This window comes from Volvox carteri (genome assembly GCF_000143455.1).
Source record: "Volvox carteri f. nagariensis unplaced genomic scaffold VOLCAscaffold_30, whole genome shotgun sequence".
Taxonomy (NCBI): Eukaryota; Viridiplantae; Chlorophyta; class Chlorophyceae; order Chlamydomonadales; family Volvocaceae; genus Volvox; species Volvox carteri.
Genome location: NW_003307573.1, coordinates 366,882 through 434,455, shown reverse-complemented (window position 1 = coordinate 434,455; position 67,574 = coordinate 366,882). Strand labels below are relative to the sequence as shown.

The 67,574-nt window shown below is 55.0% G+C and overlaps 11 protein-coding genes across 11 annotated transcripts in view; 6 read left to right on the top strand and 5 right to left on the bottom strand.

Annotated features, from left to right (window-relative positions):
• VOLCADRAFT_93192 (uncharacterized protein) overlaps positions 1-253 on the top strand; it is a gene marked incomplete at both ends in the record, with an annotated part of 6,154 nt that extends 5,901 nt beyond the window's left edge. The window contains one exon of the mRNA XM_002952526.1: positions 143-253. Coding sequence (XP_002952572.1) covers positions 143-253 — 111 coding nt within the window. The remainder of the gene's footprint in view (positions 1-142) is intronic.
• Positions 254-842: 589 nt separating this feature from the next.
• On the bottom strand, positions 843-8,950 carry VOLCADRAFT_105555 (uncharacterized protein; the record flags this gene model as incomplete). Its single annotated transcript, XM_002952456.1, has 14 exons — positions 843-993; positions 1,850-1,858; positions 2,432-2,621; positions 2,859-3,006; positions 3,510-3,551; positions 3,942-4,254; positions 4,630-4,869; positions 5,090-5,396; positions 5,685-5,847; positions 6,407-6,553; positions 6,794-6,980; positions 7,669-7,745; positions 7,988-8,406; positions 8,893-8,950. The coding sequence occupies 14 exons, from the start codon at positions 8,948-8,950 to the stop codon at positions 843-845; spliced, it is 2,451 nt and encodes an 816-aa protein (XP_002952502.1).
• Positions 8,951-9,868: 918 nt separating this feature from the next.
• VOLCADRAFT_93190 (uncharacterized protein) lies at positions 9,869-13,028 on the bottom strand (the record flags this gene model as incomplete). Its single annotated transcript, XM_002952455.1, has 10 exons — positions 9,869-9,931; positions 10,555-10,739; positions 10,855-10,897; positions 11,061-11,097; positions 11,308-11,462; positions 11,871-12,214; positions 12,293-12,308; positions 12,370-12,430; positions 12,643-12,834; positions 12,934-13,028. 10 exons carry the CDS (start codon positions 13,026-13,028, stop codon positions 9,869-9,871), a joined length of 1,191 nt encoding a protein of 396 aa, XP_002952501.1.
• A 522-nt stretch (positions 13,029-13,550) lies between these two features.
• On the bottom strand, positions 13,551-15,014 carry psaF (chloroplast precursor). The gene is made up of 5 exons (XM_002952454.1): positions 14,957-15,014; positions 14,646-14,894; positions 14,400-14,570; positions 14,136-14,307; positions 13,551-13,868 (listed from the first exon to the last, which is right to left on the bottom strand). Exons 1-5 carry the CDS (start codon positions 14,984-14,986, stop codon positions 13,717-13,719), a joined length of 774 nt encoding a protein of 257 aa, XP_002952500.1. The 5' UTR covers positions 14,987-15,014; the 3' UTR covers positions 13,551-13,716.
• Positions 15,015-17,358: 2,344 nt separating this feature from the next.
• On the top strand, positions 17,359-25,711 carry VOLCADRAFT_62618 (uncharacterized protein; the record flags this gene model as incomplete). The annotated part of the gene is made up of 13 exons (XM_002952525.1): positions 17,359-17,394; positions 17,486-17,563; positions 17,824-17,961; positions 18,686-18,838; positions 19,643-19,747; positions 20,276-20,353; positions 20,956-21,136; positions 21,530-21,579; positions 22,061-22,144; positions 22,583-22,729; positions 23,654-23,828; positions 24,370-24,479; positions 25,565-25,711. Coding segments are annotated over 13 exons (1,482 nt in total), but the record flags the coding sequence as incomplete, so codon positions are not given.
• A 2,248-nt stretch (positions 25,712-27,959) lies between these two features.
• Positions 27,960-30,275, top strand: rps19 (component of cytosolic 80S ribosome and 40S small subunit). Its single transcript, XM_002952524.1, has 4 exons — positions 27,960-28,104; positions 28,603-28,693; positions 28,908-29,027; positions 29,520-30,275. The coding sequence occupies exons 1-4, from the start codon at positions 28,015-28,017 to the stop codon at positions 29,669-29,671; spliced, it is 453 nt and encodes a 150-aa protein (XP_002952570.1). The 5' UTR covers positions 27,960-28,014; the 3' UTR covers positions 29,672-30,275.
• A 1,859-nt stretch (positions 30,276-32,134) lies between these two features.
• VOLCADRAFT_62695 (uncharacterized protein) lies at positions 32,135-37,465 on the top strand (the record flags this gene model as incomplete). The annotated part of the gene is made up of 10 exons (XM_002952523.1): positions 32,135-32,335; positions 33,309-33,518; positions 33,763-33,954; positions 34,510-34,626; positions 34,954-35,088; positions 35,342-35,434; positions 35,697-35,873; positions 36,142-36,280; positions 36,740-36,828; positions 37,352-37,465. The coding sequence occupies 10 exons, from the start codon at positions 32,135-32,137 to the stop codon at positions 37,463-37,465; spliced, it is 1,467 nt and encodes a 488-aa protein (XP_002952569.1).
• Positions 37,466-42,142: 4,677 nt separating this feature from the next.
• On the top strand, positions 42,143-45,089 carry VOLCADRAFT_105550 (uncharacterized protein; the record flags this gene model as incomplete). Its single annotated transcript, XM_002952522.1, has 5 exons — positions 42,143-42,400; positions 42,477-43,169; positions 43,903-44,214; positions 44,562-44,673; positions 45,013-45,089. The coding sequence occupies 5 exons, from the start codon at positions 42,143-42,145 to the stop codon at positions 45,087-45,089; spliced, it is 1,452 nt and encodes a 483-aa protein (XP_002952568.1).
• Positions 45,090-47,591: 2,502 nt separating this feature from the next.
• Positions 47,592-53,299, top strand: VOLCADRAFT_93182 (uncharacterized protein; the record flags this gene model as incomplete). The annotated part of the gene is made up of 15 exons (XM_002952521.1): positions 47,592-47,594; positions 48,164-48,382; positions 48,506-48,575; positions 48,915-49,034; positions 49,306-49,388; positions 49,845-49,940; positions 50,302-50,385; positions 50,770-50,889; positions 51,361-51,468; positions 51,512-51,535; positions 51,681-51,893; positions 52,156-52,207; positions 52,395-52,495; positions 52,796-52,900; positions 53,165-53,299. 15 exons carry the CDS (start codon positions 47,592-47,594, stop codon positions 53,297-53,299), a joined length of 1,533 nt encoding a protein of 510 aa, XP_002952567.1.
• A 1,715-nt stretch (positions 53,300-55,014) lies between these two features.
• Positions 55,015-58,640, bottom strand: VOLCADRAFT_93181 (uncharacterized protein; the record flags this gene model as incomplete). The annotated part of the gene is made up of 9 exons (XM_002952453.1): positions 55,015-55,035; positions 55,169-55,212; positions 55,514-55,627; positions 55,787-57,267; positions 57,431-57,591; positions 57,690-57,800; positions 57,962-58,112; positions 58,191-58,379; positions 58,531-58,640. 9 exons carry the CDS (start codon positions 58,638-58,640, stop codon positions 55,015-55,017), a joined length of 2,382 nt encoding a protein of 793 aa, XP_002952499.1.
• A 1,734-nt stretch (positions 58,641-60,374) lies between these two features.
• On the bottom strand, positions 60,375-66,067 carry sufB (iron-sulfur cluster assembly protein; the record flags this gene model as incomplete). Its single annotated transcript, XM_002952452.1, has 9 exons — positions 65,324-66,067; positions 64,377-64,454; positions 63,953-64,015; positions 63,559-63,645; positions 62,893-63,060; positions 62,189-62,296; positions 61,488-61,694; positions 60,960-61,097; positions 60,375-60,455 (listed from the first exon to the last, which is right to left on the bottom strand). The coding sequence occupies exons 1-9, from the start codon at positions 65,999-66,001 to the stop codon at positions 60,375-60,377; spliced, it is 1,608 nt and encodes a 535-aa protein (XP_002952498.1). The 5' UTR covers positions 66,002-66,067.
• Positions 66,068-67,574: the final 1,507 nt, after the last annotated feature.

The following is a 67,574-nucleotide window of genomic DNA, read 5'->3' as shown; positions in this document are numbered from 1 at the left end:
ACTTCAATCGGGGTTGCAACGAGCCGTCCAAAGAAACAACTTGCCCCTTTTCCAAGTTAGTCTCCTGATTTGCTGGTTTGCGAAGTTGTACTCAAGATGTCCTAAGTCGTTCCCTGGAAACCTATCCCTCTCCTGCTCTCAGGTCACCGCGGACGATAAGGCCCGGCGCATGGAGGAAATGCTTCTGGAGCGGCGGCAGCAGCTCGAGGCGCTGGCGTTGGTGCTCGACAGGGACTCCAAGAAGCAGCTGTAGGGTCGCTAAGTACAAAGCGGACGATGGCGAACCAGCGAGTCTGCCAATCAAAAGGGTTATTTTGTGCCAGTGCGCTATCACCTTGGGCATTTATACCAAATTTCGTGACTTATCTCAGGACGTGTCCCAATCTGGGCGGAACGAGTAACCGAATGCAGAAAGAGTGACTACCTTGAGCAATCGGTGTATGCACTTTCTTAAATGAAATCCGCTGTCGCGCAAAATGGATGGCCGGCCGGCAAAGAAGTCTTTTGCATCACGCGTTTCCCGACTAAATTGTGCGTTAAAACCTTTCAGTTCGCCAAATGCTACAGTGCCTTGCGCTACCGCACGCACGGACGAGTAGAATAAAAGACAATTGTCCCATGTTAACCATCGCCAACCAACAATCTAACCCAACGATGGACCTCGTCCTAGCGACATGTGTCTCACGGACAGAGGATTTTACTAAAACTCAATACCTTAAGAGTACACAATGCAGCATGTTTATTGGCGCCTTAACACCGGTTGGCGTAAGGAAAGGAACAAGAAAAGAAGTGAATATTCCCTTCGTGACAGACCTAGCACGAAGAAAGGATGTTAACGGCAATTAACGACCACTCCATTGAACCAACGACCAGACCAAGGCAACCACACCGTTTGCATCCTCCTCGGCACGCACACGCACGAATACGCACACACAGCTATGTACTGTTGCATGCTCAAATTTCCCTGCTTTGAAATTGCACGCCAATAGACCTCTGCATGTAGCAGCCAATACATAAACATTTTTTCAATAGTGAAATGCCCTCCTGCATGCCCACAATGAAGCGCTCTCTATCATAGTCCATGTGCTACGTGGCATTGTTTTCTCCCGGGATCCACGCAGGTTACTGTGAGCCCCCAAACGGCCGTGATGTGCTCATGTAAAAATTGTAATGCAACGCTGTTGGCAGCGGGGCCCGATGACATTTGCCGGGCCACGTTGCCAGGCTTTCACCTAACCAATGCACTCTGGGGCCTGCATGCTTCGACTGTGCACTGCCGTACTACGCCCCGCATACGTACGGCCGGTAATTCGTAGAGGCGGCTTGAGTACCACACCTGTCCCTTCCATGCACCGCTGCACATTGTGCGCCCTGATGCAATCCAAAGGAATGAATGTCCGGTTTTGCAACAAGCGTCACAAACAAACGCCACGCGGGGGACGCGGAAGTGGAAAACGAGAAAAAATCACCTGCGGCTGCCCCTGCTGCTGTTCGGCCCGCTCGAGAAGGGGTATGTAACAGTCAAGAAAACGTAGAAAGCAATAAACAAACAAAGGCAACTACAAATTACCACATACTCGTGCCTGTCAGACTTCCGCATGCATGCCGCCTAGGATACGTGTGTGTGCACTATAACTAGCGTGTCTACCTGTCTGGGTCTTCGTTACCTGGCGCGACCTCTCCGTATGTTTGTCCAATGTCCCAACCAGCCTATCCGTACAATTAGCGTGCTTGCAAGGGAGAGATAACGCGCGTACCCATGACAGCAGTTGCAAGGGGAACCGCTGCCAGGTTTGACCCCCTACATGACAGACAAGGAAAACGAATAAAAACACGTTATGGGGTTTACCTTTTTCCCCTGCACACACATGGCGTGCGGACAGGAGGGGGAACTGAATTTCACACGTGTCCCACGTGCATGTTCGGCCGTAAGTTCCGGCAGGCGCAAACTGCATGCACGAGGAGCTGTCAGCTGCGCGTGTGTACAATCCACCTGCCTGAGCCGCGAGGAGTCAAGTCCGCCAAAAAGTGTACACGACGAGAAATAAGGCGGGGCAGCGCACAACCAACCGCAACCGACTCGTGTGATGTCCAATGGGGAACCAGCAGCTAGAGGCAGGCACGTGGTGCCCGGAGTATGGCCCTACAGCGGTACATCCGCTAGGTGTCTGTTTGCGCATTTGAAAAACCCTTGCCTTCCCTGTCCGTATAAATGCGGTGCTGGGGTGTTAAGCGGGTGGTAAGTGGCGACGGCGGTGGCAGCAGGGCGCGCAGGGAGGGGGCATGGAGATTTTTCCGCCGAGTGCCATCCGGGCCGAAAGGGCTGGGCAGAGCTCCGTGCGCCACCGAGCACCAGTTCCCAGCACTGGCCCACCCTTCCTCACCCCACACCCATACCCACAGTGGGGGTAGTGATGGTGGCTCTCCTCACAGGTCCTCGAGAACAGTGAGCTGGGGGGACCCTGTGTCCGGGACACCGGGGAACTGTACGACCTCGTGCCGCTTCGGCTTAAGCGCTGCCTTGACCGCCTTGTACGTCTCAAACTGCGGCAGAGCACCGTAGAAGAGCGTGCAGACATGAACATTCGTGCACAGAGGGCTCATACCCAAAACACACAATCCTACGATAGCAGCACACATGCAGCAGCAGCAGTGCATCACAGGGTTCCCAAATCACCACTCGCAAGGTCGAAGGATGGGATGGGATTGCAAAAGGAGGCATGAGCGAAAAGGACGGCAACACGGGTCGAGGGAGCGCAGCATTGCCGCAATCGCGCTCCAAGAACCGTCGCCGCAGCCCCGTCCCGGCGCCGTCCCTTTCTTGCTCCCAACATACATCCGCGAATGCAGGACCGCACCCCCACGTACCTCCTTCCCCGCCGCCACCACTAGTGGCTCCACGAACAGCAGCCGGCCCAGGGAGGGAAGGGCGGCCATCAGCCGGTCCAGCTCCAGATACACCTCCAGGTGAGGAGTGCACTGGAAATTGTGTTGCTGGGCGACAGTCTGGTGGAAGGCGGGGCCCGTGCGGGGCGTCGACATCAACAACAAAAACACCCAGGCGGCGTACACCGCAAGGCCGAACACCGCAAGGTGAGAGCAGTGGAGGAGGGAGGGGGAAAGCCGTCGTGTAGTGGGATGCGCATGACGGGTTGCCACCTCCAATACCTGCCAGTCTGCTGACCCCCACAGCTCTTAGGGTCCAACTGCAAGGTTCAACTGCAACACACTAAATGCACACACGCAGTACACACACCCTCTCGCGGGTACGTGGGTCAGATCACCAATATTCGCTATAGCGTTGGGCGCGTCGTAGTCCGCGCGCCAAAACAAAAACGCTACCAGTCTTGCTTGTTACTGAACTTAAGTAAAAAGACGATACGATTTTGAGAATAACTTTGGTATCGTGCCGTCATGTAATTAAGCAACATCTCCTGAAGAAACACCACGTACAGCAAACACAGCCGTGCCCACGCACATACACACGCCGTCATCCCTCACCCGCCTACCCGTATGAAGTCATGCAGGGGGTCCTTGCTCTCAGAAGACCACTGCAACAGAGCGGGGGATGGGAAGTAGCAGGAGGGAGAGCACGGGCACAAAGCCGGAGAGGGACTGAGTGATTGAGGGTAGGACACACACGAGCACGTCATGGGGCTTCTCCTCGAAAGGGGTTGGGCCGCTTGGGGCCTTCCCTTCGCGGGACTTGCCCTCCCTCCATCCCCCAAACATAGCAGCCGTGAAGCACAAACCCCGCATGCCTGCCTACATACACATAAGCGCAAAACATCTCTCAATAGCTTCATCTCCAAATTCCTTACCACCCTTCTCACTACTCTTCCCCCAAACAACGCGTCAAATCCTGCTAATCCAGTAGACAGCCAAGTCCTCCGAAGTGAGCGAAAAAGGAACCAACAGAACTCCCCCTCCCCCTCACTCACCTGCAATCCATGCCATGCAGCACACGAGTCGAAGTGGATGAACAGTCCCATCCGCTCCCGAACGACGCCCGCAGAGCATTCCGCATCCGGACCCCCACTTGACGTGCTGCTAATCCCCCGCATGGCCTCCCCCAGCGAGGCGTTGAGGGGCATGTACGGCATCCAGTTCGTAACACCCACCCCCACCGCACCCGCCAGAATGGCGGTTCGGAAGGTGGATGATAGCAGGTCGTACCCGACGGATTGCTGTACGGGTGCCCCAAGGTGTACGGGTTTGCCGTATGCGGCCGCGGCAGCCACGGAGATGCGCAGCCTGCGTGCGGGGTGGTGATACCGCGCGCGTGTGTGTTGGGTCAGGGGCCGTCAGGGGCCCTCGTGTGCACAACATGTCAAAGAGATAGTAAGGAAATATGCTGCAAAACAAGCGGGTAGAATTCGTTTCTATTGCATAATCGACACTACGGTTTCATAGAAGGGCTGGAAGAGGGGGCATGGGGTGGACGTTGGCAATGGTGGGGCCTTGCGGCCGCTGACCACCAAACAGCCTGCCTGATTGGATGTGCCCAAATCCCGCGCAGCTATCAAGCCCACCCTTCCCCTCGGTTCTGAGCTTCCTAACCCCCTTTCCTGACAACGAAGGCGCACACATACACCCCCCTTTCGTGCCCTGCCGTACATTCGTACTCACATCTCCGGGGTGATAGGGCTGCCGTACGGTGTAGAGAAGCTGGCGTCTACGACGAGGTAGTCGGTGTACGAGCTGGTGGCGATGTGTTTGAACATGGTAGTGCCGTACACTGCCACAAGTACGGTTAAGAGCTCGGGCACGTGGTGGAAGCATCGTGCACCGGCCGACTGTACGACAGCACATGCACGGTTATATACCTCTGCTCCCTTGAGCTCCCGGAACTTCAGGAAGTCCCAGTAACTAAAGGAGTACGGGAAGAAGAAGAAGAAGAAGAAGAAGGATACACACGGGGGCCCAACGATAAAGTAAAATTTATTCCAAGATTCATTGAACATCATCCGATGCAGCTCCTGACCTCGTCATTTGTTGTGTCATGCTTTCCGCTTCATTCTTAAACTATGGGACCCCCTTCCTCCCCCTCCAGCTGCCCCTCCTCTCTTGCCCCCCTATCCCCCCTCACCGCGCCTGCAGGTCCGGCCCCATGACACTCCCCGCCTCCAGCACGGGCGGCCCGACCTCCTCCCAGCGCTTGAAGGCAGTGCCCCACCGCGCATTGAGGGATTCCAGTTGAGGCCTACGAGCCTGGAGCCACTGACGGAACGACCATAACTTCATACCACGGAACCAGGAATAGAAGGGACATAAGGCGACAGGATTAGGGCAGGAGGAGGGGGGAGGACAAGGGTAAGAGAGCGGCGAGACAGAGGGCAGGAGGGTCCCAAGATGTGCGGCTGTAGGGCCACTGGCGCCATGGGGTGTACAGGGGGCTGTAGCGGGAGCAGGGGAGCAGGGGAGAAGATGAACCGCAAACGAGTGAGGGGGGATAGAGAAGCACGTCCCCCGCTCAGACAGCCGTTATCCAACTGCAAGGGGCCCCCTTGGGATGAAACCTCGGACGGGGGGGAAGAGTTCCAGGCCCGGCAGATTACAACGTCGGGATGGACAACAAAGGCGACTCAGTGCCAACCGCACAAAACTCACACAGCCCGCGCAGTCAGTCAGCGACGATACCCAGGACGGACGGGCTGAAGACACGTACAAACGCGTACGCTTACACAAGAACACTTCTACCGCCGTGGAAAGGGCATCCACCCGCTCGCTCATGCGTGGGTGCCGCGTGCACTGAGATGATAACACTCTATGAATCCGTAACAAGTCCTTGCATACCGCGGGCCCTGAGTAGTCCTGATAGCAGTCGTGCTCCTGCGTGTATTTGGCCTGTGAGGTAGGGCAGGGGGAGGGGGGAAGGGGGGAGGGTGACAGGAAAACTCGATACGGGGTGGGTGAGGGATGTGCAATGAAGGACGGGGTGGTTGTAACTATAACAGGGACATGGGCGGAGGGCGTCAGCGCGGCAGGTGGCTCTCCCCGTCGACGACTGCCGTGTAACACCCACAGCAAATGGACTTTATGTTATAGACATTACACATAAAGTCATCCTCCAGGACCCCGTCATCTTCAATGACCCCCCACACCACCCCCTTCCAGTCAATCAGTCCGCAGGTGAAAACGGCGTCTCCCCCTTCCGCGCCCTTCCCCCCGCTGGCAGTCTTCACATCCGCTCCCTCGCCGCGCCTCGTGCCGATCCATCTGGCAGCGGTATATCCGTAATAACGTTCAGCAGCCGACCCACCACACGGCGGGACCGCAACGGATCACCCCACTCTGCTGGTGTGGCTCTTTCTCCTCCTCCTCCTCCTCTCCTTCAGCGGGTCTACTCCGGCAACCCCCCCGCTCATTGCGAACCCTCTTCTCCCCTACCTCACGCAAACCTCACCAAAGACCACCTCCCTTTATATAAAGGGAGATGCCCAACAAACTTCCCATAAGCCTCCGAACCCGCCGACCCCCAGCCGCACAGCAAGCAGATACGGACGAGCCCATCCACGCGCGTCCGCACAGACCGTTGCTGTGCTGTGCTGTGCTGTGTAGGAGAGAATGAGGACTCCGTGCAACAGCGCCAGCTCGGCTAGGACGCGAGCTTTACAATGAGGAACCCCAGGGTAGGATAGGCATACAGATGCTCCGACCCACGGGTCACCCTCGCCGCTCGCTGTCCACGAGATCCCAAATTTACCTACCTAGGAAACCGAGGTAAGGGGTCCACCCCAGGTAGGGGGTCCAGGGTGTGCAAGGGTCTTCCCCTTGGAATCTCCGGTCCCACCCGAGACACGCCCCCATCCCCGTCCCACCCAAATACCTCGTACTCGTTGTTGAAAGCTGGCTGTAGCGATGTGACCCTCCCGCGATGTGATGCGACCAGGTGGGTAGCCACCTGCTGCAAGACACTCATGGCCAGCTGGTTAGCGGCCGCGTGGAACCAGGACAGCAAAGGATACTGCCGCTGATGGCTGGACGGGCGGGGGGAAGCAAGGGGGGAGCAAGGGGGGAGCGGGACTCGGAGGTATGAAAATGCATTACGGCCCAGCTGCACAGCCACAGGTAGGTGGCGGCGGAACGGCGCCGCAGTCATGCCATGCCCGGGGCCCGGGTGTTGCGGGTGCGGGTGGATGATGGGTGGAGGATTGAAAGCCAGGTTTGGGAGGCCGGATATGCGACGTGGGAGTCGGTGGGCAAAACGTTTGCGCACAGGATTGTGTATCGATGACGGTGTGGGCGGCTTTCGTCTCTCTTGGAGGCTCCTCCATCGGGCAGCAACCCGCAAGCCCCTCCTTCACCGCCCCTTGCCGTACACCATCAACAACAAAAGCAGCATACTTGCGCCGCTTTCCACTTGCCCTGGCTTCCCGTACAATAAATTCGAGGTATCTCATCATCATGTACGCACGGCGCAGTTCTTATCCCCATGAGCCCCTGCCATGGAGAAGCATTGCGCCTTTCTGCTCGTCGCCTTCGTCGGCCATCAACAGCTTACCCTCTGCTTCTTATTAACCTTTCCAGTCCCATCCTCGCTTTCACCTTCCCAAGCCCCATCGTGCGCTTCTTCCTTCGTCCCGAGACGCTTCCTTCAGAGAAATTCATAATCCCCGAGAGGCCCCCGGAACTATATCCAAACCTGGCCGACCCTCGGTGCCGCACCTGTCTGTCGCCTTGGCATCCGGCCACTTGGTGAACACCCAAGCGGGCGCTCGCACCATATCCAGGATGAAAGCAACCTGAAGATTAGGCGTTTGGGTTTGGGACACATAGGCACAGCCTGATAGCCCCGGGTGAGCCTTTGCCGTGCATGTCTGTACAAAACCGTGGCATGTATTTACAAAGCGCGGCCAGTCAACACAGTAGCTGTTGCAAGGACATACAGGTATGAGCCATCATACGGTACGAGTCAACGTAGAGCATAAAGCCTTCCGTCCCCCCCACTTGGCGGAGTAATCTTTTCTGCTTCCCTTTAACACACCTTCAAGTTGGTGTTCTGGCATGCGGTGGAGACCAGCAAGTCCAAAAACTCGAAGTTGACGGGCCCATCCGTGGGCTGGAGGAACTCCCAAGGGCTAGAGAACACGACTGTCGTAATCCCGATCGCTTCCATGCCTTTTAGGGTTGACACCAGCTCGTCGATGCGTGCGACATCGCGACCACGCGCAAGGTTGAAGCGCTCAACCAACTCCAAGTGAAATAAGGTCGCAAATCGCTCAACATTTGTATTCAGGTTGACTTTTTTTGTGACGGCATGCAAGCTAGATATGCCAAGCCTCGCTGGGAGGCCCTTTAGCCCGGAAGGCGACAAGTATGACTGAGCAAGGATTAATAACAACAATGCCGCCCCCACAAAAAATAAGCCTGCTAGAAGGATCGGTGACTGGCAGATGCCACGGCCTGCGCGTCGTTTAGGCGTGTAAAGGGGCGGCATTGCAACACTGGACTGCTGGAAATAACGGGCAGAAGAGGAAAGGCTACTCGATAACCGATACAAATTTGATCTATTACCGAGTATGCAAAATGAGTTGCTTGCTTTGCTTTCGCTCTGTCTTGCGATGCTAATAACTTCCGTTTTTTTCCGTACTACTGTAACACTTCCCCCTGCTTACGATAAAAAAATTTCAACTCCACCTATGTCCTAGAAACGTTAAAAGTTTAACCGTCATGTCTGCCTCTAAACAGTATGACCGCCAATTGTGTGCCACTTGGAGTCTTTCATCAAGCTGTCGTAAGAACTCATGTGCTTCTCCAGCCAAGTCTCGTCCCATTAACTAGGGAAGGAAGTTATCTTTTAAATCAGCTCATCAGATGTCCACGTATTATGCTGGTACCGTTTAAATGGCAAACACCGAACACCAATTTTGTGCTGCGGTTTACGCTTACAAGCGTCATATTCTTCGCTTGGTGACACGCTCTCAGTAATACGGCACACTTGAGACATGGATGCGGATTCGTAAGAATCGTCTCACAACAAGGCACTTGTCGCATGAACCAGACCCTGAGCCGCTGCAGCCCAGCTGGGCTCAAAAAGCAGTATTCTCCTGAAACGTATACGGTATTTGTCCAAATGTAGAGTCGTTAGCATGTCCGGCGAATCATATTGCTTGCGCACAAAGGCGCAGAACTCAGGCAAACGCAGCTGCAGGGCGGCGCACTTGACGTGCTCAACCACTCAACCACAGCAAGGCTTAGCACTCCCAAGTCACGCTGGCTGTTACACTCCGTCCAGTATACGAACATAGTAAACACCGTTGCTCGCCTCATACGCGTCAAATGTAAAATGCACCCGTGGCGCTTTCAATTCGTACGAGGTACATGCACGAAAGCACCAACGGACCTCGCATACAGATCGCCTTAGCTTGCGTGGAACCGGGGCTAACCAATGCCCAGCATCTCGTCCGACAACGACGCGACCCCAATAACACGATACAGGATCATCGGGCATGCAACTCGAGCCCAAAGCTCCCATTACTGAAACCTCTGGTATTTTTCAATCAAGGGTAAACCAAAAGGGAAACGAAGGCCTTTTCCTCATGACGGAAGCAACGCTTGAGCCCGCATAGACACATTCGACCGACCAAAACGAAACGCATGTCACGCACTTGCGTTGACGGGACCTGGATACGTGCAATAGTGATAGACCCACAGAAATCAAACAGCAGCTCACTGCCGAGCCGAGCGGGACACGAGGTATGTGCAGTCGTTCCACGATGTGGTTCCTTAGGTACGGAAGGTGTGCGTGTAGGCGTATGCAAACTCTCCACGAACCCGCCGGCCTGTGCGCCAGCCCCGACGTTTCCCCCTGCCCACAAACACTCGCTCTATCTTACTTGCCTTTTTTCGCGCTTTTCCCCACATCCTAGAGCTGCAGTTTGCGAGTCTGCAGCAGTTTCAGCCCCACGGGCGCCACCGCCTGAAGCACCTGCAGCCGAGCGGGAAGGTAAGATGGAAGAAACGCCGATTCCTTGCCCCTTCTTACCATTTTCTGTTTGAGCTCTGAAATGACATAGGTGAAGCATAATACGCGTTTATTATGTTTATCATGGCAGCAAAGCGTGTTAAAACTGAGACAGCTTCCTCTTGGCCAGGAGGCTGAATATTGTCGGGCTCAGTAAGGTCAGGTGTCTGCCTATAACAAGGTCAGCTCAACGACAGCTCGAGCTAATTAATATTCACAAAGACGGATGGGGGGAGAGGGGCAAGGGGAACCAATACGGCATCACGTTAAGCAACGATCACAGGCAGGAGACGTTCTGGGGGCTGCCCCACTTTAGCTCATTACGGGTTGAAAGGGGGCTGACAAAGACGTGGGACAGCAACTCACTATTGCAGCTGATACCAAAGAACGTGCGATGATGACAGAAGTCAGTCATCTTCGTTGCTACAGGTATGAGCATCCGATGGCACCAGAAGCTCTTAACTAAGCCACGAGCACGAAATGCAGTGAATGGACGCCTCTAGGATACAGTGGAATGTGATTACAAAGCAGGTAAGTACATGTATTGGCACTCTACCTCCTGAAAAGCAAATAACCCACCAAGCTACCTGTGACGCGGAGTCCGCATCGGCGTACGACGGCCCTTCGTCCGGGGCTCCTCTGGAGCGCAACTCAGCAAAGCTACCCTCGCAGTGCTTGACTTCCTGCTTGGTATGAGTTGGTGGAGAGGAGGCGGACTTTGGCGTTATTGGAAAAACATGGTGATAATAGTGATAGTGCCGGGTGTGCGGCCCTGCGGGCGCAGCGGTTCCAACCGGACGTGTGCGGATCAAAGAGGCCGCGGCCGCCGAAGAAAGCGGCAATTTGCTGTGAGGTGATCCCGGTGGTTGTCGGCAACCACCGCCCACGGCCATCACGATCCATGTCCGCATGCCGCTGTCCGGCTAGCCGCTGCGTCCATGACGGAGATGGACAGGAACGCCCCCCTCGTCATGTAATGTAAAGAGGCAAAATGAGGGCCCCACAGACACTCGTGTGCGCACGGGTAGTGCTCAGTACCATGCTGCCAGTGAGCTGACAAAGGCCCATAGGGCATGCAGACATTCCCCCCCACCTGCAGCACTTCGAGCCGCTTCTCCGGCTTGTCATGTCTGCGAGAGGAAAGGCACAGGATGCAGGGGGGGGGCCAGCGCATCGCAGCAATACCCTCATTGACCGAGGTGGTATCCTAACGACGGCGATAAACTAACAAGGGAGACGGGACACCACATTACCCTGAAACCGCTGATAACCCACGTCCCTGCCGCCCACCCCCGGGGGCCCCCTATATCCATCTTTAGGGGGCCTACATCCACACGCACCTGCAGAACAGCCGTGTCTCCCTCAGCCGGACCATGGATCCATCCACACGCACCCACAGCCGCAGCAACACCAGCCAGCAGCGGGGCATCACACGCAGCTTCACCGTCAGGGAGCACACGCCGTTGTCGTCCAGGTCGGACTCGTACAGCGGCACCTGCATGGGCGCCGCAGACGGCCAAATATCCCCGCCCGGAACCTGACAGCCAGCCCCGCTTCAGGTCGTTGCGGAGGTCCCGAAAGCATTGCAGGCACATGTCGAACCTAGCCAGTGCAGATAGGAACCTATGCAGCCATGGATCGGAACCTAGGGGAGTTCGGTCGTCTGTGCGGCGTTTGGCTGCGGCATCACGGCTGCTGCAGACGATGTACTGGCGTCCAGTTCCCTATAAACCCTATCTATAGTTCCAGTCCCAGCCGCAGCTGTAGGATTGTCCCGGCGGCCGCGGCCAAATGGCTTGGGCGAGTCGACGCGGTCCTTGAGCGGAGTAGTCCACCGGCCGCTACGGAGGAAAGCGTGGAGGAGGACAGCTTACAGGAGTTGGCTACAGCAGGGTGACCTCACCTCGCCGTAGAACAGGATAGGATCTCGGTCCATGAGCAAGCCCCGGTCGATTTGGTCCGTAGTGGTTTGCCATAGGACGCAGACGCCTACGCCACCCGCGCTGTCAGCGACGCTGTCTGCCCCATTGCCCGACACATCCGGAGCTGTAGCAGTGGAATAGGAGGCATCTGCGACGGACGGTACAGCTGCAGCACTAGGAGTTGTTGCAGGTGCAGGGTCTTTACCCCGGGCTACAGTACTGGCGGCTCCGCAGACGAAGTCCGGGATGCCCCGCACGCCAGCGGGGTCGGCTGGTACTGCTGGCGAGAGGGCCGTTTCCTGATAACAGGCCCCCGATTGTGTAACTGTGCATGTGTAGGGCGTCGTGTATGTCCAGTCGTAGGTCAGTTGTACTGCCCTTTGTTGTTGAATCTCATGCTCACGGGCCTTGCGCCATTCCTGCATTAGCCAGGTGGCATCGTAAGGCAAACGGGGATAGACCGGCAAGCGGCGACGCTACTTGTTGGCGGCATTCCCCGGTGGCGGGCGATCTTCCCGAAAGTGTGTGGCAGAAGTGTGGGCTGCACCAGGCAAACAGTCACCGACAGCAAGAGGCTCCCCGCAGTGGAACCCATGATAGCCGCGGGAACCTGCGGCCGTGTCGCACTTCTTGGTCTACCAGCTATCCATGCTTCGACAGGGAAGGACAAGACTCTAGATAGGACCTACACTCAACCTATGGGAAGGGCCCAGACCAGTGGCAGCGTGGAGGGTACCAGTAGCAGCTTCTCACTGGCGGCCAGCTGGCGCCAGCATACTTGCCTCTGCCACACGGACTTGAAGAGGCGGCAAGTCCTCATGCTTCCACCCCTTGAGTGCATCCAGAGCGTTGAAGGATATGACCGTTCCGCTTGCTTCATGGACAAGTTCAACACGGTTCTGGGCGAAGACCATCTCCGGCAGCACCATGGCCGACAATATCCGCCTAGCGGGGAACCAGTCGGAAATGAAGAAATGACTTTGTGCTCATGTGGGCCATCTGATAGCGCTGCAGCTCTGGAGCACCTTCGACAGCTGCGCTCACCGGTATTCGTCCATATCTTTATCACCCATAATGGGACCAGTCACTGTCCGAATTGTCCATCCCGCGTTCCTAAAGGTCTCTTGCGCATTCGGCATAGTGCACTATAGTTCCTTAAGTTCCGAGGTTGTATAAAACGGAGGGTACTATACAATAGCGTTGCAGTGCTTTAACTTTATATTCTTCATTCGAAGCGATTATAACTGCCCAACATTGTCGTGCCTACTAACAATGAGAGTTAAATGTCTTACATTAACGACCTAACCGTCAACAAGGCGGATTTTAGTGTTTAGGGAGATTTTAATTGATTCATGATCACTTCCGCTGTAGGAACTGGACATATCATCAGCTTGTCTTCATAACTGCTTGGTTCGGCTTCCATTTACGAATGTAGTCCTATCGAATACCCCAAATCCAAGAGATTCTTAGTAGGTTGTGTTTGCTCATCTTTGTTCTACTCAGGAATGCTGCTAACGTTCCGTACGCATGGCCAGCTGTAGTCACACCACTCCAATTCCATAGCCTTATTTCCAGATCCAGAGGAAATACGATTCCAAAGCCCAGAATGAGACTCAAATGAATCGTAAGGGATCGTAATTCAAGCCAAAATCACAGTTACATGGTATCAGTCAAATCCACGTACGACGGTGCGTATGTGGACTGCCCAACTGTTAAAACAGCCGCACTCCTAGCCTACCACGTAACCCATGCAACACTCCACCTGGATCTGTCACCTACAGGCTGGATGTCAACAGCTAGACCGATCAACGCAAGAATTCTTGCATGTCAGAAGGTATGTGCACTACGTCCACCGGGAAACGAAGTCTTCAAGAACGATGGCGCCATTTCTAAACAAAACTGATGCCATTGTAGACATTTACCGCGGGCTGACGGTAATGTTCTCCTCCTTCTCGGTGAGGGTGCCAGCACGCAGCTCCTGCACACACAACACCGCAGGTTTCTGTAAGTACACGCAGACTACAACGCTTACGCACCCAAGCTCATAACTACAGATGCGATGGTTCAAACCCCAACCCCAAACCTGATAACCTCGGGAGATCAACCATCGACCTCATAATGGAAACATGTCCCCAAAACACAATTGGCCTTTCATAATGTCGAAGTCCCTTAGGTAAATAACCCAAAGAAACAAACCCACTGAACCCACAAATGAAGCCTATGTTTTCAGGCTCCACTGCATACCTGGACGGCAGCCAGCGGCCAGCCCGCACCCTGCCAGGCCAGGCGCACAGCCAGCGGCACATCAATGATGATCTCCTTATCAGTGGGCTTAGCGGCCGACCGGGCGGCGATCAGGTACTGACGGCCGACGTAGCCAATGTAACCGGCAACGTACAAGAAGCCGAAGGTGGGGATCTGCACAGGGGGAACCAACATCACCACACGAGAAGTCAGCACCTGGACTAACCAACATTACGAACCCAAAGTCGACACCCATAGTGACTTACGAAGACCTCGCCAGCATGGCCATACTTCAGTGCCAGGCCAGGGTCGGAAATCAGATGAGGAAGGCCATCGTTGCCGCACAGCAGACCGGCCTTCGCGTAGTTAGCGAACCGGTTCTTTGTGCGCTCAATGGTAGCCTTCAGAGCCAAAGCAGGAGCGCTGTCGGCCTCGTACTGCGCAGAAAAATAGTAGCTTCCTTTACATCACCATTGTAGCTTACAAGAGACGTACGTAGTTGCGATATCCACCTGCTTCAGACGCTTCTCAAGAGTCTTGATCTCCTTCTTCTCCAGCTTAGCGTAAGCCTTGCTCTCCGAGCAGGGGGTCAGGCCCGCGATGTCCGCAAGCGCAGCGGACGGCGAGGCAAGGCTCATCGCTGCAGCCAGGGTGGTGGCTGCCAGAACAGTGCCAACTTGAACAGCGGCATCGTTCTTCTGCGCCTGGCAGACAATGCGTACAGCCCGGCGCGGCGCAGCAACGCGCGCAGCGGGGGAGGCCTGCGGACGATTGCCAGTGTTAAACGTGAACCTATGGTCGTTCCCTAATCAACAAATCCTACCACAGCGGGAGTGCGCAGAGCAATGGCCATCTTGGAATGTGCGGGTTTGCTGGTCACGATGTCTGCAGCGAAACCTGGCCTTCTTGAGACAAAGGACGCGAGATCCCGTTCCCTCCCTGGAGATCCCTCCGAATGCCATTTTCTCCCAGGCCTCCCCGTATTCAACAACTGTATAAATTTTCACACTTATCATCCAATTTGTTAGCGCTCCTCGATACGTAGCGCTGTATGAATTTGTTGACGTCAAGCAAGGCTAATCGTGCAATGATCAGATTATTGAACATTTGATAATACTTTAATACATGTAAACACGAAGGCAGTTAACCTTGGTGCAGCTTGCATCTGGTTCCCAGGGGAGAAGCGTTGTGCATGTTTTCCCCTATAGGAGGCCACGTTGTCATAAGGTAATGGAAGCGCTCTCCTCTGCACCTATTGTCATAACAAGTTATCTTCATGGTATCTGTTCCACGCCGTGACGAGTCCGGTCCGCTTGGTCGATGCTGTTTGCGTCCACCTGACTCTTAGTAACGTTCATACAATGAAGGGTTTGAGACATAGTCCCGGACTGCAAGTTACCAATTGCTTGCACCTCAGAATACCAGGCGCATGAATGGGAACTGTTACTGTGTGAGGGACAGGGGTGGGCCAAAATTGGCAAGGTCACAGTTCGTTACACAGCCAGCTTTGTATCCCACATCCCGGGTCGTAGCCAAAACACGTGCACACCTTATGCAGCGTTGCTGTAATGCCTATTCTTTTGCGTTTGCTATCGAGAAGGCGACTGTGGAGTTTCGGTGCAAACTTGGAAGGGTGTGGGGTAGCTAGGGCTGGCCAAGGCTGGTAATCAGGATTGCAGCACGCTGAACTTTCTTGTTTCCACTGATACCATGCAGCTCACGGGAAGTGCCATAACCATTGGGGGGGCTGCGGAGTGAGGTCGAGACAAACTGTTATAAGGCGAACAAACCGTCGCTGCAACAGGATCTTCTGTGCAAACGCAACGGGAATGTAACGTTCGCTGCTGAGAAAGTATCCATAGATCTGACAGCTTTAATCTAGACCCTCATCCAATGTACCGGCAAACGATGAGGGGAACACGATTGATCCACCCAGCACTGACATACGGGGCTGTGGATGGAAGGATGTGATTACTACCTGCATGCGCTGCGATTCGTTGGCCCTATTTCCAGTAAAGCCGTTCTGTTTAAGGCGTCTCGGTGTCCTTAAGGAACATAGATAACCCTTACCCTCAGGCAATCCCGGGTGCCAACGAATTACTAAGGATGACAACGAAGCCACACTCCTATGGGAAAACACGTTTTGGTGAAGGACGTCACATGGATCTAACCGGATCCTTGGTGCTACCCGCATCTAAACACTGCTGAGGCATTGATATGCAGGGGCCCTGTGGGGTGACGGCATTCCTCTGCATTTGTCCAGTAGCACCAAGTCTGCACAGCCAGCGTCTAGCGGAATGCGACGTCCATTCCTTTGGGGTGTCATTATGAGAAAGGATTTTTTTTAGGAGACATGTACGCACGAGGTGGAGGCGACCATCGGAGAGCAAGGCCGGGTTGTGGAGGGAAGTTGTGCTCGCACTGCCTTGCGGGTCTGTTTATTGCTATTATGGGAGTTTTACGGCAGCCGGTGCAATAAACGGGGATTTGGGAACCCTTCAAAAGCCGGTTTGTACGGATAGGTCGCAAATACGGGCTACTAGGGGGACACGTTCATGCGGCCATATACAACATTCAATAATATCAAGCAGTAAGCCCGCAGTCATAGGCACAGTGTAGGTATGGGGCTGGAAAGATGGGGGGGGGCTGGGCATTTGGAGCGGACGCAAGACACCTGCAAACCGTGACGCGGTTCGGCAACGGTTGTGACGGTTTCGTAATCTTCGCCGTCCCCGTCTCACGGAAGCAGTGGTTGTGTACGTAGCTATGCATTTATATCACACGTCGCTCATTGTTACTTGCAATCCACGGCGTGTTCGGCACCACTCGACAGGTATGTGTTTTCCTGCTGGCAAATTTGGTTGTCGTACCGTAACTAGCGCGGCTCTGAACTGGGACTAGGACGCTTTTTCCATAGCTCCATATAGCATCTGTGACGATTTACAATGCTGAATTCGAAGGCTCTACCTGAACCACAGCAACGCCTACGAAGCTTGCGGCCTGTCCTTAAGCATGGGAGGTCAGTGTGCTTTAGGTTGTGTCTTTAAAATCGTATTCGCCGATTATAAAATCTAAAAGCAGTGTATTGAATATGTATACAGGTTGGTAACATGTCGGGCCGTCCAGCCGGCCGACAAGGCTGAGGTGCAAGAAGCACCAGGTGGCAATTTGGCCAAGAAGCAAAGCGGAAAGAAATTGGACCAGAAGGTGGCGCAAAGTGCCTCGTCTCCAGAGGAAATTCGCGACGTCCGATTGAAAAAGGTGCGGCTCGTCAACAGCCATTCCGGCATAGTCTCGTCATAATTCTATGTGTCGCCGATTTATCGAGCAAAACTATCCTAAATTTGGACAGGTTCAAGATCTTCGCGGGCTGGGTCAAGAACCATATGCATATGGGTTCGACCGCACGCATTTCACGAAAGACTTGCAGGTACGTGCTGAGGAAGGTGGCATGGATTTCGTAGCCTACTTACGTTTTTTGTACACGGATTACAATCTGACTTAAGCTATATAAGGAAGGGGCCTTGCGGTGATACCCAATCCAAAGCTACCTGCCAGGGACGCAGCATTCCCCACGTCTAAACGTCTTTCATCTACTAATGTAGCTCTCGCACTTAGCTCGCCCAGCACCAATTTTCCCAAGCTCCTCCTGCCCCTGATCCGAACTTCTGCAAACTATGCAATCCCCAGGACCTGTACGCCTCTCTACCCAATGGCGCTGAGGATGAGGCAGGCACGCTGGTGGCCGTGGCGGGGCGAGTGCTTGCCAAACGGGTGATGGGCAAATTGGCGTTCCTCAGCCTGCGGGATGACAAGGGACAGATTCAGGTGGGGACCATGCCCGCTTGCACAGCCGGTCAGCATGCGCCCTGGAGCCTAGGGTACCCGAAGGAGTTTATGAATTTGGGGATTGGGGGCCCTGTCCGAGGCTGCCGGTGCTCTCCTTTGTGGGAAGCGGGGACGCGATGACCCAGATCAGGACGTAGGGTTTTGTTGTTTTAGGGGCAGGAGAGAGGGAGTTACTCAGAGCTTGGGAAAATGGGTTATCATTTACTTCAGTTTCTACCTGGCCCCTGCTCTCGTATCGGCTAGAAGACATCAAAGGAATGGAGGTTAATGCGCAAGGATGGTAAATAAAGCTACTAGCTGCTATCTGCTGTACTATCTGCTCATTCCATTTTCCGTCCGGAGCAGCCAAACTAGGCAGTCGCCTTGGTGTGAATGACTGCTAATCGCTGAGGCCGCGTTTGCGTGGTGTGGGCCAACGTGGGTCGGCTCGGTGCCCACCCTTCCTTCCATACCACGGCCAGAACCCTCAGCAAAAAGCCCTCGCAGACTGGAGAGGCAACCCCACCAACCCCGGGACTGGAGAGGCAACCCCAACCCCACCAACCCCAACCCCGCAGGCATCCCGGTGCTTCTTCCGCCCTATCTACCCACCCCGGTCCCCAGACTGCACCCGGGGGCACCTATATCTGTGCAACCGCGCCGACCACAATTTCGTTTGGATTTAACTTATTTACCCGCGGCCCCGATTCTTTCCGCCACGCAGCTCTACGTGGATCGCACCCGGCTGGATGCTTCCCAGAACGAGGGCTTCAACACCGTCAAGGGGCTGGTGGATGTGGGCGACATAGTGGGCTGCTCCGGAACCGTGAAGCGCACGGAGAAAGGGGAGCTGTCTGTGGTGGCCACCGGCATGCAGGTGGGAGGGGCGTGTGTTGCTGTAGGGGGAGAGGAGTTTAAGATGAGGCCTGGGCTGGTGTCTGAGGGAGTGGGGCGGGACTGGAGCTGGAGCTGGGTGGTGCTACTGATTGCCACGTGGCCTGGGGGTTACGCACGCGAGCGCCGAGGGGATGGAGGAAATGAGGGTGCCGGAACAGGTATTGGGTACAGCCGTTTGGGAGCAATCCTGGTAATTTCCCTGGCTTTCCCTTCCTCTTCATGATATCAGGCTGACCACCCAACTAGCAGATGATGGTCTGCAGGCTCTTACAACGGGCGGTGGTCGGTGCCATTACGATTTGTTCCGTTGGGTCCGTTACCGGAATTGGAGATTCGCGCATTCACAGATCCGAATCTGTACTGTATCAGATTCCGTATATCATCGGCACTTTGTGCAAGTTAGGGCCCCATGCAACCTGAATGGTCCTGCCTTCTTGGAGACAACTTAAAACTAAGCACCAGCTAAGCACGAAGCCAACTTGGACCATGGGGCCCCTACACAACCACACATCCCTACGGCCATTCTCTGGGGCTGCTAGCGCCTTGGCTGCTTGTACAGGCACAGCTGCATTGTACTCCACTCCTATATCTTCCTTCCTTTCTCCCGCCCATCCTCCGCGGTAATCCGTCCCTTACCCGACCACCCCTCCCTTATGTATCTGGAGCTGGGAATGGAGGGGGGGGAAATTGGCGGCTGGCCTTTCGACTTCTGTGATTTGGGTTGCTTACGTCTTATGCCTTACCTGATGTTTACCTTAAAATCTGCCTCCCCATCCCCGACCAGGTGCTGACGAAGTCTTTGTTGCCCCTCCCGGACAAATGGCACGGACTGTCCGATGTGGAGAAGCGCTACCGCCAGAGGTACCTGGACCTCATCATGACGGCTGAGGTGGGTGAGGCCATAGAATGTGTTGGGCGGAGCCAAGAGGGATTCGGTTCATGGGATTTGGAGCGCGCGGACCTGCAAGCATACCCCTAAGACTTTACTGGGCCGATCCGTGGGTCGCTTTGTAGGCTCACATCCGCTCAGCTCCATCGGGCTGACGGGTGCTGAGCAGACCCGTGGGTCAGTCGGCCGGTCGGTGGCGGTACTTCAACGGCTACGCAGCCGGGGCGGTGTAGGGGCGGGGGCTGAGCCGTTCCGATGTGGCTCAGGGGGAGTTATGCGCGGCCCAAGCTCTCAGGGAGTCGTGAGAGGGGCATGGGAAAAGCTTGGCCGAACCCCAAGCCGCACAGTGCCCTTAACTTCGCCGCGTTAGAGGTTGTGTGCGAATCACCCGACCAGTCACATCTTCCACATGTACGCGCACGCGCAACAGCCTTAACCTGTCTCTTGAGGCGCCCTTTGGGCAGAGAACTGGGCCTATACGTCAGAGAGAGACACACACACACGCGCGCGCGTCACGCCTTCTTACAGGTTCGTGACACATTCCGAGCCCGCTCCCGCATCATCTCCACTTTGCGGCGGCAGCTGGAGGACCGGGGCTTCATTGAGGTAGGAACGTCGTGGCCGGCTAATGAAGGGGATTATCTAGAGCTTGCCTCCATGCAGTGCATGCCCACCTAGTACTTCGATGTCTGGCCGGCAGAATAGTTGTTATTTGGCTGGTCGACTGGCGGGGCAGGCAGGTTGGGTGTGTTTTACAAAAGGCATCTTTGCAGACGAAGCAGCCCCCAGGGGAACCTCTGTGTTACGAAATCTGACGTTGAAAGGGGGGCCAAGGACCGGGGGAAGGGTTGTCGCTTAGGCACGCTTAGGCACGCTTCGGGGCTCAGCCGCTCAGCAATCCGCGGGATGTCCGGTGGGTACCTCCTCATGCCCCACATGCAACCTACCCTGCACCATCCCAAAGCCCTATCCACAGCTATTCCATCCTAATCCACAGCTGTTGCATACTCATTTTCCTTTTCCTCCACCATACCCCAAGCCCAATCGCATTTCTTAAACGTCAACCCTGCTCATGATGTAGTCTTCCTAAACCCTAAACCCCTTCGAACTTGCAAAATACTTGACCACCTGTAATTTGCCTGGGACATCAAGATTAATGATTGCATTTTTGCACGCTTTCATTTTATTCCCTCCAACTTCTGTTGCAGGTTGAGACGCCCGTGTTGGAGTCAGTTGCTGGCGGTGCGGACGCGAGGCCCTTCCGCACCTTCCACAACTCCCTGGGCCGGGACCTGACACTGCGCATCGCCACGGAGCTGCACCTGAAAAGGATGGTAGTAGGCGGATTCGAACGGGTGTTCGAGCTGGGCCGCGTGTTCCGCAACGAGGGTGAGACAGTCATGGTAGCGACGGGACGGCCCCACAAGGTGCCACACAGGAATACATGCAAAAAGTAAAGGGTCACCTGTCGCGGGTTCCCAGAGGAGACCGCCCTGAGGGGGGGAAATCATGTGCAAGGAAATCAGAAAGTGAACTGCCGGCGTCTAAAGTTCGAAATACCGGATTCCTAAGCGATGAAATCATCGACCCATGGCTCTGGAAGTAAAGCCCCATTGCGTTACCGACACTTTGCTGTAGTGCAGACAAGCTGTAGCTACTGAAAGGATGAGGAGCCGTAGGTACGGAAAGTACTGAAAGGATGTAGTCGCTAGTAGTCCGGCTAACTTGATGACCTTTACTACTACGCTGCCTCCTAAGCCACCCTTTTCCGTTCTCCTCCAGGGCTCTCCAGCCGCCATAACCCCGAGTTTACATCAGTCGAGATTTACCAGGTTTGTGCGGATGATGGAGGGGAGACGTTGGCGTTGGCCGGGTTGCCATGTTTTCCTTTATTGAACCCTACTCCCCTGCCACTCTATTGGTCCCCTCTTGACTGGCCCCCGCCTCTTGAATGCGCCTCGCAGCCTTCCGATAATTATCCCTCCCCCCATTGCTCCTCTCTCGTCCCAAGCTTTTAGCTAGTTAGGCCTTTTGTCGCCGCATGGATGGGGGGGGGGAAGACCCTCCACCGCCCATTCCCCTTCCCGCCACACTCACACGTACCGTCCACCACATCCCGGAGCAAGGAACCGAGTCTCGTGTTGTTATTAAAGGCTGCAAAACTATAGATACGGTCCGAAACGATTGGCCCTCCGGCGCATCCTTATTTTATTCGCCAGCGCACGTAACTGTCTCAATCCCCAACACCTGCAGACAACGGTTTTGCAATTTTGCATGTCATTCCACCTGCCGCATCCGCGCGGGGCCCCTCAGGCATATGCCGACTACAATGACATGATGAACCTGACTGAGGAGCTGATCCGGGTGTGTGCAATGGAGGTCCGGGGCTCGGCACAGGTGGGGGTGGGGTGGGGTGGTAAGGGGGGGGAGGGGCACGTGGTATGAATGAGAGTCGGGGTGACCTGGCGCACAGGCGGGCGCCACTTGTGCGTGTGTGGGGCACGATGCGAGTGAGCGGTCTCAGCCGCCTTGCTGCGCTTTCCCAGAGGTATGGCGGCGAGATTAGGACAGCACGGGGCCCGCTAAATGCACCAGTGAGTAAATGAATGAGCATATTGTGCTGTGCTGTGTCTGTGTCTGTCCAAAAGCTGCGGACCTGGTGGGACAGTGGGAGGGTTTGGCAACTGGGGCGCCCAGTTCCTCTTCCACGTTGTACTTCACAATCAAACAACTGCCTAATCCCATCTGTATTCCCCGTCCCAATATCTCAAAATGCTTTCCCTGCTTCTTCCTGTTGCCGTTCGCTGCGCTCTGTACGCGGTGCGCTGCACTCAGGTGTCATATCAGGGCGTGGCTATTGATTTCTCCCAGCCTTTCCGCCGCGTCACCATGGCGGATCTGGTTCGTGAGGCGTGCGGGCTCGACTTTGAAGCCGCGATGGCGGCCGCTCGTCAGGTGGGCAGCGCCGAGGCGGCTGCAGCGGTACTTGAGGAGACCCGCGCAGCGGCAGAGGCGGCGTTGCTGGTACGTACCGTTTAACCCGTCTTGTCTATCCGTCTGTCTCTCTGCCTATCCGTCTGTCTGTGTGTATGTGTGTTTGTCTGTCGTCTGCCCATGCTGATGGGGGCTGGCTCCTTGTTGGGTGGTGTACGACCAACTTCCTGATGTGGAAGCACTTTTGAGCGCCACTGTCGCTGCCACTGGGTTCCCGTCAGCATGGTCATTATCTTCCCCGTTCCGCCTCCTTATTCGCACACCTGCACTCCTGGTGCTCAGCTGTCCTGTCGGTAACCCTGTACAGGCAATTTCTTTCCTAGTACGTTATCGGCAGGGCCGTTTGCGTCTGCCTGGATCATGTCGGGAAAATGGCCGGCAGTGTTTTTTCCTAACCTTCCAATCCTGCGGCTCCTGCCCGACTATTCGCGCCTTGGTCTTTTATCCCGTTCCTTCGTGATCGGATATGCTGGGCCGCCCGTTATCCGCGACCCGCACTCTCGGGCCCTGCAGGCGCACCCCGACAGGGAGGTCCGCAAGTCCCTGACTAAGGTGCGAGTGGGGCAGACATGCCCCATGTACTGCGTGTTCTTGCAGCACGGCTATGCCCTATGCGTGCGTGAGTTTGTGTGGGTGTGGGTGCGTGTGTCTGTGTTGGCATGACACAGGAAGGCTCTTTCACACCTCTTGTTTCAATCCAGAACGCGCGCCACCTTGTTGGCTATCGCTTGTCTTGTCTGGCTTTCATCATACTGCACATGGCACCATTTTTCAATTAGCATTTCCTTCTCTCGCATTTCCCTCTCTCGCATTTCCTTCTCGCTTTTCCATCTCATTCAAACCAACCAAGCCAAACCGAACTCTTCCACCCGAATCCTCCCCTCCGTATGCTCGTCGCCCTCTTCCCCGCAGGTCCGCTCCGCGCCCTCCCTCGGCCACTTGCTTAATGAGATGTTTGAGGCGGTGGGCGAGGCGGGTTTGGTGCAGCCCACCTTCGTGCTGGAGCACCCGGTGGAGATTTCCCCGCTGGCCAAGCCACACAGATCCAAACCGGGGGTCACGGAGAGGTTTGAGCTCTTCATCTACGGTGCGAGCTAGGTGGAGCTCACCGCGGGCGGCAGGATTGGGGTTAGGAGGCGCGTGAGGGCGCCAGGGCGTGGATGAAAGCAAAATGCCGGGGGAATCAACAAATTGGTTTGGGGGGCCCAGGGGGCATAAGACCTTTTCAAATCGGGGTGGCTTGGCAAGCATCAGGTCCGTACTCCGGTACTCGCACCAGGAGGGAGGACCAAACACTCACGGGAGGGAGGAAGGGGCGGGGGAGAAAAGGATTGGGCTGACTTCATGGGCTCTTTTCCTTCCTGACGGTGCGTTGTGATTGTTGTCTTTCGGATGGATGTGCCATCACGGTATATCCGTGCCGTCACGATGTGTCCCGTGCAGCCTCGTGCATTATGAACCTGTCCTTCCTCTTCCCCTCTTCCCTTCATTCCCCTTCCACTGATTTCCTCCGTTTTCCTTTCCCCTCCTCTAAACTCCGTCAGTTGGTGCTCTGGACGCCGGTAATCGCCTCTTTTGACGTTCGCATATAACCCCTTAATACTCCTCCCGCCGTCCTCCCTCCACAGGTCGCGAGCACGCCAACGCCTTCTCCGAGCTGACTGACCCGGTGGACCAGCGGGCCAGGTTCGAGGCCCAGGTGGCAAGACACAACGCTGCATTTCAGGAGCGGCAAAAGGTGCAGAGGCTGGGCGAGAGAGGCGACGGCGGAAGTAGAGGAGGCTCTCTCCTTAGGACTCCTGCAGTTTCGGGCTTTGGACGCCGGCGGTTCATTTCTAATTTCCTGGCACATGATTTCCTCCCCCCCCCGTTAAGACACCAAACGCGATTGGGAGAAAGCTCCGAGCCTGGTTGTTTGGGGGCGGAAATGGATGAAACCATATAACGAAATAGTTATCTGACTATCGACTACGCGTGTCGGAGTAAACTGAAAATTTCGAATTGCCAGGGACTGTGCGCGTCCCTGCCATTTTCTTATTACTGTAATCCTTCTCGCTCCCCGCCGCAACTCGTGCTTTGCGTTGTGGTACGCAAAGCACAAGACGCCCAGTAAACCCTTAGACCCTATCGTCAACGCGAACCTATCCCTGCCCTTCCCACCTTTCCCGTTTTCACCGTTCTCTGCGTGTGGTTCCCCAGCACTGCAACCTTCTGAACACATCCCTGCACACGATACCCCTTACCTCACAGTCCGTACCTCTCAACCCTCCCCCGCTGCACGCAGGCCAAGCTTGAGGCCCAGGCTGCAGGGCAGGAGGCGCCCCCGGGGGCGGACGACGACGAATATGAGGTAGGTGGATGGGTGGGTGAAGGGGGCATGTGGACATAGTGGGCATGCTCTGGTGAGTTTTAAGGGCGCCGGGGAATTCAAACAGCTGGGTTACAGGATATCAAGGTGGGGTTTGGGATAGGGTGTTTTAGGGGTATAGGGGGCGATCCGGGATCTTGACCGGGTCGTTGCTGTCCCCTTCCTCCGCGTTGGCTAACTGGTCGGGGGGTTGTTGGCAGCCCAACCCTGGGCGAAGGGGGTCCAGGGTGCAGGCCACAGGGGGAGTTATGGTCCATGTCGGTTCGGACTGTGGTCTGGGCAAATTACTGATCAGCACTGGGAAGCGAGCGCGTCAGGAAACCCTACGGGTGCCGTGAAACCCCTGTCTTTTCGCGAATGCGTGCATGCGCCCTGGTTAGCCCCCCCCTCGACAGTTAAGATTTTGGTGAAAGAGGAACACCGTCACCCCATTGGCACCGTCGCCGTTGCATCAGGTGGCTCTGGACACGGATTTCATCGCGGCACTCGAGTACGGCATGCCGCCGACTGGAGGCCTTGGCATCGGAGTGGACCGGCTGGTAATGCTGCTCACGGACAGTCCGTCCATTCGCGATGTTATCGCCTTCCCCACCATGAGCTGAATGGCTACAACAGCTAAGCTAACAGGGTAGAGTACAGCTCAACTCAGCCCAGCGCGGAGGCCAGCCGAGCCCGAGCCCGAGCCTGAGCTGGACTTGATTAAGCTGGAACACGTTGGGTTAGTAGTTGGGTTGATCCACCTGGACTCGTGTCCTCCGGCGCGGATTCTAGCGCGTATTTAAAATATCAAGGCGGATTAGGGCCTTGGGAAGGAGAAGCCTGTGAAAGAGGGGCCCTGTTCGCAGTCATTTATTGGGCATGACAGTGACCTACGTTGCTTGGGGGCCTACGTTACTTTTGGTGTTTGCGTTGCTTTTGGTACTGTAGCTTTTGGCATTTGATTTCTGGTAACAGGGACGCGTATGAGGCGGTTTATGAAGGTAGTGGGGAGAGATGCACGGTCTCGCAGACACCCACAGCGCAGGCGGGCGAAACATATAGCGTGGAGCGTGTGATCCTTGTCGTGTTGTGTGGTGTACGGAGGCGCCAGGGGGGTTGACGGAGGGTTTGGGTTTCCTGAATGAGGTCGGATGACTGGGCACGGAGTGGATGTTCGTATTGACTTCCGTGATGGTACCTACAGTTCCGTCGTTCTTGCAATCCCATGTGCAGTGCGGTGGAGGGATTTGTGTATCGTGCATCATGACAGGGGTTGAAGGGCGACACAAGGGAGGGAGGCCGTCGTTCCGTGGCGTCAGTAGTGCTAGAGGGTGCAGGTGCGGGTGCTGGGTGCAGGCAAAAAATTATCAAGAACGTGATTAGCGAGTTTGGGTCATGCGCGGGTGGGAGCAGAGAGACGTCAGACCCTGGGCGTCCTTGATCATCCCATATGGTGTAAGAAGCGCGCCGAGGTTGCCACGTGGGCAGGCGTGCTTTGTGAGTTTTCAGTGGTCCATAATCGCGGCCCGCGGTAGTTCCTCCTGACGGCTTTGGCTGTGTACGCCATCTCTGGGTACCTGCTTTATCGATGGGCGTGGCTTGCTGTGTAGCAATTAGTAAGCAAGCACTGCGCATCAACTTGGTGTGCAACTGATGAAGACGCTCGATCCAATGCGTCAGCTCAATACGATAGCCACCACACGCCGGGTTGCCTATAACCTTCATGCATGCCGTTACAAAGCCATGAACCTCTCGCAGGAGGCGCTGCAGGAGAGGACCCGCAGCTTCACCCAGCGATCCAAATGTCGGTCCAAATGCCAACACATGTGGCATTCCTCATTGGACACACCTGCATAGTAGCCAGGTCCTCCCCTCAATGAAAACCGCGTTGGTGTTTCGTTCGGGGAACCGAAATTCTCTCTTTGTTGTGTATATCCCAGGCCAGGCCATGGGAGTCCAGCTGGGCCACCTCATATTGAATGGACACCCCGCCTAAAGCTCATGTCATGGAACCTTTCCACTTGATGTGAAGCCCTTAGGCGGGATGCAATATGGTTGGTATGCAGTGGAGGTCGGTGACGGGAATGCAGACAGCGGGATGTTTTCCACTGGAAAGATGCGGTTAGTCGATGACCAAGGGATACCCAGGAATGTGAAAAATTGACCCTTATTGAATCCCTCTGAGCCCTTCGGGTATGCCTCCGAGTGTGGTTGCACGAAATGCAATACACATGCCCTTCAACTGGCTGTCACCAGCCTGTATACTTTGTGGGCTGAGGAGGGGGCGGAGGCCTGCCTCCTTCTTCACTTGGGCAGCAGTGGTGAGTTGTTGACGGAAGGGATGCGTGAGACCGGGGCACGACGAATGGGTGTTGGACCCAGCTGGATGAATCCCTCAGTTAATACAGCACATCTGAAACAGTACGTACGTGAATGGCAAGAACGTAGCCCAAACCAGAAGGTCTGCCAAGGTCAATAAAAGAAATTATTGAAATACTGTGCACAGTCCTATGAATCGCGCAAGGGTCTCAGTCAACTGTCCATGCTTGCCAACAGCAGCCAAGATCTAGACTATGTATCATACCGCAGTGTTGGGGGTTACTCCTCGTTGTCATGATGCCCGTTGATAAGAGTTGCTTTCGACACAGCAACTATGTAAGCAAACATAAGTGCAAACACAGTCGTACACAAGCAGAGAATGTACAAGGTGATAACAATATGCCAGTAACCTGAAACCACTGCATCTGATAACAGGGACGACAATCAGACTATAGCCGGCTTGGAGAACCTGTTATGACCGTACGGTTCTGGAGCGCCCTGGAGCACCCTGGGAGTGAGCTAGAGAGCCCAGGCCATCCCTTTCCTCTCTCTTTCAGCGACGGGATAAGCCAGTTGCGTCTGCGACACTGCTTTCCGAGTCGCAAACATGGCTTCCTACAAGCCCAAGAGCGTAAAGGATGTGCCGGCGGAGGATTTCATTAAGCACTACGCCGCGCATTTGAAGGCCAATGATAAGGTGAGATTTAAGTTGATAGGCATGGAAGGATAGGAAATCAGGCGCCCTGTGAGCTTAGCGGAGCAACCTACTAGCACGGCGGCTTTCCACACGTAAAGGGGGAAAATTAGACGCCATCTGCCAGCGTCGGTTGGAGAGCTTCACTATTCAAATTCCTTCAGCATTGGAGCGAATTGTGGAGCCCTTTTGCGTAGCGCCGGCGCCAAGTCCAGTTGCAGCTGCAGCAGCAAATTTTTGGAGCTGCTGCAAAGCTTATAAATGGCTTAAAAGGGATGTTTATAACTTTGTAACCAGCAGTGCAATAAGCTTTGGCGCTGCGCGGTGGACCATGGCAACGGCGGCGTTTTCACTTACCCTTGGGCGTATGATCATGAATACCACAAGCTTCCTGCATGTTTTCATTAGGTCATTTGAGGAATGGGGTTGAGCGTGGTCACTGGCACGCCTGAGAATCGGCCACCACTAGGTCTCCCCCAACCAATTTTTTTGTGCTCACAGATTCAGCTTCCCAGCTGGGTGGACGTTGTGAAGACGGGTTGCTTCAAGGAGCTGGCCCCATATGACCCCGACTGGTACTACGTGCGCGCCGGTAGGTTTATGCTTCGGGAGTTATCAATGCTCCCCTACCCCCCACTTGCAGCCTAGGCACACCTGTGTCGTCCACTTGAACATGATTGCTTTGTACGCGTCTACAGCTGAGGATGCTATCACAGCCTAAGGCTATGCAAGACGAAGAACAGATGTCAACTCAACTTGATTACTACCCCGACCCCCTGTTTCTGAAAACCTGTGTTTATCCACAGCGTCCGTGGCCCGCAAGCTATACATCCGCCAGGGCATGGGTGTTGGCCTGTTCCGCATTCAGTACGGTGGCCGTAACAAGCGCCGCGGCTCCAAGCCCGAGTTCCAGTCGAAGGCGTCGGGTAAGCTTAAATCGATTGGGCGGACAGGAACGTATCTTGTAGTATCAGGTGTGGATACTGCAGGGCATGTGCGTTGCAGGGTATGCCATCCTCCGGGCAGCCCCCGTTAAAGCTCTGCAGACTTTAGGGACGATACCAACCCAATGATGCCTAGGTTTGTGCCTCAGGGGAAACATTGTAGCTTGCTGCCTCAAGGTCTGAACAGTAATAGCATCCTGCAACGCGGCAGCTTTGTGGTGTTTACAGAACGGCATACCAGCGGAATGGAAGTGCACTGCCTGTGAATGCATCAGTAGGGTTGGAAGGGCTGGACTAGGCAACAAGGCGGCGGCATTCTTTTCGAAGAGTAGATTGTCTATGGGGGATCAGTGGATGGTTAGTCGTACCCATATTGCTGTCGGCATAAAAGCGATCATGTTTTATGTGTACGCTTGTTCGTACATCTCCGCCTGAAGTGCCTCTCCCAATGCCCTCGCTTGTACCATCTGTCAGGCGGCGTCGTGCGCCACATCCTGAAGCAGCTGGAGGAGTGCGGTCTGGTGGAGAAGGCGCCGGAGAAGGGCCGCCGCCTCACCTCCAACGGTCAGCGCGACATGGACCAGATTGCCGGCCGCATCGCCGTCAACCTGCAGTCGTTCTACTAAGCGCGTTTGCTCGTGGCGCGCCTCCTTGTGTGCCTACCTAGCCGTTTCGGAAGTGCACTCGGGCCAGCAGCACAGTCAGCAGAAGCAGAACCTGCCAGGCGGGTGCGAATGAGAGCCCCCGCCGGCTACGGGTGGCAGTCGAGCGTCGTATTGCTCGCATTCTTCATCGTCGCAAAAGGATCTTTCGTGCGACGGCAAGGGGTGTGTTCGGATGCGAGGGCGGCGCACGAGCTCGGAAGCGGCCCTACTGCAGCAACTCGCGCCTGGCAGCAGCTACCGTTGTGGGATCTGCATGTCGCCCTGGGTTCCATGGCGAGCGTCGGCACCAAGGGATGCCGAAGAAGCCCTGTCTCGGGAGGGGTTGGGTAGACGGACAGCATTAAGGGGAGGCGGCCGCTTGGTGATCTTGCATCATTGGTGTCACCGTGTTCTCGTCCGAAATCCCGTTTTCGTGCTTGCTCTTTTGGCCCGGGGTGGTGATCGTCTTCTTTCGGCGGCAGGAGTGGTCCAAATGCGAGGGAAGCCTACTGCGCCTGTTCGCGATGCCTCTGGCTGTAACAAGAGGGAAAGTTTTCATTCGTCTGTCCGCATTAATTGAATATCAACCACCTCTGTCCAACCTTTGGGTGTCGAAAACCCTAAAGTCCTCGGCGGGGGACCTCTATCTAGTGCGTTTACCTACGAGGACGATTTCTACAGCAGTTTTAGCCGCTATCATTGCCTCAGCTACAGGGCGCGAGGAGGGATTGTCGCCTCGTTCCATCAGGAGCAAAGAAGCGATAGGAAATAGGCTCAATGACCACCGGGGTGTCTTAAGGAATTTTATATAGCAGGGTCGCTATGCACCATTTTAAATGGAGTAACAAAAAGGGGTGCCTGCGAAGAATGCGGCAGGCTCAGCTTATCTTGTCTTTTGTACCCTTCAGCCGAAGCCTGCAAGCAGTTTCGGTAAACGCGCTATCCGTCCATTAGGGTCGCACACCATCCTTTTTTAATCCCGCTTTCCAGGGAAGTCAACCGCCAACCTCCACGTTTCCTGCGAGAGTACATTCAAGATGTTCGCTTCTGATTTTGATCCCGCACACGAACCGAGACGCTTACAGCGCGGCTGCGCCAGTGCAACACCTTCTGCCACGATGCTGTCGGTTCAGTCGCAGTCGGCTTTACGGGCGCTGTAGGTATGGTTTGCAGATGTACATGTTCTGGGACGCAAAACTGTTCAGGTCCAAACACTAAGATTAGGCCCGTGGGTTTCTGTAACGCCAGTTTTCCTCGATCTTGCTTCAAATTGTGACAGCACATGCTGCTGCGGAGTCGGCCAGAGTGGCATCCACCAGACCGTTCCCCATCAAGGATGGCTGGCTGCACATGTGCATACAAAACGTAGTGTGCAATTCCCAGCTGTGACCCATAATAAGCCTTTCAGGATAATAATTTAGCATTATAATAACGCACTTAGGCTTGCTGATGGAGCATCCCCTGACCCCGCAGGTTAATCGAACGGAGTTGACGCCGCATAGTGGTGAGGATGCAGGATAACGTAATGAAGATCCGTGCCGGGCGCAGCCGCAGTACTAAGTTGGTAAGTATGCGTATTGCAGCCGTAGCAGATGTGATAGTTGCGTGAACGGCAAAGCCACAAATCCGGTTATAGGGACGAAGTGCCACTCTCCTTTCCCATTTTTGGATATATATAATCAACTGCCTTACCGCTAGGTTAAACGTTTGATTGGTGGCACTGCGTATGATTGGCTTTAAAGATAATTAGCAGTACCAAATACGGCACTATGGGGACTTGCTAGAATCCTTGGTGTACCAACACCAATTTTCTGGCACATATTCGTCCCTCATCCCATGTTTTTAAGGTCAAAGATATAAGCGTTTCAAGAGTGTACACGCCGACACCCTAAGGCATGTCTTTTGCGTTGGTTAACTTGTACCCCCATATTTAGGCACTCGCCTGTTTTCTATACTGAGCTGAACCTCTATATCTTTAGGAGAGTGACAGACGTCCTTTGGAGGGAGCCACGTCGCAAGCTGCAAAGACGGGCTTTAGTCCTGGTGCAGAATCCTCTCCTATTATATCTCTGCTTAACTGTCTTCTCCGGTAGACATGGGCAGGCTATCGTCTTGAAAACGGTGAGTACTTGCGATGAGACATCGTTATTGGAAGTAGTTGAGCAAACATAATCCACGCTAAATAGTGTGCAAATCACGCAGCAGTTTTAGCTCCTTGTTTTGTCTGGAGTTGATTGTATGCTCGCTTCAGGTACAGGTACACATGCTCTCCTTCCAAGTTATGCGTCTACAGCAGACTGCATTCATCTAAATTCCGATGTACATTGTCTTTCCAATTTCTGTCTTTACGGCTTAGGTGCATCGGAGAAAAACCTACCTTCTATCCTCGATAGCTGCCCTCGAGGCCCCGCTCCGGGGCACGGGACGGTCTTCAAGCACAAGGGGATGGGGTCCTGCGCCAGCACCGAAAACCAGGTACCCCAGGGGTATAAGGTCCTGAAGGTACAGGCGGTGGTACAGCAGCAGGGCGACGTGCGGGACTACTACACCTTCGATAAGCAGCTTGGGAAAGGCAACTTTGGCATTGTCCACCTGGTATATGACAAGAAGACTAATGAAAAATTTGCCTGCAAATCTATATCTAAGGTAAGCAGGATGGTGCTGACGCCGTCACGGTCAGGCACAGGTAGCGGTGCATGTTATTCCTACTCGCGCACACACAACGTCACTACATTATAGTTCCCCCTACTATTTCCCAAAACCCATAACGGCTGGGCGGCTGTAAACGCGTGTGTCGTGCCGTGCCGTGATGTTGAGGAACCACAAGCCCGGCAGCCTGGGGAACAATCCATGGTGCGGTCTTCCCTGTCGTCCACACCCTGGCTCGTTTTAGCGCTACTGGGTCCTCATTGTTTCCTGTGGTCCTTCGCTTTTGTGGTCTTCCGCTCCGGCCGCCCCGGAAGCACTCCGATTCCTGTCGAGAAGGAGAAAGGGATTGCCCCGATATCGTGGCTTTAAAACCCACATTGTGGACGGCTGCACTGGCGAAAGGCGATTTGTCGGTGCAGGTTTTGGAAAAAGGTGGCATGCATCACAAAGGACAGGATGCCTGAGTTCCCGTGCGTAGGGATGGGTACCGATGTGCATGCCGCTTGGGGCATAGGGAAGGCGCAAGTACGGAAGCTCCAAAGGGTCAAATGTCAAAGTTCTGTGGTCCTCCCCCTGCTCCTAGTGATTGCGGTAATAAAGTCGCCATCTGCAGCGGCGCCACCGAAGAACTTTATCTCGTGACTTTACAGGCAAGAAACAAAGGGAGGAGGTAGGTTTGTGAAAAGGCAAAGACCAGATCAAAACAAGTGCAATGTAGCGGGGCAAAAGGGAAAGGGCACTGCTGGGATGGCGCGTGGCCGCGCGGAAACAGTTGAGATTAAGCAGTCAGGAAAGGCAGGTGTGAAAAGCGCTTGGCGGAAAAGAGGAGAAATGAAAAGGTGCTGTGAAGTTGCATAAGAAAGTCGTCCGGAAGGCAGGCCGTGTGGAAAGAGGCAAGGAGAATTGAACGAAAGAATGCTCGCACGACCTCCAACTTACCCGATCGCGCCGCTGCATACTCACCACACAGCGCAAACTGGTGACATCAGAGGACGTGGAAGATGTACGGCGCGAGATCCAGATCATGAACCACCTGGCGGGCCACAAGAACATCGTGTCTATCCGCGGCACCTTTGAGGACAAAAACTTTATCCACATCGTAATGGAGCTCTGCTCGGGGGGCGAGCTGTTTGACCGCATTGCGGAGGCCGGACACTTTTCCGAGCGGCGGGCAGCGGAGGTGTGGAAGAGGGACCTACACGGGCAGCGAAGGGCGGAAGAGGGGCAGTGGCTAGCTGGTGTTGAGCTGGGTGGGGACTTGGAACAGAGAGAACCTTCGTTAGAGGGGCGTGGGCTCAGGGCATGGACGTTTTTGAAGCGTCGCGGGTTGCAGGACTGGTGCGACAGCGCCAAGTCTAAAATCGTCTTCAGCTCCTACCAATTGCACGGCACCGAACTGGTCCCCCTTGTTTGTCCTCCCACAGGTGATGCGCACCATCGTGTCGGTGGTCCACCACTGCCACACCATGAATGTTGTGCACCGCGACCTCAAGCCCGAAAACTTCTTGCTTACGGAGCGGGGCCCGGGGGGCGTCATCAAGGCCACCGACTTTGGCCTCAGCCGCTTCTTCAAGGAGGGAAGCAGCCTGGACGAGATTGTGGGGAGCCCTTTTTACGTACGTTTGGTAGCGAACGTGCCGTGGGAGGGGGCCCCACGGTGGCGGCGGAGGAATCGCGGGGGAGCGGAGTATTGGAAGGGATTATGGAAGGAGGAAGTCTATACGTCCTCTTATGTGACCTGAACGCGAATGCGAAAAAACCGTGTAGCAACACGACCCAAAGTAATGGACAATTAGCCGTAGGTGGGCGGTGATAGCCGCACCGCCACAAGCGGTGATAAAGCGTCCAAATTAAAGGGAAATGCATGCAATTTAGGAATGGAAAGTATTTGAGAGAGACATCGAAATTGTCGTGATGGAGGAAGAAGAAGAAGGTTGGGTTGGGGAAGTCTTGGAAACGGGGGCAACAACGCTAGAAATCTTTGAAAACCAGGCTGGAACTAGGGAAATAAAAGTGGCGATGTGGTGCGGTGTTGGTTTCCTGGGGGAATGAGCGAGACTCGGGATCTACGTTACACCCTCCGTGTCCATGTCTTGAGAAAACGCGAGGAACAGAGCTTCCGCTCGGGTATCGAAATGTCCCGCTGCAATCCGTCCCCCCCCTGGACGCAGGTCGCTCCGGAAGTACTCAAACGCGCATACGGCAAGGAGGCTGACATTTGGTCATGCGGCGTGATCCTCTACATCTTGCTGTGCGGCTGGCCGCCCTTCCATGGCGACTCGACGCAGGTGGGGGCCCGGGAGGGGACGTGGTGATTGGGTTGGGCCTGGAGACTGGCTGGAAGAGTGCCCATGGAGCAAAGCCCTTGCATGTCTGTGCCGGCATGTGTTTTTGTGTGTCGTGGTACTTGTTTGAAGGAGCAAAGTCAGGAGAAGCAATTAAGGGAAAGTGAGGACTGTTACTTCAGCACCCCGAGGGAACACGATTTCCGGATCCGGGGCTGGCTCATGTTGGAGATTGCTGCGGCCAGGGCCCCCCCTACCTCTCCCCTCCTCCTCACCCTTCTTTCCCTTTTTCATCTCCAACCCTCTTTCCATCCCACCGTGGCTCTGCAGGCTATTTTCAAGAACATCCTCTCCGCCCCGCTGGACCTTAAATCGGAGCCCTGGCCCCGCGTATCACCGGATGCCAAGGACTGTGTGCGCCGCATGTTGGCAAGGGACCCGCGCAAGAGGCTCACAGCGGAACAGGTGGGATGGACTGGAGGAGGGGACACGGCCGGGGGACGTATCAGCCATGTCAGCTGTGTGTATCGCATCCACCTAAACCTAGCGTGCATCCGTGTTTTATGCTTTTCTGTACCTTGTTGGCTAAAACCAATCGGTTGGGTCCGAGGTGCCGAGAAACAAGCCAAGCGTAAGGAAAGACTATGCCGATGCGTATAGCGCTTGATCGTGCGCGGTCGCAACTGATCTACTGTCGTCCTATCGCACCGCTGTACAGGTACTTAACCATCATTGGATGCGCGAGAACGGCGCCGCACCCGACGAGGCATTTGTGCCGGAGATCCTCATCCGCATGCGCCAGTTTACCAAGGTGGGAATGGCCGCCGGGAATTAGGTGGCGGGTGCATTTTGTGTCCATTCGTGACAACCCGACAACTTGCAAACATGCTCAGAACCTTCTTCGCTGTCTTCGAAGTTGTTCTTATATCTCCCCGCCTGCCCTTGGACCACCTTCCTTCCCTAGCCGTCCCGCCATCCCTTCTATCTTACTGCCTTGACTTCTCAAACCCCTTAATCTCGCAAGTTTTTGCTGCTCCCTAATATTTACCCCCCCCTAACGTCCCTGGCCCCAGATGAACCTGCTTAAGCGCGAAGCCCTCAAGGTGATTGCCCGTTCCCTTCCCCATATGGAGCTGGCGGGCATGAGGGAGATGTTCCACGACATGGACGAGGACGGCTCCGGAACCATCACAGTGGACGAGCTACGGGAGGGTTTGCGGCGCAAGGGCGCGGAAATTGCGCTCAGCGAGGTGCGCATACCCAGCCGCCAAGCGTATCGTCGTGGCGCCAGCAGCTGCTGCTGAAGACCCAGATGGAGACGGCATGGCTGCCGCCTCGTGTTTGTAGAGCTGTCGCCGTGCGCCTCTGCCCGCGCAGCCTCTAGGTCTCTAGGTGCAAGAGAGTGCAGTGGCCCTTCCCCGCCCGTGCCAATGGCAACCTCGCCCATCTTTTCCGCCGCGGGTTTATATCTCCACTTAAGCCATGCCCAAAGGAGCCCGCATTTTCATCGCCCCGCAGGTTCAACGCATCCTCAACGACATTGACCTGGACGGCAACAGCAAGATCGATTACGAGGAGTTTCTGGCGGCCACTATGCACCTGAACAAGCTCAGCCGCGAAGAAAACATGATGGCAGCGTTTGAGTACTTTGATAAGGGTGGGTTGCGTGAGGCGGTAGATAGTGGATGGCTGTGGCTGCGGGTGTCTGTCTGTCTGTCTGTCTGTCTGTCTGGGAGGGGAGAAGGGAAAAGAGCGGGCGCTCTCAGCGAGAGAACACTGGGAAAACACGTGGGACCAGGGGCGGAAGCTAGGACTCCCTGAGCTTTTACACCACCACCTCTGTCCCTCCGCCCGGGCTCCACGACACTCAAATACCCTTTTCGCTAACCCACGCACGCCTTCCTTTACCCAAGCACGCACGTAACGCAGCCCACAGCCGCAGCTGGGGCCTCGCCTGATGAGATTTTTCGACGTTATCCTGCCATTATGAACTACCTGTTGTCCTGCCCTCTGCCAGTAGCGCGCGCAATGTGTGACCTCACTTTGCTGTTCCACTCTTGCAGCCTTCACGGCGCCCTGCTCACTAACATGCTGACCCAAACCTAACAATCCACAGACAAATCGGGCTTCATTACTCGGGATGAGCTTGTGACCGCCATGAGGGACATTGACCAGGAGGTGGATGTGGATGCACTGCTACGCCAGGTATTTAAAAAGCTGCTGAAAAATGGCGGAGGGAGTTAGGAGGAGAAGATAAGCAAGCCCACAGACCTTACCAATGCGCGAACACGACATTAATGAATCTTGTCATGTCGGGTCTGAACGAATCATTCAATTTATTACCGCACCCCGAGACTGTATGGGCCGAAGCCGGACCGCAGTAAACTCAGTGCCGACCAGAGACACGCCCCTGCGCAATGCTGCTGAAAGCCCTGGTCCCTCCTTAGGCAAGGGGGCCTACCCCTGCCAGCTGTCATTATCCACGGATTAACCAGCCCAGCCCACAAAAGGAAACTGGAAAGACTGACCACACTCGAGGTGCTCATATACCGGGGCCAAGTTCTGCCCGGAAGGGGACCGCTAAGCATCCCATACGCCAATTTTACGCACGTCAATGTCAATTAAGTGTATGATTGAGAAGGAGTTGAGAGAGGGGCGAATGTACGCAGAACCTGCAAGCAGGTAGGTGAGCACGGTGAGTTTTGTGCTCCGCCTCGGCCCCGTGTAGGTGGACAAGAATGGCGATGGCAGGATCGACTATGAGGAGTTTTGCCTCATGATGCGAGCCTCCGACCTGGATGTCCTCAAATGTGCACACGAGGTGCGGATACTTGAGGGATAAGGCATGAGGGACTTGCTAACTCCTTGCGCTCAACCTTTTGCCGGATCAGGGACGGGGGCTTGGGGTTCGGATGAAATTAACCTGGACTCACCATGCAAACCATGCTCACATCATGCCGGGCGCCCCACCCTCCCGCTCCCACCACTGTAGTTTTCGTCTTCATAACCACTCCTAACCTTCCTTCGTCCCTCCTCCCTCCCCTCCCCCTTATGAAACCCCCAGGCTCTTAAGACGAAGGTAGTTCTCCGCAACGTGGTGACCACTGTTCAGATGGAGCCCGTGCGAGAGGATTCGTCCTTTGATATGACGCAGTCAACTGCTGCGGGGGTGGCGCAGGCGCAGCCAGCGGGCACGGCAGCAACAGCAGCAGCGGGCGCACAGCGAGGCAGGGCCGGGGAGGACGCGTGAGGGACGAAAGGCCTCCCGATGTTGCAGCGGCAGCACGCTGCTCATGCTACTGCTGCTGTGGTGTCGCGCGGCGTGCTCTGGTGGGTACTGAGGAAGCGGCTTGTGAAGGGAAAAGTGAGTGGCGAGTGGGCTTGGGCGGCAGGTCGTATAGCACGTCATTTTGCGCGGCTGTGGGCCTCGAAGTCGACGGTCGTGGGGGATATACGCTGGGGGTTATTGTTTGTTGTGTATTCCTGTGCAGCTAGGTTACCGATGACAGTAATTTGTGATTTTCGGATAATGTGAAGATCCTGTCTGCTCTGCCCAGGGCTTGTGCTCTTTTTGATAAGGCTTTGGGGGCGATCCAGGAGGCCCAAGTGGCCGGGCAGGGCGACCTGCTTCGCCAGTCCTAAGGCGTGCAGCGCAATACGCCATAAGGCCCTTTGCCGGGGAAGGTGAAAGGGCAGAGCTCTTGTTCTCTAGTGCGGCGTTTTGCCGACGTGGTCTGTTGGGGGCGGCAACGTCATCCGGATGGTCCAACTGACGGCCTGGTGTGTACTGTACATTGTCTCTGTGCGTGAGGGACTTGACAAGGTTAAAGTCGACTGTAGGAGATGAGAGTGGCGGAAGGGCGCTGATGAGAGGAGAGGATGTGCTCAACCCCCATGCGATCATGCTCGGGCAGGCTGCCGTGGGGGCGGGGTAGGGGGAGACAAAGTCCTGCGGCCGCCCTCAGGCTTCGCTGCGGGCTGAACAAGGGAAGTCCTGCTTGAACGAAACAACCAAACGGCTGCTGTGCAGTGGCGCTGCATCCTTAGACCCATATCGGAATTAACGAGACAAGGAGGCCGTCGCATGGACGGTCGTAGAAGGGGGGGGTTACACAGACAGCCCCTCGGGCCGAGAATTACTTTACTAGTATGATGTGTGGGACAGGGGAGTCATATCTTTACCCGTGGCCGCTACCCTGCGAAACCCTGCCTTCCCCGTTATTTCGGGGCACCCTCATCCAGTCACCCCAGACGACTTCTCAGCACGCTGAACTAACGCCGCCGTAGATTCGCTCTTTCACCTCCATGTATTAATTGCCATACGGCAAGGAAAAGTGCGCCGTGCCCTATGATAAACATCAGAACATCCTAACCACCATTGCACCATTACGCAGCCGTAACCAGGTTCGCGCACACAAGCGATGGTCCCTTTAAACGAATTGTTCTTAGCACGTTTTAACTCATGCTCACCACCACTAACAAACATTGGGAAGCGATGTGTCAATTATTTGGTTTTACGTACCTACAGTAGGTGTAGAGGTTGTAAACTGGGAGCTTGGGCAGTGCATAACGCGTGTTGGGGAATGACAACCCCTGCTTCTTTCTTGCCCGCGTCTGCTGTCTCAATAACCGCTTTTGCACTCGAGCATTGCTCATTGAGGCCATCAGGAGGAGGTCGGACCACGCTACCTGTTTTTTAGGTGAGATGCATGTGCGGCAGATGCGCGCACAGCCGGGGAACACCGCCGGGGAAGGCATGGAGCCACGGATGGTGGGGGATGTGGCATGGTCGATATGCTCACAGCAAATAATGAAGTAAATTATCATGGAAATAGTCTTGTTTTAATACGAAGGGGGAGGTATGTCTGCAAAAGTTAAGTTGTTGAGGAATACTCCGCGGCCCACGCTAAGTTTGGAGCGAGCCATCCTGCGCCGCATTCGGGCGCGCGTTGGGCCAGATTTGCGGTGCGGCATCGGACTCATGGCTCCTCTTATGTGTAAGACCACAATAGCGATTCATGGTTAGGGAGGGAGCAAAGGAAGGCTTGTAATCGGATGACCAGGTGCGCCGCATGCGGAGTCGGTCATCGTATTCAGTTCCTGTACTTGTTGTTCTCGCTTTTGCGGAGCCCGTCCGGGTGAAGGGTCGGGCATAGAGCCCGTCCGGCTGAGGTGGCGTAATTTGTGGGCTTTTGCTCTTGTTGTGGCGTCCTTGGGTTCGCCCGAGCATTTTGCGCGGCAATGAGGCCATCAGCCCGAGAGGAGTCTCGATTGGTCTAATATGGAAGAGCGAGTGGTCGTGGAGTGGGAGGGGTTGCTGTTCGGATGCTTGCTCGAAATGCAGCGGCGCGCACCTCTTAAAGGAAGCGGCCCCGTCCCTTGTGCCTGCTCGCATTCATCCTCCAGAGCGAACGCCGCCGTGCGCGAAATGTATACCATATATGTATGTGTCTTTTATGGCCTACGGGGAGATACTCGTGCGGCCAAGGGCCGCGTTACGAGCGGAAGACATCGTATCTTTTGGGGAATATGACGTGCCGATGACGTACCGTTTTGCTGATGTAGGTTCGTTGCTCCAGCCGTTGGGACCTCTCTTGGGCAGTTTTTTTGCCCATCGGCAACCATACGGTAATTGTAAGTTCGCCGACTCGTTATAGAGACGGGTCTGTAAAAGGAATGCCTCTTTAGCGTCTCCTCGCTTGATATCGCCGTGGCCCCGTGCCGCTGGGGCAACTGCACTGCATCTTGATTTCGCCCTCTTGTGGATACCGCATATACGCCCTTATCAGCGCTACCGGCTCTGGAAGGCTCAAGAGGCCATGGCCTGTCTCGGCCCCGCGTCGTATCAAGGCCATGTTGGTCGGAGCGTCGGTGGCAAACCCTAGGATTACTGGGGTTGGGGCCCGTATTGGGGTTGCGCTGCCTGGTGATGATAGCGGAACCGCGCAGAGCAACTGGGAATGCAACCCTCCCTGTAATGGATGTCTGCTCCATTTTCCATCGGAGGGTTAGGAGCTTGCTTGTGTCTGTTGTGGATCGGGCAGGTGGGCCTAGGCCCGGTGGCTGCCATCCTGCGCAGCTTTCTTGGACGCTTCTTCCTTGGCACCCTAAACGACGTGCCCCAATACTGCGAGCCCTACTGGCCCATGGGTCATACGTCTTGCTGCGTGCCGGGCTGGCTGGCATGGAAGTGGCGGAGCTTTGACTCTGGACGGTAGCGGCCTTTGCTCTTTTGCCGACGAACGCTCGGGGGGGATGTAATGCATTAGGGACACACATTACGTTGCACCATCGTACACAAGGTTTAGGACGGACCTCCTAATGCTGCGCATTTAATCCCCGCCTGATTCTGTAATCTTATAATGCATCAATAACAACAGCTTTGGGGCAACCACTCGGGACAGTTGTCAATCGTTAGGGGTCAGGCGATGGGTTCAGACAATGTGGGCTGCGACCAGTTTCGGAGTTCCCCAGCTAAGTGGACCGCTAAGCGTTGTTGAGGGGTGGATACACGGAGTGGTGGATACACCGCATGCGATTGGGCGTGGAGTATATGCGCGCTTTTTTACCAACGGTAAGGACTCCGGACCTATCAGCACGGGGAGGGCTCCGCCAATACAGCGAATTCAGGGTAAAAGTAAACCTACTATAACTTGATAAAGGCGGGGACTAGGCTGCCATCATATGAGAATAGATTACAAGGCGGCGGTAATTAAGGGTAGGTGACATCTACGCATTCTCCAGCAGGCTAATCTTGAGGGTCTGTCCACCTGTTAGGACGGTCCGTAGTTAGGCCAGCCTTGCCCGGCTCAGAAGCTCCGAACTTTTAGGAAGGAATTTACCAAGGGCTCAGAGGCAGAAGGAAGTAGATCCCACGCCCATAACTTATCCAACCGTCAATGCAACTAACTAGTTCCTAGCGGACCCTCTGGGACACTAACGAGGCACTAACATGTATTATCGGATTAAACATATACGTCGTAAATTCCATGAGTTTACCCCAAGGATCCCCGTCATGAATATTTGTGAACGGTTTGACTAAACATGGACCCTAAATGGCGACATCCTGCTTGTAAAACACAGCTTACGATACAGGGTAGGATGCTGTTGCGTGAGAGTCCTGCACTCGATCTCGGTTTTGTCATTTCAAGTCGTGGACAGAAAGCGCGGGTAACTTAACGCAGCCACCGTTGCATGCTTGGCTGTAATTCTGTAAGTATGCATGCGGAGGACGATGCTTGCAGTCACCCCTCGTTATTCATTCTGGAAAAAGGTCTGCCAGGCGCAAAGCAACTCCTTTGAACGCAAGCTTTTATGTAAGAAAAGTATAATGTTGTTTCGGAGGCTCAGCGTTGGGGAGGACGTAACCTGTACGATAACAACACTCCAAAGAAATTGAGGACCTCTAACAAACAACTAAATCATTTTCTTAGGTAGTAGCATCTCCGATGAACTGCACTTCCTTGAGCTAGCTCTATACTATTACAGCTCGCCGCCGGAAACGTGGGCATCAGCTATAATGCTGTCCTCGCACGGGCTTGCGGCAGGTACCTCGTCACGAGGCTCCGGGCGGACTCCAGCAGCAGCTTTTCGCTATGCCCGGCTATGCTCTGCGCGAACACAAAGCAGGTCTAGCCGATCGGTGGCGGCTGCAGTCGCCGCCGAGCGCTTAGACGCACAAGTCTGCGTTGTGCTTGGGACTCAGTGGGGTGATGAGGGCAAAGGAAAACTGGTGGATATCCTAGCGCAGCAGTATGACATCGTCGCTCGCGCTCAGGTGCGGAAATAATCATTAAGTAGGACTCGGGAGAGTGGAGTGCAAGCCCCAGACGTCATGCCCTTTCGCTTTTCAGGGTGGTGCAAACGCCGGTCATACTATCTACGATGACGCGGGTAACAAATACGCTCTGCACTTGGTGCCGTCGGGCATTCTCAACCGGGACTCTACCTGCGTCATCGGAAACGGCGTCGTTTTGCACCTGCCTGGCCTCTTTGAAGAAATTGAAAACCTGAAGAAGAAGGGGGTCAGCGTAGAAGGCCGTCTCAAGATTTCCGACCGAGCGCACCTTCTTTTTGACTTGCATAAGGAGATTGATGGCTTGCGCGAGGCGGAGCTTGCCGGCGCTGGCAAGCAGATTGGCACCACCAAGCGCGGAATTGGTCCGGCATATAGCTCGAAAGCCACGCGAAACGGCTTGCGCGTCTGCGACCTACATAAGCTGGACTCCTTCGCAGACAAGCTACGAAAGCTTTCTATGGATGGCGAGAAGCGCTTTGGGCCCGGATTCCAGTATGATGTCGATGAGGATATCGAAAAGTATCAAGAACTGGCGAAGAAGGTGTTGCCATATGTAACGGACACGGTGGAATACCTCCACACAGCGTACGACACTGGCAAGCGTATTCTCATCGAGGGGGCCAACGCCACGATGCTAGATGTTGACTTCGGCACCTACCCATACGTCACATCCTCCAACCCGTCCATTGGTGGAATTGCGACGGGCCTGGGCCTGCCCCCCACCAAATACGACGCTGTAGTGGGCGTGGTGAGTCATCTTGAACTGGCTGCTTCGTAGATTGTGTACTTGCATACTGGGTTTCTGTCTAGGCATGTCTTAATCTGAACGAAGCCATGTTGCCATGAACTGAAGTTGCTATGACCGAAGTCCCAGTGCTGTGTGGATCTTGCATTGCATCTATGGCTTGACTATGACTTGTTGGGCAACCAGCACGCCGCTTGGCACAGTGCAGTGCTCTGTACAGGACCGCATTAGCCACATACCACATCACTGACCACATTGGTATATGAGCATGACTGGTGGCCTTTGCAATGATAATTTTTATGTTTTCTGGTCAAGTATTGTTGCATTGTCGGCATGGCCCATAGGTAACTTAGTCGCCCAGCGTATGTTACTCGCGTGTGCTTACCACCACCTAGTTTTGGTTACGGTGGGTAACGCATGTCAATATTCATCGGGCAAAGGCATAGCGACTTTGATAATGTTACCGACGGTAATATATTTCATATTTTGTTGCAGTATTGCGTTGATGGCTGCAGCCCTGACTATCTTCGGCGTACGTGTGCACCTTATCCCCAAGCGCACACAGTCATGGATGTCAGACCACAGCGTTACCCTTGCTACACTTACGCGGGCGAAAAGGTCTTCTCACCGGCGCATATTGCATCTTCATCTTGTCTTGTTGGAGCAAGTATATGCAGGTGTGGTGCCCGGGTCTATGAAAGCATCGCGCCCGCTTTTGCACTGCTCCGCGCTGCAGGTTAAGGCGTATACCACACGTGTGGGTGCGGGGCCATACCCCACTGAGATTTTCGGAGACCTTGCGGAGCGCTTGCGTGAGATTGGCCATGAGTACGGTACTACGACCGGCCGGCCACGCCGCATCGGCTGGATGGACGTCGTTGCGCTGCGTTACAGCTGCAAGATTAATGGCTTGACGCACCTCAACATCACCAAGTTGGACGTGCTGTCGGAGCTGGAGGAAATTAAGATTGGCGTGGCGTACAAGACGCCCGATGGCCGCATGCTGAGATCGGTGCCAGCAGACCTGGAGACGCTTGAGAACGTTGAGGTGTGTCATCTTCCGAGGTGCATGACCTCTACAAAAACCGGAGGACTGGGGCACAGCGCATGGATTATACATAAGGGTCATTATGCTTTAACCATATCAGAAGCCTGCATTTGGGAAGGGGCTTGGCGGAAAGGCTGAAATTCCCACGCATATATGCTTATTTGGGCATATTTCAGGTGAGCGATGAGGCAGCGGTGAATGTGTTCACGTTGATGTTAGTGTTGTTTTACAGCATTTGCCGTCCCCTTTTAACACCATTCGCTTCTTACCAGTAGGAAGTTACAAGTGCGGCCCTAACTATAGCCCTGAACGCCTCCTCACTCCTCGTGTCTTTCCATCCAAATCAGGTCGTGTACGAGTCAATCCCGGGATGGAAGTCGGATATTTCAGGGGTGCGCGACTGGAAGGACATGCCGCAAGCCGCTAAGGACTATGTGCAGCGCATTGAGGACCTCATAGGTACGATTCTGCAGCTGACAAATGTCTGGGAGCGAAACAAATAGGGGGCCAGGGCCAGTTCGTTACTTTGCGGCCCTAATAACACGGCATATGTGTTGCGCATGGCCATGTGTCGAGGGGCAAGCTAAGCAGGCCGAAGCAGCCACGGCTCAGGGCAGCTGTCATACAGCTGATGTGTTGGCCTCCTTTTGCGCTGCGTCACCGCCGCCGGTTAATATTGATCCAAGCTACATTCCGTAGGCCAGCAGATGCTCTGCGAAATAGCATCTTAACTTCGCATGCTGCATGGAAGCCTGGGCCCCTAATCCCCTGGAACTACACATCCTTGCATCCGTGCAGGCATCCACTGCAAGTGGATTGGCGTGGGGCCAGGTCGCGACGCGCTCGTGGTTAAGCCAGCTAAGGGCAAGTGCTGATCTCAGCGGTAGATGGTGAGACAGCAAACCGAGAAGGTGGCAGGAGCCGTGAAAGAGCACGTGCCAAGCAAGTGTCCGGGGAGCGAGCCCATGCTACCGTCGGTCCTTGTAGCCTGGGGAAAGTCTGGTCGTCGTCCGTCTTTGGCGTTACAGCCCGCGACACCTGCGACTTGGAACGGCCAGGCTGTCCGGGGTGTAATCTGCAGCGCCTTGTACCCTTCTTGCCAAGGAAAAGTGCACGGGGTTTAGACTTGCGCATACCACTCAACATCGCGAGTGTTTATCGCGCGTGAGCAAGAGTCCAGTTTTAAAAAAGGACGAGGGGTTAGCCTTGCTGTAGTCTTTCCTCCTGTGGATCATACCTGAGCTACCCATCTGTGTCTTGACAGGTTCTTATCCTGCTGCCTGTGTTGTTAGCTGGTGGACGGGTGTTGCAAGTGGTGTTAGGCGGCCTGCCGCGTTGTGGCCGGGGCTGCAGATCTGGGTGACCATCCTTGGACATGCTCTCCAGGGGTCGGTGGGGTCGTGGTCCGGGGTGTAACTACGAAACCGGCGCCGTGCTCGCTTAGAAAGGATATCCTTACCTAGGGGCGTGCGCGAACAGACATGTAGCAGGCACGTGGTTAGAGTCCTAGTAAGGAAACGGTTGAATCGCGTTTTGTCCTACGTGCGCACTGAAATCTCTTGACGGAAGTGTGGCCCAGCCTGCAACCATGCGCTATTGAATTCTTAATTGTGGCATCGCCACCTGCAGGGTGTGGACCGTTCGTGAACCTTGGTTCGTAGAGGAAGGCGAAAGTTGCACGCGTATGTGTGTTTGTGCGTCTTCGAATGCGCAGAATTGTGGGGCTGCAGCGTCCGTTCGTCTTGATGACAAACGGGTTATGACAGGCTTTCCAACAACGGTGTAGTTAAACCACGGGTAAGGGATCGGGACTGATATGGCCGGAGAGGAGTGCGCAGACGGTGCTGCGATGCGGCTTCTTCTTTAACTATAACTTCAGGACTATGCTTCCCTCGCCTCAAATGGGGGCTGTTGGCACTTGGGGCAAGGGGGGGGCCCTTCGCGGGCGTGCATGCATGTTACGTCTGCCGACATCTAGTCTTTGGATCTTCGTTTAGTGTAGTGGCTCGATGCGACTTCAGGCCGCATCTTATTGTCAAGGTAGAAGTGCGGTGTGTCAACGCAGCCAGACTAGTCACCGTGTTCAGTTTAAGCCCTGGAAGGGCGTGGTGCTTGTTATGGATCTGGGACCACGTCTCCCGGGACACCCGCGCTCGCAACTGCGATGCAATGGGTTGGTGCCATAGGAAGATCTTCTGTTGACGCTAAGTGTGCAGTGCTAGGGGAGACTCCAGGGTGTGGCGTTCGAAGCGTGTGGCCTATTGTTGTATGTGAAATACGCCTGTTTGGGAAAACCGTTTGCTTGTGAAGTGTCGTACAAGCTTGAGACGTGATCCCGCTTGCAAGGGGGCGCTGCTCATGGTCACCCTTGCTCTGTATGTCAAGAGTCGAACCCCCGGCGATAGCAGTAGGAAATTGCAGTACAGGAGTCGGAAGGCATATGATGTGCGCCATGTGGCAATTCGCGTCAACCTGCCGCTTTCTGTAGGTTGTGGCGATTAGAGTCGCAGGGGCCTGCTGTGCGGGCTTGTGCGGACCGACCAACCGCTGATGAGCAGAGCATCTCGTCTGTTTGATTGAGGCTGTTTGGTTGATGTGCAAATGGACGTAATGGTGGCAGCTGTATATCACTGCGGTGTGGCTGCTCCGGAGGATGCGTTGCGTCTGCGGCTGCTGATATGTTGTAGCGTTCAGAGGATGTGTCAAGTTCGCTCGCTATTCATTGCTTCCGCGAGGGCCATACAATGGTGGATCATTACGTCGTCCTTGTGCAGGCCTACGGGCGCAGTGGCGCAAGGCTACGGGCAGTGACATCTCTACCGTCCTGCTGCAATATGATAGAATAAAATCCTTTGCCATAACTGGTGGATCGAATCTGCATTGTGGTCAATGTGCTTTTAGCTGCTGACTACGGCGACCTTGTGACATTCCAGCCTGTTGCATTACAACCATGTGTGAAGAAATTTGCTGGAAACGTGCCAAAATTTGTCGATGCCACTAATTCACTGGAGGGTGGCCGCTACTACTGGAGCGATTGTATCTGTCGCACGTATTTGGCACAATGATGCCGGCATTGTTGGCTGGCACATGTGAATAGAGATTGACCATGAGCTGCTGCGTACCTGACTGTGTTTAGGGTAAAAATCAAGATTCTGCTCAGACCACTTTCCAGACAAGGTCCCACGTTCCGCGGCGGTATGCTGCAAGAGGCAGCTGTCGATTGCAACAACGGGGTAACACACCGGTACTAAAAGTGCGTTTGAAGACGATGTGTAGAGCTATATACGGGCTGAAAGGTATGGGCTGACAGATTCGGGGAGGGCTTCAGCCAATTCTCTCTTTAAAGCGGCCGCAGTGGATCGGAACCACTCTCAGATATGGTGCGAGTTTTAATTTTTAAGAAATCCCACGTGCTAGCAAAAGAATTAGCACTTTAGTCCGTCAGCCTTATTTCCAGCACACAGAATGTCACGCAAAAATGCGTTACGCCTAGGCAACAGGGAATCAAGAACTGCAGGCAAACTTTCGATTTATGTCGCTACAAAAAAACCAGTGCTTGTTTTGCAATTCTTTTGGCATGAACCTAGTGGGACGAGCACGATCTTGGAGTACAACTTTTTAGATTGTGCGGAGGCCTTTTAACTTAAGTTGTCGCGTCTTTAAATTATCGCAACACAGCTTGCAGAAAGCTTGTTACCAGGCATCCATTCTGCAAGGCGGATTCTTAAAGGCTGCAACCCTTGTCCAGTGTCGGTGACACAATTGAGCGATGCAGCTCAAACCTTTCACGATTCAGCACCGCGCCAGCTTGGATGGTATCCGCCGATGCCACAGGCTTGCAAGCATTTCCGCCCCATTGATGATTAGGACGAGGCCAACGCAACAGCATCCGGCCTCTGTTCCGGCCTTCAATGTCGGCAGCCGCGTAGGCTGTCCCGCACCGCTGCAGGCTGTAAAGGCGGATGCGCAGGCGGAGCAACTGGATACGGCTATGCTTCGCCTTATCGCTGGTGTTTCCAAGCAGGTTGACGAGGCGGTGGCAGCAACGGTGTTCAGCAACAATGAAGCTGCGAAAAGGGTGATATTCAGCCCTGACTCTGATCTTCGTCAACGGGTTGTTGCTTCCATTCAAAAGTTGGCTAAAGGTCTTCTTGAGCGAGACGTGGAGGTGAGGGCCCGTTTGGAAGTTGGCCGAGCTCTTCTGCAATTGCTTTCTACTGGTATCTACTAGCGGGCGTTTGCACTGATCCGAAACCTGAACATCGTGGGTATATTGATCTGATATACGAAGGCGTGTTCTAAGCTTGGCTTGTTTCCTGCGCCGGTAACTGACAAAATGCAAACCAACGGCCACTCTGCAGGTGCGCCTGCTGCTCCTTGCCGCCCTCTGCTGCGAGCACCTGCTGCTTCTGGGTCCCCCAGGTGTTGGGTTCCGGAGGGATTGGCCGTAGGCATTTTTGGCATGCGCGTCGATTCCCTTGCAGTTCCCACAAGGGAGCCTTCCTGCAAGGGAGCCGTCCGGCGCTAGTAGCGACGCCGGACGGCGTTTGGTTGAGCTTACCAGCGTCGGGATTATGTAGTCCTTGGTCAATCATACAGCTGTTTTCATGTGTTGTCGGTACCCATGCTGCTTCATCTCACTCCGTCAAGTTAAACCAACGCTCCTGTCCCCGCCCCGTCAACTGCTCCTTTTCCTGAAGGCACGGCCAAGTCGGAACTGTCAGCCCGGTTGTCCTCTCTTTGCGGTGGTACTTACTTCGAGCGTTTGTTGACCCGTTTTTCCGTGCCGGAGGAGCTTTTCGGGCCCCTGTCCATGAAGGGTGAGTTGGGGTTTACGCTTCAATTCTGGTAGGGCCGTTGCATACGCTGTTTGTTCCCTGTGCCTGGGTGCCCCTCTTTCGGATGGACCTTAAATAGTGGGTGACAACGAAGCCGTGTTGGAGTTGGTCGGCATATTGAGCCAACTGAGATGACCAAACAGGAAATAAGCTAAGCCAGTTCAAGCTAACCGAAGCACACCCCTGGCCGATTAGTCAAGAAAGTCCTACCAAGGTCAACCCCCCGAAATCGGTCTCCTCCCTTCCTCTCCAGGGCTGGAGAATGACCTGTACGTGCGGCAGATCAACGGCTACCTGCCAACCGCTGAAGTAGCGTTCGTGGACGAGATTTTCAAGGTGCGCTGGACTGAGCTCATTATTCCTTGATGAGTAGGACCTGCTATGGTTTATTGCCCATGATGCTACAGCAGGGTCTCATGTCGCTCGCGCAGTTTTTTACCATGATGATGAGCCCCCGTGCTTGGCATCCCATGACTGCCCCGGCGACACTCCATGTCGGGGTTACAGCGTGCGACACAATCCTTCTCCCCGTGAATGCATTTTGGGCTGTCCGTTCCCTCGATTACCACAACCCTGCCTCTCGTCCAGCTGACCCAAGCTTCGGGATATAGCCCCTTTGTTTGCTGCCTCTTGATATATCGTAGCACATTCCCCCCCTCCCCTTCGAGGAAGGAAAGGGCTACGCCCCTAGCTACAGTTGTCCAGCCTCTGTATTTAGTAATTACAACTCGTCTAGCTCCGCATGATTCTCTGGGTCTTGAGTGATTTTGCTTCATATGCCACTGTCAACAGGCGAACTCCGCCATTCTGAATGCGTTACTGACGCTGCTGAACGAGCGCCTCTTCGACAACGGCAACCAGCGCTTGCATGCCCCTCTGCTGTGCCTGGTGGGCGGGGTCGGTCTTGTGTGTGTCCCGGATTAGTTGGGTGGCCAGGCCAAGCTGTCTACTGCTGGCGTCTATTGCTGTTTGATTTCTCAAGTCATGGTGTGGTGTCGGCTTTGCGGGAGCGTAATGGGCGTCGATTTCAGGGGTATGTTGTGCCATAGAATGTTGTAGCCGTCTGCAATGTGAACGTGCAGGTTCTGGATTGATTCCGAACACGTCCGTATGGTCGCGCAAGGGATTAAGATACCTGCAAATTATCCATCTGTTTGCTTGCATTTCTTGCATTTACGTAACTGGATTGTGAATACTTGCACTTCTCCTGTTATCATTTATTATGCCTTTCACGATGTTTACGTTTCAGGTTGGTGCTTCCAACGAGATGCCCGAGAGCGAGGAGCTGGACGCGCTGTATGATCGCTTCCTCATCCGTCGTACGGTATCGCAGGTACGGCCGGACAACTGTTTCTCTCGCTCTTGGCCGCTATGCCTTCTGTCGTGCGGACTCCTTTTTGGCTTTGTATAGCGTAGCCTTAACAAGGAGAGCTGTAGCTCATGAGTTGCGCGGAACAACCTGGCCATGGATAATGTATGGACTTGCGTATGGCCCGTGGCTACATTGGATGCCAAAGACTGTAGCTGTAAAATGCCCGGGTGCCGAGTGCATGCCAATGAAACACTGGCATTGCCCATAACTTGTGTTCTAGAGATCCTCACTGCGGATGACGAACGGATTTCACCCTTTTGCGGTCGTAACTGGTTCCTGTGTTCCTCATGCGACCGAACTGAGACACAATACATTTTGGTACGCTTGTAAATTAATTCTCCGCAGGTCTCCAACAACCAGTTGTACAAGCTGGCTCGCCTGGCCGCCGGTCGTAACGACCATGCCCTGACCGGCGTCACGATAGCTAACGGTAACGGGGGCGGCAGTGAAGCTGTACAGCAGCAGGTGCGTGACAACCCCATAGGACTGAGGGCAGCCTGCTGAGACATTTACCGGTATGTCCTTGTGTAGTAGTTGTGGCTTGCATGGCCCCCGGCACGTAGTCTTTGCAGAGGATCGGCCTCGACATGTCGCAAGACTGCTCTCTAATCTTTAGGTGCCATGGAAACCGGTCGCGATCAACAAGGTTGCCCCTCGCTTGTAGAGCACCGCGCTTAGCCAGCTCTCATTCTCCTATCTTATTCACTTGCTGTCGACGCCACACACTCCACCCTTGGTGCCCTTATAGTCGCCGTCCGCCTGCGTCCCCTTAGTGCCTGGGCAGAAAACCAAACTCGTGTCGGACCTGAGCTCGCCCATCTTAATGCGAACCATTTCAAAGTAGAGGCGCCGTCTACGTGACGTCTCACTATCCTGTCCACCCTTTGGCCCCCCACTGGCTGCCCCGCGGCTCCACATTTCCTGTGGTTCCTGCAGGTCCTGTCCATGGACGACTTCCGAGGTACGGCCACCACCGCATACTCTGCTGTGGACGTGCCTGACTCGGTCATCGATCTGCTGACCGGCCTCCGGAACCACCTGCAGGTACTATTGTTGTGTGGCTGGAGTTGTGTGGCTGGCTGTACAGGCGGCTGGGGAAGAATGGGGTCCGGTGGGATGCCCAACTATTGCGCACGTAATGTTCCTTCTGTGGCCCCCTCGTGAACCCCTCTTGAGCTTATGAGCCTGCTCTTCACGGCCTCACGTACCCCTCTCGGTGCGGCCGCCCCTGTGCTTCCCGTGTCTTACATCTCCAGGATAAATGTGAGCCGCCCATGTACGTCTCCGACCGCCGCTTCATGAAGGCGATCCGCATGCTGCAAGTTGCGGCTTACGCTGACGGCCGCGATCAGGTCAACGAGTACGATTGTCTGATGCTGGAACACGTGTTTGGCAACCGGCCTGATGACGGTGTGAAGGTTCGTCAACAGGTTCTGGACATGGTGGCGGCTGACCCAGGGCTGCAGCAGGTAGGGATGAGATTTGGATGCGCATGAAGAAGAGGGCCCAACAATCACTTGACCAGTGGGGCCAACCAGGGGCCGCACGGATGGGAAATGGCTTTGCTGCATCCAAGGTACAAGTCCCTATCCGCTCACCGACCCCAAACCTGCCATCGTGCGACCACAGATGATTTCTCCGTCCAGCCTTGTGCCGTGCGCAACAGCTGCGGTCGTCGTTCCCGCTGGCTAACATTGTTGTTGTTGTGGTGCTTCCGTTAAACCATTGCAGGCCGAGTTGGTGCTTCTGGGACTGTTTGGACGCACCTGCCGCCTGCTTGAGGGTGAGCGGGTGGGCAGTTGTGGATAATGAGGACAAGGAACTGGATGTACGGTGATTGGCTGAAGCTGCGACCCGCTTCTAGGACCGCTTATCTATGGGTCGTCGTATGCATGATGACCGTTAGCTTACCCTACGTCTGAAGCTGACCCAGTTCCTGTGTGCTCTCGTACTGTGCACCTCACGGGCAGGTCCTGAGGATGCCGCGGAGTTGGCCGCTGCCTCAGCGGAGGTCGCGCAGCTAGTGGATCTGCTCAGTAGCCGTCACGCGGCATTGGCCGCCAACCTAGAGGTCAGGCATATGGAGGGATCCGTGGAAACAATTAGAAAGGATAGCTAGCGGGGATTCTAGGGGAAAGGGGACGGGGTCAACCACTCGCTCCATGAACTTGCAGACTTTATGGAATAAATCCATCCGTGTTATGTGTTCACCCCAGACAGACTCGTTTCTTCTCCTAGCTGCTGGGGGAGAGATGTAATTTGTGGCAAAGGATCATCTAGTGAAGGCCCTGCGTCAAGTGTACATGCCTAAAGTTACGCCTCACCTCACGGCGAACCCTTTTAATTTGTCCTTGGCTTCCGCACCACGCAGGGCAATGGCTTTCCAGAGTTGCGGGCGACACTGTGGCAGGCGGAGGCCAGTGTGGCGGCTGCAGTGCAGGCACTCGTGCCACAGATGACGGAGAACCGCAAGAAGGTGGGTAGTGCCAATAACTGCTTGTGACCTCTCCCTAAATTGACATCCGTTTACCTTGACGAAGCTCTGCATGTCAATGGGAGGCGCTGTAGTAGCTGTCGTACAGTACGGCACACGTCGTCTGTAAATACGCGGTAAGGTGCTCTGCCTGCAAATTGAGAAGCCGTTGCAGTGGCCAGCTACTACAGGCGCCCATATTGTCGACAGCCCCTCGGATGCGTGTACTGCCCCAACCCCCATAATGCGCTTGGGCCCTATCATCAGGTGGAGGACCTACTCCGCGAGGCCCAGACCCTGGCGGCTGTGCTGCGTACCCCCTCGGCTAGTGCACCCCTCCTGGAGCGGCTATTGCCCAAACGCTTTAAGCAGTACCAGAAGGGCATCAGTGCCAAGGTTTAAGAGGAGCGATGGTGTGTGAGCAGGAGGGCCAGGAGATTGAGGAGGGCGCTGCCTGAGCTACGTCTAGCATCCAAGGGGGAGGGGCACATTGCCGTGAGCAGCTGGGCGTAGTCGGGAGTGGAGGCCCCTGGCGTACACAAGTGCGTATGTGTGTCCTTGGCGAGTTTTAAAAGGGACGGAGTAACATTGAGAAGGCGTGTTTACATTTGCGTGCATGCGAAGGGGCGCGTGTCCGATGGGGTGGCTCCGCATTGGATCGCTTGGGCGCGTGTGTTCCTGCTGGCCTCGTGGAGGGATAGCAGGAAGCCATTGAGGAGGAGCATTGGGGAGGTGATAAGGGCAGGCAGGGCTGGCGGAAGAAGGTGACGAATGGATTCCGTTGTCCACCCGGTCGCAACGAGTTTCTGTCGAGGATGGCGGAGGAGTATTATACAGAGGTGGCTCGTGCGAAAAGGCGCTCCGTCGCAGCACGCCATGCATTGGGGTCAGGCACCACGCTAGAAACAAGTTTGGCTTGTTTCATGCGCCAAACATACCGCTGCAAAGCAGCAAAACAGCCAGATTGGCAGAGGTTACCTCATTCTTTCAGCTTCTGATGTCTTGTTTTGAGCACATGCGAATTGATGGCTTTTGCGACTGTGCATTGTGTGACCATGCTGGGTGGAACGTGGTGATGTTTAAGGGTGTATGTTGAGGATGGCAAACATGCAATTAATGTTTTTACGGTTATCCGTTAACGCTTATTGGCTATTTGTTATCCTTCTGGCGGTCAAGGAACTACCCGAGTAGTTCCTGCGATGAGCTGATGGACCCGCACCATACAATTCGCGATAACGTATTGGGTTCGCGGCGTGTGGCAGAAGTGCGGGGACTGGGCAAGCAAGGTGCGGGGGCTGGGCAAGTGTCAGTTGTGCACGGCACATATGGCGCGTGTGGCGGCTTTCCGTGGCCTGCGAGCGGGGCATTCTTCGTATCTGTTCGTCTGAAAGAATTTCAGCATGCTGGGATGCGTGGTGTGCATGTACGAAATTCATGTAATTTCGAAATTGCATGAATCTCCGTCGTACCTGATGCAAGTCTTTTTTTCGCGCTGGGAGAACGAGCGGTACTGAAAAACCTTGTGAATTATATATCTGGACACAAGGATGCCTGTAGAGCTAAGGTGTGCGCCTAAGTGGTATGTCTGTAGAGCTAAGGTGTGCGCTAAGGTGTGCGTAGTGCAGGAGGCGTTGAAATCGTGAAGCGAACACTGTTGCAATAGCACCGCGGATGTACTCTGTTAGCTTCCAAGTCCTGCCAAGTTCTGCCGCCTTGTAACACATCATAGCAAACTCGCCGTCAGCGAGATTTATGTGCTCGTGCAAGCATACGTACGTGCGCTGCCAGTGACTGTGGTTCTGAAGTTCTGAGGCGGCGGCGAGGACAGGTAACCAAAAACAAAGGGATAGAAAGCAGAAGGCATGTATCGAAGTACCCTTCACACAGGTAAACCAGTAATGGCTACCTTAAATAGCTAGACGTCTTGAAATTTCGTATACATAAATATGTCCGCAAAGATTCACATTTTACAATTTTCACCTCGAAGATTCTAGTCAAAGTTCCAAAATCCTTTGCCTGCTGGACCTGGATCCCTTATCTCCGAGCCCCGATCCGTATTCAACTGTATGTAGCATACGTAAGTTTCAAATTCTTCGACACGCGGAATTTCGGGTAAGCTATTTGGGCCAAGTTCTCACCTGGGCCAGGCAGGGGGGAAGGAAGGGAAGTTAAATTAGTCACGCAGCGGCGCCACCCCATCACCGGTGCTTTGGTTTTGCTGTCCATCAGGTCTTCCCCCGGAGTGGGGACCATCTACACAACCATACAAACCTTTTTCGTCAGTTTTGCTGACTGATTGCTGGGCGTGCACTGCCCTTGAGGGTGGAGGGGTCTGATGGGGGCGGGTACATGCGTGATACATGATACAGCAGCAGGCACACAAGACGCTTGATTGACTAGAATAGCAAGGCTAGTGCTGGGAATCGGGGCCTTTTGCAGAGTTTAGGCTGCCACACGCTTGCTTTTGGATACTGCATGAAGTCTGATAGCTGACAGGTTGTGCAACGGACTTGACCCGTGTACCCTGCCCTGGTCTGCACATCCACCCCTGGACCCGCACCCAGCATGTTGCCCCGGATTTCTCGCCACCCAGCTGTCAGCCCCGGTTTACCTCACCTCCCGACAGCACCAAGCCTGATTGCTGAGACATTGTGCAATGGAAAGGCAAGGGTCTCGGCTCAGGTATCGAAGCTGTCTTGGGAATCTGGGTGGTTACAGGCGAGGCACAGGCTGTGACGGCTGACAGGTTACACAATAGAAAGGCAAGGGTCTGGCCTCAGGTATCGAAGCTGTCCTTAGCCGCCTTAAGAGCAGCATGCTTCTCAATGTATGCCCTTTTCTCCGCCAGGGGCAACTCCGACCACAGTTTGCCCAGCAGGCTGGAGACACCTGCCGATGGCACCCCGTACTTGACATGAATGGTGGTGCCCTGAGAGGTTGCCAACTCGTGCTGCTCCTTGCAGAACAGCATATAAGCGTTGGGAATCTGCGCCTTCGCACCACTCCCACCCTTGCCGCAATTGGAAGCACCACTTGTATGCTGCTTCTTATGTCGCCCAACCCCACGTTCCACTGGCAAGGTGCCCGACCCTTCCACGCCTGCAATTTCTGTCGTCCCCCCACCTGATCCAGCCTCCCCAGCCCCGCCACCAGTTCCGCCAGTTAGCGCCGCTGCTGCCGCCTCCCCAGCCCCGCCACCAGTCCCTCCAGTTAGCGCCGCTGCTGCCGCCTCCCCAGCCGCGCCACCAGTCCCTCCAGTTAGCGCCGCTGCTGCCGCCTCCCCAGCCCCGCCACCAGTCCCTCCAGTTAGCGCCGCTGCTGCCGCCTCCCCAGCCCCGCCACCAGTCCCTCCAGTTAGCGCCGCTGCTGCCGCCTCCCCAGCCCCGCCACCAGTCCCTCCAGTTAGCGCCGCTGCTGCCGCCTCCCCAGCCCTGCTGCCCGTTCCACCAGTCTGCACCGCTGCTGCCGCCTCCCCAGCCCCGCCAGCCAGCACTCTGCAGAGAGTCACCTTTCGGGCAGCCTTTACAGGTGATTTGTACGTATCAGGGCGCATAGGGTCCACAATTGCCTCCAGCTCGCCCCGCAGCTCTTGCTCTTTCACATATTGTCGCAGCTGGCCCAGGCTGATTTGCTTCCTCTTCTGCACAGCAAGCCAGAACTGCGCAGCCTGGACCACCGTGCAGCGACGCTGTGAAGCGGTCCAGACGATGCACTTGTCATAGAGGTACTTTATTTCTTGCCAGCGCTGCTTGTACCCCTGCCGCCACCTCGACTGGTATTTCTCCTCAAGCTGAAGCAGAGATGGATAGGCACCGGGGCGGCCATAGGTGAAGATCTGGAACAGGACCTCGATGTCCGAAAGGTCTGGCCATGGCCTGTGCCCTGGTGGCAAATGCTGAAGCTCATCAACCTGCTCGCGTTGCTCATCCTTCTCCCGTAGCTTGCGCTTCTTACTGGTCGGTGTATACAGCGGCTGGAGCAGCTCCCTGCCCGCGGCGCCGACCTCCTGCCGCCCACTGAACACCGGCTGGGGGGCCAGCTGCAGACCCGCGTGCAAGCCTAAGGCCAGCATTGGTGCTGCCACTGGTTGGAGCAGCTCCCTGCCTGCAGCGCCGACCTCCTGCCGCCCACTGAACACCTGCTGGGGGGCCAGCTGCAGAACAGCTGCTCCGGTGGCAGCTGATGCTGCTTGCTGGATTTGCGCAACCTGGTAAGGCAACATTGCCAGCTGCCTCTGAATACCACCAAGTAGATCTATGACGAGCTTACTCGACGTGCTGCCCGTGTCTGCCATGAACCCGCAGAGCCTGGAGGAGTCCTCTGGCAAGTACGTGTCGTTACCAATGTTAGTCATGGGGTCGCCACGTGGCCTGCAGCAGTGGTAACAGTGCAGCAGCAGCAGCCCATTGAGGCGTACGGTGCAATTACAATGGTGATCAGCTAAGAAGGGCATATGTGAGTGCAAAACAAAGGAGGGCCCAGAACCTCACTCGTACCACACAAATGCATATCATCGATGAGGTAAATTCTCACCTTCCACCCTTCCCCAAGGCCCGCGCTTTCGCCACCTTCCATTCCATCCGGAAAATCAAGTTGTCATCCAATGGCGGGTCATCATTTGGATGCAGCAGGCGGTTCTGTGCATCCAGGTTGCGAAGCGCCGCGCGACACTGCTCAAGTGTGGATATCCCAACCTACGCGTAAGAAGAATTCCAGAAATAAGGTTTCTTTCTTCTAATGATGTCGACACGGAGGAGCATCATTACGGTGCATCCACACGGAGCAGCCTTACCTTTCGTTCAGCGAGCCACTGGAGCCACTGCCCGCCGACCTCCGCCAGCTCGCGCCCCACGAGGTCTTCTGCCAGCTTCCCGATGTCCTCCTGCCGCTGTCCAAGGAACTCCTGGTGGCAAGGGTAACGTGTGGGTGGCGTGTGGATGTACAACATCCCCGGCATGTACGGTTGGCTAATCACAGCAGGACCCCATCCCAACTGCAGCAAGCTCCGCTGACCTATGCTGCACAGAGCATCATCAGCAACTTCTCGAGAAGCGTTATCCTTACCCTGAACATGTTCATCTCCATTCTGTACTGCTCAGTGGTCCTGTCCCTGTGCGCGTCTTCCCGGTACCGATCACCAAGGGCCTCACGCATCTCACGTGTGTGCTTGAACTGGGGCCGCCTGCCACCCCCACGTCCACTGCCACGACCACGTCTGTGGCGCAACAGACGTGCATACATTGGGCGTTACCATATACATACATATGCATTTCCGCATCACATCCGTGCTTACTTTGCCTGTGGCTCTCCCTCGTCATCCTCAGCGGTGTCCTCCTCCTCTTCCTCCGCCGCCGCCGCCGCAGGCCCACCACCACGGCCACCCTGCCCGCCGTGACCACCGCGGCTACGGCTGCCGCGGCCATGGCCCCGCCGGCTTGCGCCCCGCCGACCTCCGCCCCCACGCTCGGGTCCACGTCCGCGCCTGTGCGTGCCCATGTAATTGCGCGAGAAGGAGGAAATAACGTCATTCACCATGAAACCAAGGAAGTAACGTCATCCACCATGAAAAGTTGCGTGAGGAAGCAACGCCATCCACCACGGACCCAAGGCAACGCACGTTGAGGTAAGCTTACCGAGGCGGCTCCTCTGCTGCATGCTCCACTGTATGCTCGACCGCATGCCCCGCAGCCGCCACCCATGCGAGATTGTCGCCGTTGAGTGCACTGTCATACATCTGCTCCATTGCGAGCAACTACATGATAACTACGTAAGGAATATGCACCAAACCAAACCCGATACAGGCTGTGGAACCGGTTGAGGCGTGATGGAACTCGTCCAATCTTGACGATGAAATCAAGCTGTCCATCAGGAAATAGAGTTAAGCTGTATTAATCATAACAAAAGTTCAAAATGCAGTTGATCTGAAGTGAATGAGGCGCTGGTTATGGCTGGACCGGAAGCTGGTTATTTTAAGCTGGTTTGAACTGGTTAGCGGTCCGGCAGCCAGTCCGGCGATGACCGGAACCGGTCCAGCCGTACCCATATAACCATCGGTTATACATACTTAGGCATGCCCTTATGTTACGCGGGATCCTGAGCAGGAAGGACGCGTGGACTCAGCACGCCTGAGAAGTGATAATAACAACGGCTCAAGCCGCACGGATGCACAGCTGGTGCTGTGCTGCATCCGCTGCAGCGTTACGTCCCCCCAGGTCCCGTATCACAGAGCACCATGCTGAGGAACTGCACATCCAGGTCTCCTTTCATACAGCAAGTCCAACATGGGCCAATAGGCAGACGACAAACAGGCCAGGGGTCAAAAAGCGCACACGCCAACGCTTTGCATAGACCATGGCTTGCGAAGGAACACAAGCGCACGAAGCCCCTCCAAAGAACCCTGCCTTCCGTGCTCCTCGCACCTGCACACCTGCCGCATCAGGGAATTTGTCCCTCGCGCATCCTCCAAACCTCTCTTCCTTTTGATGGACGCTACACGCCGCCGCCACAAGCACCTCAAATGCAAATGCGGTCGTCACGGCACGTCACTGCTGCATAAAAGCCATACGTAGACATCTGAACTGAAACAAATCATAACTGTTATTGCTGCAACCAAGGTTAAGCCGTGACTGCTGCAAAACACGCCCTAAAGAACTATCCAGTCTTGCACCCGCTCGCAGCTCCCTCTGCAGAGGTCTGGACCAGCACACCTTCCAAGACCTTCACGATGTCGCAACAAACAGCCACGCTCATGTTCATATGATTTGGAACGTCCCGCTTCCAATGTTTACCCTACCACCAGTCCTTTGTCGCCCGTGCAACAAGTAGCCGACGCTTCGATTACCTCTGTCCCAGTTCGTCCCTCGGGGTGACAGGACCGTGAGACGACGTCCCGAAGCCGTCATCTCTCAGGTTCATAAGCAGTGAAGCACGTGAACATATATGCGCTACCAGGGCGTACTTTGCTGTGGGCTGTAGGCCATCAGCCTGCAGCCCACAGGATGGAAGCAGCGAACAGGCCGGGCTTCCATATGCGGCTATAGACATAGACACTTTTCCATGCAAACACGCTTCACATGCATTCGGAAAGCCATTTACAAGCCCCAATCGTTGTGCACCCCAGCAGAAACCCCAGTCCCAAACACTTGGTCTCAAACAAAGTCCGATGAAAACTCAAGGGAGATGGCCGCCACGCTTTTCTGTGTAGTGTAATGTGGCCGACAGCCGGCGACTCCGGTCCCACGTCAACCATAATCCACACGTAGCAACAAACTCGTGCAACTTTGACCGAGTGGTAAGCCACGCAACTCAAAACAGAAAAATCCAGGCGCAAAGATGTCTTCTCCTCTGCCTCCACTTTCACCATCATCTCAGCGGCTGCAGGAGCGGTCGTTGTGAGCCGTAAACGAAAGCTGTTAGATTCCACAGCCAGTCATCACAGCTTCATTCCCGCTCCATGCGCCTCGCTCCATCCATTCAGTTACCCCACGGTTCCCTCCAGCTTGAGGCTCATCAGCTCGTTGACCTCGGCCGCGAACTCCAAGGGAAGCTCGTTGAACACCTGAGGAGGAAGAGGAGGAGGAGGGAATATGGTTGACCGGTGCCAAGGCTTGGACAGGCGAACTGCCGAAGGCCCAAAGCCGTCGGTGGAAGACAGGAGAATACTGTAACAGGACGGAGGTAGAGGCCGTGGGCCATGTTGGACAAGAAACGAACACAGTTCCCAACAAGATGGCGTCCAAGGCGCAGTCGCAGTCATAGAGAGGTGCAAGGCAAGGGCCGGCGGGATTGCAGAGCCATAAATGCCATGCACGATGTACCCAGCCAAACAAGGGAGCCCGAATAAAGGGGACAACAAGGCATTCCTATCACGCGCCCCAACATCTCAGTCCGCCGCACCCCTTATCGCGCTGCACAGCTGCCCGGACTTTCTCTCTTCTGCAGCACCATCCCTCCTTGCACCACCTCAGTTGCAGCCACATTACCCAGAGCACCCACAAAACCCAGCCCGCAATCATCCAACCCAATACATTGCCCGACCCGGCTCCGGCAACCGATGACCCACCTCCCTGCAGAAGCCGCTGATGATGGCTCCCACCGCCTTCTCCGGGTCGATGCCCCGCTGCTGGAAGTAGAAGAGCTGGTCCTCACCAATCTTGGAGGTGGAGGCTTCATGCTCCACAACTGCGGACGGCTCGCGGACCTGCACACGCAGCAGGCAGATAGGCAGATCGGTAGGCAGGAAAGTCGGATAAACAGGAGGAAGGTACGTAGGCGGCGTGGCAGGCGAGCAGACAAATAACGCAAGCCGACACACGCGAACAGGCGTGCACGCATGCAGATGCAGGCAGCGGAGGTCAACGAACCGAGTACCGGAACCGGCTCTCGAGTCAGGACACGGCGCATGTCCCCATCTGGGTACACGCTAAGTGCTACACGTGGTGCAATGGCTCCCCTGCGCAACCAATACACACACGCCTACATATGGCCCTCTGCAGTCAATCCAGCCTTCCCCCCAGCATCCGAGTCTTTCCCACCCCACCCGTTCCCAGCTCTTCCAGCCAGAGCCATCCCGCCCGAGGCAGGTGCCCACCTGGATGTAGGGGTAGGTGTTGGCCCCAGCTCGGTCGCCGATGAGCATCGAGTCGCACTGCGAGAAGTTGCGGGCGCCCTTGGCCGAGGGCATCACCTGCACCAGGCCGCGGTAGCAGTTGCGGGAGGTGCCTGCGGATATGCCCTTGGACACGATGCGGGAGCGGGTGTTGCGACCCACGTGGATCATCTTGGTGCCCGTGTCGGCCTGGGAGCAGGGCGGGGGAAAAGAGGGCACAGCGGGGGAAAACAAAAGGTAATCCAACCAAGTGCGCCGAACGATAGCGAATGCCAAGGTCTCGATGGAGAGGAGGGCGGGGTTATAAAAAAGGGGGCAAGGAGCTCGAGTACGAAATGCAGGCGGCATTAACTGCAGATGCCCAGAGGGGGTGGATTAAGTTGTGCAGCCGTGGCCGACAGTGTCGCGGGAAAGGGATCCAGGTGTTCCAGGGGTGAGAGGAGGAGGAGGAGCAGGGAATGGAACTGTGGCGACCACGCAGCAAGGTAAGGAATTGAACGCACACATGAAAGTGGAGGAGAGATAGATGGAGAGGCAAGATGTAAACCTGCTCAAGGACTGCGGGAAAATGGAAGGCACGTGGGAGAGACGCAATTCTACTGCCGGAGCAAACGAGAGGCACTGGCGCGGGTATGTAGACCGGATGTGGGGTCAACGTGCAGCCATGCCCCCACACGACCAACCTGCTGACAGTTGTTGGTTAACGCCACGCTGTAAAATTCGCCCACGCTGTTGTCGCCCGCCAGTACGACGGAGGGGTACTTCCACGTGATGGACGAGCCCGTTTCAACCTTGACAAGGACCGAGGGCGAGAAAGCGGAAAGGCTGATGTTGTTTTGACGTCCTCGCCGCCAGTGAAAATCGACGCCATCCATTGAGAGCAGAAACGGAAGTGAATGCATGGTAACCCCACGCGTGATGGCGGCACGGAACGGGGACTCGGCCTAAATGCGATGGAGCTGACGACAGACAGACAGACACACACACACACACACGCACACTGGTCCAATACAACGGGCTCTCGATATCACGGCTTCTGTTCTACATCTTGGTCACTTCAAGCTATGTCGACAAATCCTTACGGAAAAGGCTCACAACTCGCTGGACTACGGAGCTCACTTCGGTACAGTTATTCGTGCACCCACTTCGGCCTGTCCTCGCATCACGGCTCAGGTTAATTAAACACACACACACACACACACAACGCAGGCACAGGTTATTCGTGTACCACCATCGACAATTTCCTCATCGCGGCTCATATCATTAGGCTGAAGACCCCCCCTGGCCGTTGAGCCCCTCCTATCCTCCCGAGAGACCTCCCACCAACACCACACTCTGCACACACCAGAACAGCAGTAGGCACATCCCCTAGCGCAAGCCGCCGCACCTGCGTCCAGCTAATCTTGGAGTTGGGCCCAGCGCACATGCCGCGCTTCGTGACAAAGTTATAGATGCCGCCCTTGCCGTTGGCGTCGCCGGCGTACCAGTTCTGGACGGTACTGTACTTGATCTCCGCATCCTTCTCGCAGTACAGCTCCACAACAGCGGCGTGCAGCTGCAGACGAAGAAGTATAAGGTGAGGTCACAACGAGAGGGGTGAGGTCTATATCCCCCAGCGGCACTGCGGACCAGCGGTGCAGGTCAGGATGGATCACGGGGAGGGACGGCACCACGAGCACACCGGTACGCAGGATGCCCTCCCGTTTAACGGTGTCCAGGATGCCCTCCCGTCAACACGAGCCCCCCCTTAAGAATCGCGGAATACGGCATCAGCTTTTTTTTGTCTTCCACAAAGTAAAGTTTTCTAGGAGTGCGGGACGTAGAGAAGCCGCCCCTTCATACGCTTAAGCCCGCGTCCCTGCCCAGAACGTCATACCTCCCAGCAACCCTTAACAGCAGCAGTCTCAATCTCAGCATTCATGCCGCTGCGATGCCCCTGTCAGCCACGGAGGCTGGCGGATTGCTGTGCGAGAAGCTGCGCAGAATGTCTCCGGTGTCTAAACCACCCAGGAAAGCTATTGGGACCCCCGAAAATAGTCGGCTCATTCCGTACCTGGTTGCTGTCGTAGGCAGGGGCCGTGCAGCCCTCCAGGTACGACACGTACGAGCCCTCCTCGGCCACGATCAGCGTCCTCTCAAACTGCGCAGGGCATTAACGGGGACAGGGTTATACGCATGTAAACAGTAATTCGTACCGCTTTATATACAAGCAACCGGACGGCATATGCTCCAGCACAGCCAACTCAACTGGACTCACCACATGTGAGATCCCAACTCATTGCCCGACAGCTTCAAGCCATACCCCGAATGCCTTGCCTCGTACAAGGCAGGCGATGGACGCGGTAATATAAAAGTGTGCAATGACTAGGTGACCTCCGCTGACCACTCCGCCTGTTCGTCTATGGGTTTGACGCGAGAGTGGCCCACGCGCTCCCCCCGGGCCCCACCTGGCCGGTCTCACTGGCGTTGATTCGGAAGTACGTGGAAAGCTCCATGGGACACTTTACACCCTGGGTAGGAGTACAGCAAAGAAAGAGGCGCGCCATTAACGTCAATATCGGCCTTGTGCTTGTGGGGTCCGGGGGAAAGAAGGGGAGGGGAAATTATACGTAACATGCTGCACATGTACCCGCCATGGAGTGGGAAAGAAAGGATGAGCCACTCCTCGTCTCTTCTGTGGATCTTATCTAAGCAACGACTAAATCCCCTCCGTGCTGCCCTAGGGTTCCAACCCCTTTCCCTCTAATCCCTAAGCGCACAGCCCCTAGTCCCTAGTCCATCGAAATATCATTATGCTAGCAGACCATGGCAAGCACAGCATTGCAAATTCAAAGCAAGGATCCGGGGGCGCCACGAGGGCAGGACCTGTACCTTTGGAACAAACACAAAAGAGCCATCGCTGAACACCGCCGAGTTCAGAGCAGCGAAGTAGTTATCGCCCACTGGAACCTGCGGGAGGGGGAAATGGTTGGGGGGAATTGCTCTTTTATACGGAACAGCGCACGGAGTGCGATGCCGATGTGGTGGGGCCATGGGACCAAGGAATAGTCGAGGCAAACTTCGCTACATCCGGAGCAACACGCATGAGTAGTATAAGAACAGCTACAACTTTAGGAAGAGTGGCATTCAGTGAAAGTATCAAGTCGCTTCGATGATGTGTCTGAACAGGTGAGCCGGGCTGGAGATGGCGCAAGGTTAGAGCCTGCTCAGCCACAGGCTGGTGCCAAAACACGGTGCATGGCGGCTATGGCAGAAGGGTGGAAGTTGGATACAGGCAACACCAGATGCACCTGGACACAAAAAGCAACATGAACCTGGCCCAGACCGCCAGTGCGTCCGAAGAGACGGGAAAGCAGGAAAACGGGTCGATCACGCAAGTAGTGGCGGCCCCACTGCCGGCTTCCAACCGCAACCCAAAAGCAAAATTTCAGGACATATATGAACTCGGGTACACGACACCAACCACTATGTGGTAACACATGGCTAGATACTATCTCAAGCCACCACGGGGATCGCTGATGCTATGGCTTCTACTACTTGCGGGCTCAGGGCGCCGGCCGCACTGCCCGCCTGGCCAACGCTGCCACTTCTTCTGCCCCCATCTGCGGTGGTTGACGCTGCCTCCTGTTCCCCTTGCAGCCGGTGATTGCCCATTCCTGATGGGCCATCAGCCATACCGTGTGTATAAGGCGGCTGTGCCCTCACAGAAAGCGCCCGAGTGGCAAATAGGAATGCGTTTGGAAAAGTGTGTTGTGCAGGGTAAGGTGGGGTAGAACAGGGTGAAAGGACGCCGTGGATGTTTAGGTCGGGGGCCTTACCACGCTGCCCATGTACTTCTTCACGAGGTCCGGGTACTCCTTGAGCGCCTCTGAGATGGAACAGAAGATGACGCCGTGTTTCTTAAGATCTTCCTTAAAAGTCGTGGCAATGGAAACTGAGTCAAACACGGCGTCGACTGCAACGTTGGCCAACCGTTTTTGCTCGTTAAGCGGAATGCCAAGCTTCTCGAAGGTCTTTAGCAGCTCCGGATCCACCTCTTCCAAGCTCTTCAGCTTCTCCTTCACTTTAGGCTCAGAGTAGTAGCTTACGTCCTGGTAGTCAATTTCAGGGTACGCGTTGTCTGACCATTTAGGCTCCTCCATCGTCAGCCACTTCCGGTACGCCTTCAAGCGGAACTCAAGCATCCATTCAGGTTCTCCCTTTTTGGCAGAAATTGCGCGCACGACGTCCTCGTTTAGCCCCTTCGGAAAGGTGTCCGACTCAATTATGGTCTTGAAGCCATATTTGTAGGGTCGATCCAAAATTTTCTGAATATCACGCTTCTCGTCAGATAACTGTGTGTCTTCAATCATTGCTGTGCGGCAAGACATAGCACGTTGATGCGGCTGTGAGCGATAGGATGTGCGGATGCCACAAGACACAGTAGCTGCGTTGCGACGCCCGCATTCGCTAGTGCTAGCACCCGAGCAGGTGCGACTAGGGAGTAGTGAAACCATAGTCGATTACAGGCGCAAACAAATCTGCTCGAATCAATCCGGTGCACTTTTGCAAAACCTTATCAGACTTACAGTCTGAACAAGTGTACCAAACGTGTAAGTTCGAAAGGAGGCAACTAGAGGAAACACTCACGGTTTCGGAGCGGGTCTCGGCGCTTTTATGCCTGCCATGGGATATGAGGCTGTGATTCTTCTTTCTAGCATGCTGGAGTGTGGGGCAATGACTCTTCATTCCTTCATCGCATGCTCATTCCGCTACTCGTCTACATCGGACTTTTGGTGGCTAATATGTAAACAATCCAAACGAGAGTTTTCAGGCGAAAAGTAGTCGTTTGACTCTACCTTAAGCATGAGTAGGGTAATTCGCAGGCCATGAAATTGTGGCTTGATATGACTTGACAAAAGGGACGAAAGGTGGCAGAAGAGAAAGCATGTTGCCTTGCTGTCCTGAAAGGCAGGCAATAGGACAGTCACGTTATGAAATCATTCATCCGTCGTTGTTAATGTCGCCAGGTGCTTCTTGACGGGGTTAGACCCCCCTTTCCGTGCCAAGGTATAGCCCTACCGTTCACCATAATGCAACCTTGTCACACTTTAGTTATGAACAACATTATAGATGACCGATATGTGAACACGGGAGCTCACCCGAAAGGATGGACAGCTCTGCAGTCCGGTTTGCCGTGTTCTTTGCCTTGGGGTTTGCCTAGTTTGGCTCTGCAAGGCCAATAGCATTATAACGACGGCCGAAATCCTAGGAGCTTGTGAGCCAGACCCCAAGATGGAGGTTCCCGCTCGGGATTTTCTATATGTTTTACAAAGTTTTACTCGGTGACTCATAGTGGGTCTCAGAATGGGGCAAGCTCTGGCAAGCATGCGTGCCCTCGCACAAGTCAACCCAAAACTTGCCAGGGTTTTTGTGCACATGGGCAACCACTTGAAGACCACCTGTACAGTTGCTGTCGCTGGCCGTTCTGCAAGGCGAACAGTACAGGTTCCCTCCTTCTTCGATTGTGCAAAAAATTGGCATAGCGAAGAGATGCGAAGAGATGGTAAAGAGATGCTCGTGCCTCTTCATAGGAGGAAACGGAAGTGAAGCACTGTGGGAAGGTTTTGGTATAATGTGGCCGAACTGTCGGCCATATCGTGCGAAAGTTAGGTGAGCATGTTAGACTTCTGCTTTTTCCCGATAGGTTTGGGTCACTCCCAAAGTCACGAACAAAGATGCAACTGGTTGCCACCAGTGCGAAAGTTGCCACCCTGGTTACCACAGGACGAGAGGTGGGTTACTCGGGCGTTTAGGTAACCCGAGGATGTTTGACAGCTTTTATCTTCAAAGCATCCGCACTTCCCTTCAATGAGGCCACACTAATTTGCCGGTATTGGTAGGCACGAGGCTACCACTCATAGGAGAGCCATATCGGCAAACTCCCCCCTAGTCCCCTGTTGGTACCAGTGCTAATCCGGTCTTAATCTATACCTAGCCTCTTGAGTAGGTTGCGTGTCGTTACGGAACAGCCGGTCTACTTTTCCTGGTTTGGAATGCAGCGTCAGGCGACGTGCCCTTTGCCTCGGC

Excerpts from the sequence above, each read along its gene's own strand:
- psaF (XM_002952454.1), bottom strand. The coding sequence starts at position 14,986 with ATGGCCATTGCTCTGCGCACTCCCGCTGTG. Across the intron at positions 14,895-14,956 it reads CTCTGCGCACTCCCGCTGTG|GCCTCCCCCGCTGCGCGCGT; the intron begins GTAGGATTTGTT and ends AATCGTCCGCAG. Across the intron at positions 14,308-14,399 it reads GCCATGCTGGCGAGGTCTTC|ATCCCCACCTTCGGCTTCTT; the intron begins GTAAGTCACTAT and ends CCCCCTGTGCAG.
- rps19 (XM_002952524.1), top strand. The coding sequence starts at position 28,015 with ATGGCTTCCTACAAGCCCAAGAGCGTAAAGGATGTGCCGGCGGAGGAT. Across the intron at positions 28,694-28,907 it reads CTGGTACTACGTGCGCGCCG|CGTCCGTGGCCCGCAAGCTA; the intron begins GTAGGTTTATGC and ends GTTTATCCACAG. Across the intron at positions 29,028-29,519 it reads GTTCCAGTCGAAGGCGTCGG|GCGGCGTCGTGCGCCACATC; the intron begins GTAAGCTTAAAT and ends ACCATCTGTCAG.